We start from the raw sequence: 72,089 nt of genomic DNA, 5'->3' as shown, positions 1-72,089 counted from the left end.
AAAAAAATTTGCAATTAATGAATTGCCTTGTGGTTCTACATGTGTAGATCTTTTTATTGTTTAAGGAAAATAATTGGGGTTTCTATAGACTTATCCCCTACAAATCAAGTTGAACATGCTACTCAGCATTTGGCATGATTTAACAATGGTATCCTACACAAATATTTTCTTGCTTGATGCTAACAATGGCTACGTGCCCAATGTTTCATTGCTTAGCATTTTACTATTTTGGGGGTGGGAATGACCTTTCTTTTTTGTTTTTCACCTTGTAAGCCAATATTTTCTCAATTGGAGATAAGATAAGATAAGATAAATTTATTAATGTCCAACAAAAGACCACAACGTGGGTCTATGGGACTAGAAGCTTACAACAAGGAAAAAGCAGACAAACGGAACACCAAACGATGTCCAAAAAAGAAAGAACAAGCACAACAAAAGAAGAAGAAAGCAGGAAACATCACGGAAAAGATTAGGTATCCGTCTGCATAAGGAAAAAGTCCAACAGTGACTGATCTGTGCGGCTACCAGAAGCCATGTGATGAAGTTGAGTGCTACGAGAGGAGTGTCGTTGGCAAAAAGGTCCCCTGCGGGGTCTCACCGATCTGGAACTGCCTGTGCTAGGGAAACAGTATGGTCACTTCACACCCCGAGCTGGAGTTAAGGGCGAGAAGAAGGTCGTAATAAGTTGTGCCTGGGTCTGACTCCTGGGAAATGAAAGCTATAAAGTATGGTCACGAAGCTGTAACGACTCGCGGAGATAGACTGCAATGCAACGCTGATCTGTGTACCTGAAAAAATTCAAGAGGGATCTGCAATCTCTAAACAGACAGTAAAATCCCCCTCTAATCTCGTAGTATATGGGGCATCTGAAAAGAAAATGAATCTCAGATTCTGCCTCTGCTAAGGTACAAAGTGTACACACCCGATCCTCTTTAGCAATATGGTGATCGACCTAAATCTGGAGTTTGTGCGAGCCCACCCTAAAGGAGCCAAGGGAGATACGCAAGGCGTGATTCCAGTATCTATGTAAGTACTCAGGGCGTACAATAATCCCATCTTGGATAACTAAGAAGTTCTTAGCACAGAAAGCCATCCTTGGACGTAGTCCCCCTGGAGGATCCACCCAGGTCCGTGTGATATACTTCTTGTAAATGTCAAGTCTGACATGCCCGTTCAACTCCTGCCGAGAAGGGAGTAGATGAGCAGGGGCATCCAATGAGAACTGGTAGGGACGAAGATTATCAATGTCGATCCCCACTGAACTCAGTAGGATAGTAGCAAGAGCATACCAACCGCGGGCTCTAGTGGCAAGATCGAAGTTAGCAATAGCAACTGAAGAGCAATATGCTAAATGAGGGTATCTGTGTTGGCCTTCCTTCGAGTCAGCAAAGCCACGAAGACGGTGGAGAAACCAGATCAAGTAAAAAATGGTTGCAAGTCTGAATGGGTGAGCACCAAAGTCGGCCAAAATAATGTTGTGGGGGGTAGAACTGTTGTTAGGATAAACCACGGACAGAAATAAAAACTACATGCAAATATAACCAATAACAAAAAATAATAGAACACACAGAAATGAACACAAGGCACCAAGATTTAACGTGGTTCACCCAATCCCTGGGCTACGTCCACCAAACAGCAAGTCCGATCTTATTACAATCCAGTGATTACAACCTGATTACAATCCGTAATCCCTTACAGCTCAATACCGCCGCAAGAACCAATTTCGTATCACCACACATAAAAAATACCCAACCCTAAGCCCTTTTTATACAAGTATTAAACCGCTTTAGGGTTATAACATGTCGGCCATATGTCGGCCATAATATGTTGGCTACCATGTCGGCTACTTCCAAAAAAAAAAAAAATTCGGTATGTACAGTACTTTCCTGATCAGTCACCACAAACTAACAATCTCCCACTTGGGGACTGATCAGGCTCCACACTAAACAACAATCTCCCACTTGGAGACTGATCCTGTAGCAATACAACTACCGCATGGGGCTCCCACTGGATCAAACCACCCTGGACTCTGCTATTCTTTTATTCACAATTAGTCTAAAAGACCAACTGAAGCTGAAGAGGAGGTCAGCTTCTCCCTTGTGACAACCTTTGTCAACATATCTGCTGGATTTTCATTGGTATGTATCTTCTCCAGCTTTAACTGTCCATCCTCCAAAACTGACCGAATGAAATGGTACCGCAACTGTATGTGTTTGGTCTTAGAATGTAGAGCTGAATTCTTAGCAAGATGAATGGCACTCTGACTATCTGTGAACAAATAATTATCCTTCTGAGGATGTCCCAATTCTTCCAAGAAGAACTAAAGCCATATCATCTCTTTGGCTGCCTCTGTAGCAGCAACATACTCTGCCTCTGTAGTGGAGAGAGCATTAATCTTCTGTAGCCTAGAAACCCAGCTCACGGCTGCCCCACCAACAGTAAAGACATAACCTGTAGTACTCCGCCTAGTATCAATATCCCCAGCCAAATCTGAGTCAACATAGCCCTGTAAATCAGTAGTAGAGCCCCCAAAGTGTAAACACTTATTGGATGTTCCTCTCAAATATCTGAGAAGCCACTTGACAGCATTCCAATGCTCAAAACCTGGATGACTCATATACCTGCTAACGACTCCCACTGCATGTGCAATATCTGGCCTAGTGCATACCATAGCATACATCAAACTTCCTACAGCTGAAGCATAGGGTACCTTGGACATCTTATCCTCCTCTTCCTGTGTCTTGGGACACATCTCCTTAGTCAATTTCAAATGACCAGGTAAAGGTGTGCTGACAGCTTTAGCATTCTCCATAGAGAAACGTTGCAGCACCTTCTCAACATAATCAGCTTGAGATAGCATCAATGTTCTGTGCTTCCTATCTCTGCAAATCTTCATACCAAGGATTTGTTTTGCTGCCCCCAAATCCTTCATAGCAAATGCATGTGCTAATTGGCATTTCAGCCCCTTAATATGATCCATGTTAGACCCAGCTACAAGCATATCATCAACATATAAACATAAAATAATGTAGCTATCATCATCCAACCTCTTAAAATAAACACAGTAATCTGAATGACACCTGTTATATCCATGCTCATGCATAAAACTGTCAAATTTCAGATACCATTGCCGAGGTGCTTGCTTCAGGCCATATAAACTTTTCTTCAATTTGCACACTAAGTTCTCCTTACCTTTGACCTCAAAACCCTGTGGCTGAGCCATATATATTTCTTCATCCAAATCACCATGAAGAAAGGCTGTTTTAACATCCATCTGCTCTAAATGCAAATCTTCAGTAGCCACAAGACTTAAAACAGTACGAATAGAAGTCATTTTAACAACAGGAGAAAATATTTCATCAAAATCAATTCCCTTTTTCTGTGCAAATCCTTTTACAACTAACCTGGCCTTAAATCTTTTCTTACCTCCTTCCTCTTCTTTCAACCTGTAAACCCATTTATTCTGTAAAGCCTTTTTACCTGCAGGCAACTTGCACAAATCCCATTTCTTATTTTTCAGCAAAGAGTCCATTTCATCTTTCATTGCAGACTCCCACTGAATCTTAGTATCCACCTGCACAGCTTCATCATAACTTTCAGGTTCACCAGCATCAGTAAGTAAAATAGAATACAAAGAGGGAGAAAACCTTTGTGGAGGTCTAATTGGCCTTGTTGACCGTCTAACATTCACTGGTGTGTGTGGTATTTGTTGTTGCAGTTGTTGCACATCATGAGGAATGGCTGGAACATCAGCTTTTGGGGTATCATCCAGCACTACATAATCATCTGCTTTCTTCTCATGTTGCTGCAACAGATCTTTGTACAACACTTTTTCATTGAATATGACATCCCGGCTTCTTATAATTTTATGATTTTCAAAATCCCAAAGCCTATAGCCAAATTCATTAATGCCATATCCAACAAAGACACATTTCTTTGATTTAGCATCTAGCTTGGTTCTATTTTCAGAGTCTATATGAGCAAAAGCTTCACAACCGAAGGTCTTGAGAAAAGAATAACTCACCTTCTTACCAGTCCATGCTTCCTCTGGAATACCACAGCCCAAAGGAGTAGAGGGACCTCTATTAATCAAATATACTGCAGTATTGACAGCCTCCGCCCACATGTGTAAGGGCAACCCAGCATGCAACCTCATGCTCCTTGCGCGCTCCATTATAGTTATGTTCATGCGTTCAGCCACTCCATTTTCCTGTGGAGTCCTTGGAACAGTTTTTTGTCTACGAATACCATTAGTGGAGCAATAATCTTCAAATTCATGACTGCAATACTCTCCACCATTATCAGATCTGAGACATTTTAATTTCTTACCAGTCTCATTTTCAACCAAGCATTTCCATTTCTTAAAAGTTTGAAATACATCAGATTTCTGTCTAAGGAAATAAACCCATACTTTTCTAGTTGCATCATCAATAAATGTAACATAATAATGAGAGCCACCAAGGGAAGATACCTGAGCCGGTCCCCATACATCTGTATGCACAAGCTCTAATTTCTCCTTTTTGTTTTCCTTCCCTGTCTTTACAAAACTCACTCTCTTTTGTTTTCCATACACACAACTTTCACAGAAATCCATATTCACACATTTTAGACCTGGTAAAACTTTCCTTGAATGAAGTACTTTCATACCTTTCTCACTCATGTGCCCAAGTCTATTGTGCCACAGCGCTGTATCAGAATCTACAGCAGTTATTTGTTCTCCCTGCTCAACTGCAGTAATTGTTCCTGAATATTCATTTTTCTCTGAAACAATCAAAGTAGAAGGAACAATATGACCTGTACAAAGATATAAGGTGCCTACTTTCACACCTCTTGCTACTACAAGGGAACCTTTTGAAACCTTCCAATTTTTATCATTAAAAGTAACTACACAACCCTCATCACCGTAATCTTCAAATTCATGACTGCAATACTCTCCACCATTATCAGATCTGAGACATTTAAATTTCTTACCAGTCTCATTTTCAACCAAGCATTTCCATTTCTTAAAAGTTTGAAATACATCAGATTTTTGTCTAAGGAAATAAACCCATACTTTTCTAGTTGCATCATCAATAAATGTAACATAATAATGAGAGCCACCAAGGGAAGATACCTGAGTCGGTCCCCATACATCTGTATGCACAAGCTCTAATTTCTCCTTTTTGTTTCCCTTCCCTGTCTTTACAAAACTCACTCTCTTTTGTTTTCCATACACACAACTTTCACAGAAATCCATATTCACACATTTTAGACCTAGTAAAACTTTCCTTGAATGAAGTACTTTCATACCTTTCTCACTCATGTGCCCAAGTCTATTGTGCCACAGCGCTGTATCAGAATCTACAGCAGCTATTTGTTCTCCCTGCTCAACTGCAGTAATTGTTCCTGAATATTCATTTTTCTCTGAAACAATCAAAGTAGAAGGAACAATATGACCTGTACAAAGATATAAGGTGCCTACTTTCACACCTCTTGCTACTACAAGGGAACCTTTTGAAACCTTCCAATTTTTATCATTAAAAGTAACTACACAACCCTCATCACTGTAATCTTCAAATTCATGACTGCAATACTCTCCACCATTATCAGATCTGAGACATTTTAATTTCTTACCAGTCTCATTTTCAACCAAGCATTTCCATTTCTTAAAAGTTTGAAATACATCAGATTTCTGTCTAAGGAAATAAACCCATACTTTTCTAGTTGCATCATCAATAAATGTAACATAATAATGAGAGCCACCAAGGGAAGATACCTGAGTCGGTCCCCATACATCTGTATGCACAAGCTCTAATTTCTCCTTTTTGTTTTCCTTCCCTGTCTTTACAAAACTCACTCTCTTTTGTTTTCCATACACACAACTTTCACAGAAATCCATATTCACACATTTTAGACCTGGTAAAACTTTCCTTGAATGAAGTACTTTCATACCTTTCTCACTCATGTGCCCAAGTCTATTGTGCCACAGCGCTGTATCAAAATCTACAGCAGCTATTTGTTCTCCCTGCTCAACTGCAGTAATTGTTCCTGAATATTCATTTTTCTCTGAAACAATCAAAGTAGAAGGAACAATATGACCTGTACAAAGATATAAGGTGCCTACTTTCACACCTCTTGCTACTACAAGGGAACCTTTTGAAACCTTCCAATTTTTATCATTAAAAGTAACTACACAACCCTCATCACCGAGTTGCCCTGCTGAAATTAAATTTCTACTTAGTTTTGGAACATGTCTTACCTCATGTAGTAGCCAATGATTCCCATTCTGCAACTTAATCTTAATTTTTCCCTTTCCAACAATCTGACAGGGTTCATTATCCCCCAAATAAACAAGCCCAAAATCCCCTTGGACATAATCAATGAAATAACCTCTATGAGGTGTAGCATGAAAAGAAGCACCAGAATCTAAAACCCATGAATCATCAACATTCTCTAAAGATAGAAGCAAAGCATCCTCTTCGGATTTGTTACTTACCACATTTGCCTCTTTGTCTCCATCTGATTTATCTCCTTCATTTTTCTTTCGAGTCCAACAATCTTTCTTTTTGTGCCCTGGTTTCCCACAGTACCAGCAATCATTTGGTCCTCTTGATTGAGACCTCCTCCCCTTTGACTTTCCTCTTGATTTCCCACGATTTCCAGAGTTACTTCCTCTTTCAGTCGTTCTGCCCCTGTTTTGTGCATTTAAAGCACTTCCTGATGTAGATCCACCTAAGGATTTTCTACGAGTTTCCTCACTTAAAATAACACCGATCACATCATCATATTTTAGGGTACTAGATCCAGGAACAGAATTACTCACCGCCATTACCAAGCCATTCCAGCTTTCAGGCAAAGAACACAAAATCAAGAGAGCCCTAATTTCTTCATCAAAATTGATACCCACAGAAGATAATTGACTAGTAATAGTATTAAACTCATTTAAATGATCTGCAACAGATCCACCTTCTGCCATTTTCATATTAAATAAACGCTTCATGAGAAATACCTTATTTGAAGCGGAGGGCTTTTCATACAATGTCGCTAGGGTTTTCATCAAATCTTCTGTCGTCTTTGCTTTTGTAATATTAAATGCCACCGATGGTGCCAAGCATAACCGAATGCTTCCGAGTGCCTTTCTGTCCAAAAGATCCCATTCAGCCTCTGACATAGTTCCCTGATTCTTGGCTTTTCCTTCCAACGGCTTCCATAAATCCTTCTGATATAAATAGTCTTCCATTTGCATCTTCCATAACTGGAAGTTCTGCCCATTAAACCTATCAACCCTCAGCTTACCATCATCTGCCATTGCTCCCACTCAACTGTGAGACTCCCACTTAACCGTGAGACTTTCCTACAGAGGATAACTAAGAAACAACTAGGCTCTGATACCACTTGTTAGGATAAACCACGGACAGAAATAAAAACTACATGCAAATATAACCAATAACAAAAAATAATAGAACACACAGAAATGAACACAAGGCACCAAGATTTAACGTGGTTCACCCAATCCCTGGGCTACGTCCACCAAACAGCAAGTCCGATCTTATTACAATCTAGTGATTACAACCTGATTACAATCTGTAATCCCTTACAGCTCAATACCGCCGCAAGAACCAATTTTGTATCACCACACATAAAAAATACCCAACCCTAAGCCCTTTTTATACAAGTATTAAACCGCTTTAGGGTTATAACATGTCGGCCATATGTCGGCCATAATATGTCGGCTACCATGTCGGCTACTTCCAAAAAAAAAAAAAAGAAGTATGTACAGTACTTTCCTGATCAGTCACCACAAACTAACAACCGTGACATCTGATAATCTAACGGAGGAGCATAATCTGGGTACTCTCGATCTTGGCCCAATCTGAGTCTAAAAGAGGAGGACCCCAAACCACCGAACCATAGAGCACTGTGGGTCTTACTAAGGAATTCGGGAGGGATAGCTTAGACGATGTATCCTGAAAGTGGTGTCTGAAGCACTGTCTCTCGAGCATGGCAAGGGAACCCAACCCTTTACTGATCCGAGGCTGAATAGCTGATCTCAAGCTGAAATGAGATCCAGAAAACTTAACCCCAAGGTATGTGTAAGATGATGTAATCTCAACTTCCCGACCCTAGAAGTGAAAATGGAGATGTGAAGTCTTCAGACCGTTGAAGAGCATAACCTGAGTCTTCTCAAGGTTCACAACCAGCTGTCTCATATCACAAAAAGATGAAAGTCTATCTAAAAGCCTCTAAATACCCTAAAGAGAGGAAGCAAAAAGAACCACATCATCAGCAAAGAGAAGGATGGAGATCAATACCTGGTGTAGATGACAACCATCACCTGGAAGCGAGGAGTCACTAAGAAAAGACTCGAGTTCATCAATGTAGATCCCGAACAAGGTGGGCGAGAGAGGGCAGCCTTGCTTCACCCCAATGGTGCTCTAGATAGGATCAGAGAGGCCCTCTGTGGCCCTGAGTCTACCAATCACGATCTCATATAACCTCATAATATTCGTCAATAAGATCTCAGAAATACCAATATCTCTCAGTCTCTGAAAAAGGGTTGCTCTAGGGATGGAATCAAAAGCCTTACGAAAATCCACAAAACAACAATAGACTTTCTTCGAGTGATATCGAGCCTCCTCTATAATAGCTCGTAGTGTAAAGATATGATCTATGATCTGGTAGTCTGTCCTGAATCCTGCTTGACCCTTAGCCCTGCAATTCCTCCTATCAAGCTCATTGGATAAAATAGTATTCAAAGTTGTAGCATAAAGTTTGGCAAATGTATGTCCAATCATGATGGTCCTGTAGTTTTCGGGATCAGAGGTCAGCCCAGACTTATGGATCGGGTGAATAATGTGTCTCGACCAAGAGTCCGAAAAACCAAAACAAACCACTCTATTAAAGAACGTAGAGAGATAAGGGCCCAAGATCATGGTACCAAGTTTGAAGAGTTCTGCCTGAAAACCCTCCTCATCAGCTGCCCTGCTGCATCTCATTAGTCTGATGGCCTCGTAAATGCTGGAGGTGGAGAATAAGTGACAATGGGGGAGCGGACTGGGAAGGGGGGTGAGCTGACTCAGGATGTCATACAACGTGGAGATATGGGAAGCAAGGAGATGAAGGTCGGGGGTGGATTGGGGTTGGCTACGCCTGGGGAACATGATGCGCCAAAACAACTTGGGATACTGAATAAGCGTGTCTCGGAGGGATCTACCCTGTAAAGCAATAAATAATCGCTTCTTATGGCAAAGAAAGCATTTGTAAGATAGTCGTAAATTGGTGAAAGCGGGGGAATGAGTATCAAAAGCCAAGCGCAAGGAGCGGTGGAAATTTTTACAGTCATCATCAAACCACTGATTCATGGGACAAGTATTTTGTCGAGCCGATCTGTGAGTGTTGGAAATGGAGCGGTGAGGGATAGAGAGGAGAGTCGACTCCCAAATCGCGGTAGCAAGTGAGTGAAACATGGTGGACACCTGACTGTGATCCGTGAAGCTAGTTGGGCAGAGAAATCTTCTCAAATGGAAAATGAAGAGGTCTTGATCACTATCCTCAAAACAGAAACGAGTGTGGGGCGAAACCGAGTAGGGTGAGTAGAGATGGGTGGTAAAGGGTGGGAAGAAACACAGACTTAAAGGCTAAGAAGGGCATGATCAGCCAAGGGAAGATGGGAGATAGTAAAATTTTTGATGGAGGGGAGGAAGGAAGTAACAACGAGGATGTAATCCACCACGCTCACACCCCCACTATGAGGCCAACACGTAAAAAGCTCAGAACCCAAAAAACAAGAGAGGCCATTCAGAATCACCAAGTTGGAGGACTCACAGAGCTGGAGAAGGTGGCAACAATAACAAGTTAGAGGTCCACTGTGATCCTCGAATAAACGTTGAAGCCCCATACTAGTAAGATCCCTCTCAGTAGTACAAATGAAATCGGACCCACAGTCATATTGGGGTCTGGAGATCTTTAGTTCGTGCATTAAAATCTCCTAAGATGATGATGTCGCCCATAGCCCCAAACTTGGAGATGCTCTCAAATAGGTCTGAAAAAGGGTTCCCATCCTCAACACTATGAATGGCATAAGGTGAGGTAGTCGGTGGGAAGTAACAAACAGCAATGAAGATATCTTTCTGACGGTGACTGGTACCTCCAACTTGGATCCACATAAATCTGGCATAAGTGTCAGAAAGAACCAATGTGGTAGTACTGAACAAATAATCTCTAATCAAACAAGCAACTCCACCGGAACCACGCACACCACCCGAAGCTCGGACCTCTACTTTGCAAATTGAAAGCCACTGATACCCTGTGTAACCTAGAAGGGGTCGAGCAGGACTCTCATGAGTCTCGGTAACAGCTAACAACTCAGCATCCCCAACTGCATCATGAAGTAAGCCTGGCAAAGACCACAGGGAACCATTGCCATTCCAACAGTTGACAAGCAAAGAGCCAATGGAGTGCTTAGACTTGCCAAATTGTTGGTGCTCAGAGTGTCATTTGGCTTGGGTATGTCTCTCATCCCAACCCTTGGGAGGTGAGTCACGAATAACTACCTTTAGATTCCTTATTACTGCCCATTTCCCGTTACTCCTTGCTTCTACCACAAGACTCCTAAAGTGCTTTAGTTCAGCTACCTCTGATTTTGTGAGGTCCTCATCAAGAAATATCTTTGTGGGAAGAAGGAAGAGCTTCTTCTTTGCCCTGAGAGCTTGTAGTCAATCAGCCAGTGAGAGAAACCTAAGAAAAAGGGTGCCATCGTGTCCAAACCATGCTCTGTCTAATGTAATATCTGAAATACCCAATTGCTCGTTGAGAAATGAGTAGCCTATGGGGAGAGGATCAATGGAGGATGAAGGAAGACCTCTAACCCGAAGGTTGAGTTCCCTAAAGCGCCTAACTCGGTCCTCTGCCAACTTCTCTTGGACAATTTTTTCAACCACTGGCAGAGGTGTAGTGTTGGATTTTTTGCAAGTAGAGGCCCAAATTTTAATTTGCTGCTCTGTTTCAGTCAAAAAAGATGATTGTTTTTTAACAAGCTCGGTCTGCTTATCCTTGAGGTTTCCAATGTCTCTGAAGTCTTCAATAATGGAGTTGATGTCTTTTGTAATGCCTTCTGTTTGTGCTGTAAAAGTTTCAGAAAGGTCTTGGATGCGTGAAGAATTAGTGACAACCTGTTGGTTCAAATCATTTAATGATTGAGATAAAGAGTGAATAGTATCCTGGAGAGTTTGATTTACTGATTTGAACTTCTGGAGCTGCACTAAGAGACCTTGGGAAACTCTTGAGAGAGAAAGAGTTGTGACTTTCAGAGCTGCATTATCCTTCTCTAATAATGCCAAGCAGTCAACTATCTGTTGTAATGTTGCTAGATTGGGTGAGGGGTCCATGACTCAAAACAATACTAAACAATATATGAATAAACAATACTAAGTTGTATTTGAATAAAACAAAGCAAAAATGATACTGGACATTCTGTCAAACAAATCATGTACGGATTGTCTTGTGGGTCCTAATCTGTCTTGTGGTGTAGGTACGGACTGATTATGACTTCTTCATACTTTACTTGCACGTTTACTGCAGGGGGATGATTTCTTCACGGATAACTTCACAGTGGGGCATCAACAGTCAAGAGCCTCAATCGTTAGGGCACTAGCACTCAAACGGGATGGAACCTGTCTGGTTACGGCATAGGATGTCGCCTCTGCATGAGGTCAGGATGTCGCCTGTGTAATGACCGGCAATAGTCTCTATTTCTGTGCTAACACCCAGCACCTCTAACAGTTGATGATATCTTCATGCTGGAGTGGAAATGGTCGATTTTGCTGTGTAGTCAAATGTTGTTGATAACTCCCGTACAGGAGAAATACTAGTCTGCAATACGGGGTCTGCCAAATGTGGTAATTGCTTGACAGTTGCACACTCAAAACGTCATTCCACAGTTCTTCCACTTCCGGCCAAGCCCGTCACTCCACAGTTCTTCCAGACGTTCTTCCAAACATAATTGCTCGACAGTTGCACACAGGGGACGCTAAAGCTGACCGGATCTCGGCATCCTGCGTGGACTGAGTTCTGTCTGTTACTGTGCCTGAGATCTCAATATATAGACCATTTAGGGCCGCAAATTCGTCACGAAAATCAACTCCACCTCAAGAAAGATCGACGCGCATCAAATTTAGACCATTCTCATAGGTAGTTATCCCAAAAATTAGAGAAGAAGTTTGAGTTGAGAGAATCTCCTTGATACTATCCTCTAAATTGGAAAAGTGGCAATGAGTGTTGAAAAATATGGGCCCCATTCTTATTCTAGAAATATTGCAAACATGTTGGACACATGTCATCTTAGCAACCATTCATAGACTTCCTTTGGCAAAGTTATTTTACGAATGTACAATTATGACATGTGGAAGTGGAGTGTCGCCTCAATTAGTTTACAATCGTTGCTTGGGGTAGTGTATGGGGGAACTATGATCGGAGAAATGGTTAGGGGTTGGGGAAGATGACGAATATAGACTAAAAATGCCATGATGGAATAAAATAATACCACAATGAATGCATATACTCACCATATTCTATAATTTTTGGGGCTGTGGATGAGGAGATAGTGAGGGACGCATTTTTGAGACATTTCCTCACACACACACACAAACAACACAATATTTATGTCTTGGAAACATAATTATGGCAAAAATCAAGGTGTGTGAGTCCATCCTCACAAAGCTTGCACTCATTTGAAATGTGTCCGGACAAGAGCTTATCTGTGTTAGAACATTTCAAAGATATTATTAGGTGCCACCTGGTTAAGGGATTTTGATAAGACCTCTTAAAGTCTTGTCCCGTTAGGAGCAACCTAGAGAAAGGACTTTTATCACAAGTTAATGTGTTACCCTATTAGGGAATTTAGTACAAAGAACCTATTAGGGTCCACCCTCTATGGGATTTTTGTAAACATTAGTAAACAATAGAGAATGATCTAGCAAACAGCTACCACACTTAGCTTCAAATAGATCCTTCTTTATCTCTCTTGACCTATTTGGAACTATTCTATGCTTTCTCTTGGCTCTGGAACTATAGACTTCGATCACTTGTGAGCTTGGCTCTCCTTGCTCTTGCACACAATCACACTTGTGATGTTTGAGCTTACTAGCTTCTCCTTAGCACATTAACTCTCTAATGGTGACTTCTCTGTCACTCTCCTTCACACCTTGAGATTACACTTAGCTCGACTCTTTTGGCTCTTTGGGTAATCACTCAACAGTTTGACATTTTTTTCTTTTGACTCTATCTCCTTTCATACTCTCTTCTTGCTTCACCCAGAAGCCCTAATCTGTGAATTTAAAATTTGAATTCTCACCCCTTCTTCTAGCTAAACTTCTTGTTACAGTAGTGTGCCACTCTTGTCGGTTGTAGCATGATCATACAAGAGTCACAAGTGTCATGTGTCCTCGATGCCTTGCTTTGTTCCTTGATATGTTAACCAATCACCTTGAAGTGAAATTATGACTACACTCCTACCCTCTTCATGACATGGCAATCATGGGTATCCTACACCATGCTTTCCTTGCTGACTTGGGAAAACCATCATGCATGCCCGCCAATCGATGTGCTTTCCTTTCTACTTGGCATCCTTCTTCTCACATAGACTTCACTTAGAATGCTTCATCTAAGTGGATCACCTCTTTCATTATCTTTTTTGGGCTTGCACATCTTCTCTTCTTTGATCACCCTTGTGAACTAGAGTAGCACATTAATGTGCTTTTCCGGTTGTTTCTCCCTTCTAGTCTTATTTCCTTCATGTGTCTTGACTTCAATGACAACACCTTTAATAACTGGGTTAGTCGAACGGTCTACCAATCAGTCTTCAAGATAATTATGCCAAAAATCTCCCCTTTTGGCATTGATGGCAACACTTACACATTTTATCATTATTTTGGTGTCTTTCCTTCACTTTTTTTTCTTCTTTCAACATCACCCCCTGAGATGATGCATCTATATGCTTTGACCATTCTTCGACTCCTCTCAAAAAAAAATCTTGCACTTTCTCTTCTTATCTTCTTTTGGGTATGTGTTCCCCTTTGTTTCTCTTCTTCTGCCTTTTGTTCTCCCCCTTTGTTTCTCTTCTTTTGCTCCTCTCAACTTCTCCCCCTTTGACAACAATGCCAAACGCGACCCTCTTCTCTTTGCTTCTTTTCTCTCAACAAATCCCCCCTATGGAGTAGTCCCTTACTCTCATGAATCCATCAGTATGTTTCTTTGCTTCTTGATCATGGATTGATGCATGCATGTCTACTGTCAATTCAAACTGGATAGGGGTAAGACCCCTAACATTCTCAGATACTCAAAAGTGTCCTTTTGAACAGGTTGTGTGATGTTATCAACCAATTTCTCCTTGGTTAGTACATATTCCAACCAAGCCTCTTTTTATTGCACCTTCTCTCTCAAAAAATAGTATTTGATGGATATGTGCTTCTTCTTTTTAGTGCATCATCAGATTTTTGGATATGGTGATTGCACTAGTTTTATCACAATTGATAACTACTAGTTCCTCCAATTTATTCCTTCAAAGATTTGTTTGATCCAAAAAAATTGAGTGTAATTCATTGCTTCAGCAACATATTCTACTTCAGTTGTTGATTGCAATATGCAGTTATGCATCTTGTTGGCCCATGCAACTAGTCTTCCTCCTAGAAAAATGCAATTAGAGTTGTGTTCTTTCTCTAATCTATGTTCCTCACCCAATCAGCATCAGTAAAGACACTAAGCTCAAAGTTTCCCTTGCGAAGACACCATAGGCCATACTCTTCAATACCCTTTATATACCTAAAGATCCTCTTCACAGCTATCATGCGTGATTCTTTTGGGTTGGCAAAAAATATGGCTACTATTCCAAATGCCTATGTTATGTCCGGTATGATGACTATGACATACTACAGTTTACCAATCGTGGATCAATAAAGTGCCTCATTTACTTCAAGGCTTTCATCTTCATTTGAGAGCTTACAACCAGTCACCATTGGTATGCCTATCGATTTTGCTTCCTCCATACCGAACATCTTTAGTGTTTCCTTCACATATTTTGTATGCCCTATTAGATCCCTCATTTCAATTGGGATACTTAAAGTCCAATGAAGAACTTGATTTCTCTAATCATGGGCATTTCGAATTCTTTTTTCATGGCTTCAGCAAACCTAGAACTTAGCTTATCGTCTCTTCCAAAGACGATATCATCCACAAAGATTTCTGCAATTAGCAAACTTGTTTATGTTTCTTGCTTCATGTATAGACTGCAGTTGTCACTGGTTCTTATGAACCTAATCTTTATCAAGTATGAATTTAGTCTCTCATACCATGCTTTAGGTGCCTATTTCAGTCCATACATGGCTTTCCTCGATTACATACTTGATTTTTGCCTTGTCCATTCTCAAACCCCTCGTGATGCTCAATATACACTTTGTCTTCTATAAATTTTTCAAGAATGCACACTTTACGTCCATCTGATACACTTTAAAGTTCTTGTAGGTCACAAATGCTAAGATTATTTTGATTCCTTCCAGTCTGGCCACTAGTGCAAAGGTTTCTCTGTAGTTTATGCCTTCTTCTTTTGCATAGCCTTTGTAGACAAGTTTGACCTTATTTATGACTACCTCTCCATCCTCGTTCATCTTGTTTCAAAACACCCATTTTGTTCCAATGACATTCTTTAGGTTTGGTGACCAAGGTCTATGTATCATTCTTCACTATTTGATCAATTTCCTCCTCCGTGGCCTTACTCCCATCTTCGTCCTTTAGAGCTTCCCTTGTAGCTATAGGCTCCATGTGAAAGAGAAAACATATTGTCTCTTGCCTTTCTCCTGATCATCACTCCAACATCCTTGTCTCCAATGATCTGATCATATGAGTGGTGCCTTCTCACATAATTTTCTAGCACCAATTCTGATGCAGGAGCATCCTTGGGTTGTTGGCAATCTTACATCTCAAAAAAAAAAAAAAAAATTGCTTATTTTTTGTTCCCAATTATCTATTTGACAATTTGATTTGGTGAATACTTATTTGATCTTTCCAAATTCTGCGAGCTTGGCTTCATATTGTTGACCTATCATGCATCATTATCCTAAGTGTGCATAATTCAATGTTATAATAAGTGTGCATAATTCAATGTTACAACTAGTGAAAGTTATGCTTCATTTTCTCAAGTATTTAAGAGTTATCTTATGCACTTTTAGATATAGGGAGGGGTTTAACATGTGGACCTATACCAAAGGCCGCATAAGGTTGTTTCATGTATTATGTATTTGGTCATTAATTCATTGAGGATTAGTCCTATATTGTATAACATGTTTCCTACTATTGGAGATTATGAAGTCAAAGCCGACATGTGTGTCTTGATGGCTATATATGTAATGTTATTGAGTCTTGTAAAGCATCATCAAGGAGGTAGTAGAGCAAGAGGATATCTCAGAAGTTGCAATTTTTGGTCTATAATCTGGAATATATTGGTCATAATTGGAAAGGCCTTACCGCCTAGCATGTTGTATGCGAGTTGTCTCATCAATCAATACTCAGTTGTGTAATTGAAGATCTTTTGTTAATAGAGTTGTTTTTAATTGTATTTTGTTATACTTGTGTTGTGTTATTGTTGGGAGCTTAGTCATCTCCTTTGGGGATACACTTTCCTTATATTGCATCAAGTGGTATCAGGGCGAGGTTTGATCTGGTTGAACTTATAAAAGCAAGGTTAGGTTTGATTGTGGTTGATCTAATAGTGGTTGATCTCGGTGGACTTGTCGAGACCTGGACTTCTTGATTGTGAGGTGGACAATAGTGGTTGTGGCTCACAATTTAGATAAGATAAGATAAATTTATTAATGTCCAACAAGAGACCAACAAGGGTCTTGATGGCTATCTATGTAATGTTATTGAGTCTTGTAAAGCATCATCAAGGAGGTAGTAGAGCAAGAGGATATCTCGGGAGTAGCAATTTTTGGTCTATAATCTAGAATATATTGGTCATACTCAGCAAGGCCTTACAGCCTGGTATGTTGTATGCAAGTTGTCTCATCAATCAGTACTAAGTTGTGTAATTGAAGATCTTTTGTTAATAGAGTTGTTTTTAATTGTATTTTGTTATACTTTTGTTGCGTTATTGTTGGGAGCTTAGTCATCTCCTTTGGGGATACACTTTCCTTGTATTTCATCAAAGTGGTATCAGAATGAGGTTTGATCTGGTTGAACTTATAAAAGCAAGGTTAGATTTGATTGTGGTTGATCTCGGTGTACTTGTCAAGACCTAGACTTCTTGATTGTGAGGTGGACGATAATGGTTGTGGCTCACAATTGTAGATAAGATAAATTTATTAATCTCCAACAAGAAACCAACAAGGATCTAAGGGACTGGAAACAGTACAAAGGGCAAACACCAACAAGGGGGAGCACCAAATAGTATAATGTTACAAACTTGTTGATTCTTGATGGTGAACATATCGTTGAAGTTTGAGGCAATTGCACCTCATTGTGATTCAATATGTCGCCTAGAAGGATAAATCCTATGAGGTTGGAACATATATTTGAAGAATTCAAGGTTGAGATGAGGAATGAGATTTGAAATGCCTTGAATGTCTTAAGAAGGAATCCTTAAATAGAAGATAAATATGTTGAAGTTGTTGAAGATCTTGAAGTCCCTGAGGTACATATCCTTGCAGAAGAAGAAAGATTGTTGAGAGCTATGGCACAAGTTGGTAAGTCTAATAAAATAGAGGTATCAAATTATTCTAGCTCTTTAGATCCTAAGGAATTGATAGATTGGATTAATGAACTTAAAGATTAATTTGAGCTTGAAAATATTATAGATTCGCAGAGAGTTAGGTTAGCACAAACTAAGTTGAAAGGTCATGTTGCCTTATGTTAAAAAGAATTGCAGAAGGATAGAGAAGATAATGATGAACCTGAGATTAGTATATGGAAACCCATGGTTTCTAGATTGAAGGCTAAATTCATCCCTGAAGATTATGAACTTGAATTGTTTAAGAAGTTGCAAAATTTGAAGCGAAAAGATATGTCTATGAAGAGGTACACTAAAGAATTTTACAACATACAAATTAGATCTAGACATTGTGAATCTTCTAAATCGTTTGAAATTTAATGTTCAGGATGAATTGAGTATGTTGAAACTTATTTCGATTGAAGATTATTATCAATATGCATTAAAGGCAGAAGAAAAGTTAGGAAGAAAGCAAGGTAAACAACTAAGGTAGATAAGGGTAAGCAAGTTATTTTGATAAGAAATATGTATTCAGAGGTACTTGTTTTAAAATGTGGTAAAGATTGACACTGAACTTTTGAATGTCCTCGCATCAAGATTGACAAACAAAACTTGCTAGTATAGGAAGATCAAAAAGTGGAAACTTTTGATGTTGATTTGGCTTCACCTGAAGTTGGAGAATCTCTTTTGATGAGAAAAATCATGTTGGCTAAACATGATGTGGAATGCAAAGAAGGAACTTATTTCAAACTATTTGCAAGTCTCGGATAAATGTTGCAAGGTTATTATGGATGGAGGTAATACTGATAATCTTGTTTCTAAAGAAGTGGTTAAGAAACTTGATTTGCAAAGATTGAAACATCCTATTCCTTATGGTATCAATTGGTTTCAAGATGATCATTCGGTGTAGCTTAGAGAACAGTGTTTGGTTAATTTCAATATTGGACCTTTTTAAGGATGAAATTTTATGTGATAGTAGACGTGAGTGCTTGTCATGTTTTACATGGAAGACCCTAGCAATTTGATAGAGGAGCTATACATGATTGCAAAAAGAATATAGTTATAATTGAGAAAGATGGTAAGAAGTTTGTTTTGATTCCTTTGAAGGATGAGGAAGGAGGAAAAGCAAAGAACTTGAGTGTTTTCAAAACTTTTGATTTGGAGACAGTAGTGTTAGAATCTGAAAAGATTAATAACCCAGAAAACTAATGCAAAGAATAAATATCTAAACTATGAATGCAAATGATACAAAATCAAGATAGCAACACAGAGTTAGTCTCCAAGAGAGTAATGCAAATGCTAGAAGCAAAACAGCATTAAAAGGATGCAAAAACAAGAGATGCAAATATAAGCCAGGTAGCATGCTTATATAGGCTAAGAAGAGGGAGGAGGTGGCAACACCAACCAATGAGGAGCAACCATCTATTGGACTAAAGATAGCAAAGTATCTTCCCAAGATAGCTAATGGATTCTCACATATAGGAAGGTGACACCTCACAACCATTCACCTAATAAGTCATGCTTTATTAACCAAGCAAGATTATTAAAAGTGTAGAAAAAATCAAGCAAAATAAGAAAAATAAAAAACTACACTAACACCCCCCATAAGCGAAGCTTAGGTGGATGTAGAAATGGGTCCCGGCAAGTCAAGCCTGATGAGGTACCCATGTACATAAGATTTCCCAAAAGAGAGAGAAAAGAGACCCTCCAAAAAAAAGTCAGGACTCTGAGTGAGAGGAAGAGGCCCCCCCAAAAGATGAAGCATCCCGCACCCCCAACAAAGCTCGCAAATGAAGGAACTTGCTCTCAGTGAAGGGTTTGGTGAAGATATCAACAACTGGCTCGAAAGTCGGACAATAGCGAAGGTCAATGACATGACCATGGATGAGCTCCCGGATGTAGTGCATGTGGACCTCTGTGTTTGGTTCGCTGATGATGAATTGGATTCCATGATATCTAAATAGCACTCTAGTTGTCACAAAATATGACTGACAGCTGTCTAATCTGGATACCAAACTCAGTGAGAAGATGTTGAAGCCAAATGGCCTTAGTGGCAGCATTTATAGCCCCCCAATACTTAGCCTCAGTAGAAGATAGAGCAATAGCAAATTGCTTTTTGCTCGACCAACAAACAGGACCTGACCCAAGTGAGAAGCTATACCCTGAAGTACACTTGCGATCCTCAGAATCACCTGCCCAATTTGAATCTGTGTAGCCCACCAAATCAAGCTCAATATCTGCTACGTAGTGAGTCCCACAACTATGAGAATCCTGAATGTAGTGAAGGATCTGCTTGGTTGCTTTCCAGTGCAGCTCATGGGGCTCCCGCATGAATCGAGAGACCATGCCTACAGCATAGGAGATGTCAGGTCTCATATGAGTCAGATAAATGAGACTCCCAACAAGTTGGCAATACAAAGTGCCATCAACAAGTGGAGAAGAACATTGAGCCTCAAGTTTGACTCCAGAAAGGAAGGGAGTCGAAGCAGGCTTACAGTCAGCCATATGAAACCTCAAGAGTAAATCTAGAGCATACTTGGGCTGTGTGATGGTGATCCCAGAAGGAGGCTGAAGGATCTCAATCCCAAGAAAGTAATGCAACAAGCCCAAGTCAGTCATCAAAAAACTATCCTAAAGGGCCACTTTGACAGCCTTAATGGTGGGTGAAGAACTTCCTATGATCAGCAAATCATCAACATACAAAACCAAAAATAGAAGTGAATCATCCTGTTGCAAAATGTAGACATTAAGATCAGAATGGCACCGACTGAACCCAACTGATAGAAGGAAGGAGTCCATCTTGGCATACCAGGCCCGAGGAGCCTATTTGAGGCCATAGAGAGACTTTTGAAGATGGCACACAAGTGAAGAATCCTGAAGGAAGCCCTATGGCTGCTCCATGTAGATCTTCTCATGAAGGTCACCATGAAGAAAAGCACTCTTCACATCCATCTGATGTACTTCCCAACGATCAGCTGCAGCAATGGCAAGAACAATTCGAATGGAATTCATTCGAGCAACTGGTGCAAAAGTCTCAAAGTAGTCAATCCCAGGACCCTAGGAGAATCCTTTGGCGACCAAGCGAGCCTTATGTTTGTCAACTGACCCATCTACTGCAAATTTTGTTTGATAGATCCACTTACATCAAATAAGTTTTCTTCCTTTAGGAAGAGGGACAAGATCCCAAGTGTGGTTCCTCATCAAGGAACTATACTCTTCCTGCATAGTTATATCCCACTCAAGAATACCAGAAGCCTCATGAAAGGACTATGGATCTGAGGCAGTAGCAATGAAGACATGTGGAGCATCCTGGAATTGTGAACGAGTTCGCCTGGTGTCTGATGGATCCCCAACCCAATCACCTGCAGACTAGACAGGAAGATGGAGAATCTGGAGGGGAATCATTAACCTCTGAATGATGACTAGGAGAGGAAGGAGGTGAGTTCTCAATATCACTTTCTGCATCAGAAGTAGAGGTAGAAGACTGTTCAGGTGAATCTGACTCATCAGAAGATCTGTCATGTATTCCAAGTGACTCTAATGTCAAGGTAGAAGGAGTTGGAGAAGTGATAGAAAGCGAGCTTGAAGATCCCTCCTTAAACTGAACACTCCTCTCAATGAATAACTCATGTGTAGTAGGGTAGAGCAACCGATAACCCTTCACACCATCAGGATAACCTACAAATATGCAAGGTCTACTTTGCGGATCCAAGGCCTTACATTTCTCTATAGGAATGTGGGCCTATGCAGGGGAGCCAAAAACTCGAAAGTGCTTAACTAATGGTTTCCGACCGCTCCAAGCTTCAAAAGGAGTAACTCCCTTCAAGGCTAAGTGAGGAACACGATTCTGGATATAACAAGCACAGTTAATGGCTTCTGCCCAATATTGTGGTGCAAGAGATCTAGAGTGAATCATACAGTTTGCCATTTCCTTCAAGGATCTATTCTTCCGTTCTACAACACCATTTTGTTGAGGATTGTATGCAACTGAATGTTGTAAATCAATCCCCTCTGAAGTGCAAAATCTTTCAAACCGATGGTTGACATACTCACCACCATTGTCTGTGCGCAAAACCTTGATGGCTTTCCTAGATTGTTTTTCTACAAAAAATTTGAAGTCTTGAAAATGATCATATACCTCTGACTTCTGTTTGAGAAAGTACACCCATGTATATCGAGAAAGGTCATCAATGAATGTGAGGACATATCGGGCCCTGCTGAAAGAAGGATGTTAAAATGGACCAGCCAAATCACTATGAACTAACTCTAGTATCTGTGAAGCTCTCCATGCCTTACTTTTGTGAAACTTTTCCTTAGGATGCTTACCAAGAATGCAACCTTGGCAAACACCTCCTGAGAATTGAACCGAAGGCAACCCTGTGACCATGCTCTGTTGGTTGAGCTGATGCAAATAGCGGAAGTTAAGATGGCCAAACTGCTCGTGCCATAATTTACTCACATCATTAGAGTGAGTGAGCAAAACAGATGAAGGAGGATCGGGAACAAAGTGAGAAAACAGATAGAGTCGTGACTGATGATCTACTCTCCCAACTACAACTACAGAATCACTATGCAACTCACGTATCTCCACTGAATCAAGAGTGAACTCAACCCGCTTGCCTAAACCTGTGTGAGTGATCTGGTGTATTGATAGGAGATTAGTTGATAATGAGGGTACACGAAGAACATCATGGAATGTGTCATCCCCCACATCAACAGACCCTTTCCCACACACCTCAACAGGAGTGTCATCACCCATCAAAATAGAAGGCATAGTACATGGCTCCAAGGATGCAAGTTCTTCCTTAGATGAAGTCATGTGATGCGAAGCACCCGAATCAAGAACCCAAGTGGATGGTGAGGAAGCAATTGCAACAAGAGCCTTGCCCTTTCCTTTCCCCTTGTTGTTTTATTTTGTCTTGTTAGACTCTTCATTAGAACTTTGTTTGATAGACTCAAGAACACTAATATTATTCTTCTCAAGAATGTATGTCAAGTGAATAATTTGTTTCTTCAAACATTTATATTCATCATAACCGGGTCTTTTACAATAGGCACATTTAACCTTTTCTTTCTTAGGCTTATCACCCTTAGAGGATGAGGTGTCAATAGTTGCTTTTGAAGCAATTGGTCTCTGATCCTTTTTTTCCTCACTATTATTTTGTTTCTCATCCTTACTATTGTTGTTACTACTTTGTCCTTTTTGTTCTTTTGTGCCTTGGTTGGCAGCTAAGGCATGTGACTTAGAGGACTTAAGAGTGCCCATCTAGATTAGCTTGTCCTGTTCTGGAGTGAGATTGATAGAAAAATCATCTAGAGATGGCATGGTGAATTGAGAACCAAGTGCACCCTTAGTAGCATAGAAGGTAGAGACAAACACAGAATATTCTAAATTTAGCTTAAAGAGAATACTAAGAATCAATTGTTCATCTTTCTTTCTAATTCCACGTTATTTTAACTCCAGCCTTAGTGATTTCAATTTGGTGATGAAATCTTGAATTGTGTTGAAATTTCTTGGACTTAAACTAATTAATTCATTTTCCAACATATGACCCCTCATTGAATCGTGTGTGCCAAATAGTGTTTCTAGCTTTGTCCATACTTCATTTGGTGTATCCAAAGACTCAATGTGAAATAGCAAGTCGGGAGAAACAAACAAACACAATGTTCCATATGCCTCATCACATTTGTTAAACCACTTAGGCTTATCTTCATCTTTATCAGGTTCAGTTTCAAGTCCCATAGTTATCCTATTTAATTCAGCCTTCCTTAAGTGAATTGTCATGCATGATTTTCACTCAAAGTAATTGTATGGAGTTATGATGGGCATATTTGTTTGATCCATGATGAAGAAATGCTAAAAAGAAGAGAACCCAACCACGACAATGCCCCCCCTTTTTACTCAATCAAAGAACCCCCCCAAAGAAATTTGATTTGGCACTTTATTTTAGTGTGTTTACAACTACCACTAGAAAGAAATACTTAGTGGTCTTGATTTCAATGCATTACAAACCCTCATGAAGAGCATATGCTGAAAGTGAAACTTGGGCACAATAATCAAAGAAACAAATAGCAAACAATATGATCTACTCGAAAAATCATGCACTTTCAAAAAAAGAATCGCCCTGATACGAGGTCGTATGAGAAAGTTATGATCCTCTGAAGTTTTCAAAACGAGAATTGTGCACAATCACGACCGAGAATCTGTAATTTCTAAAGAATTCATACATGAAAATCAAAAAACAACTCCACTAGTGAATAGAGCACAAAAAAATAGCCAAGGTCATAATAAGAATCATCAAAATCGGAGTCCGTATGAGCAAGAATAAGACATTTGAAAACTGTGTTCAAATCTGCGACTGCCAATGGAGAGGGGTATGGCTGTAGCTTTCCGTGCTCGATTCTGCAAAATATATAGCTTGCATGCAAAAACTAAAAGATTTTGCAAATGGGGTTGCAAGCTTTGGGCTTAACCATGGAGGAAACTCCGTAGTTAAGCGCGCTCAAGCTGGAGCAGTACTGGGATGGGTGACCTCTCGGGAAGTCTCGATGCTTCACCCCTGTGAGCATCACCTAGATCCAATGAGTGTTAAGTATTCCATTTATTCTCATGAGAGATGGATTCATGTTGAAACACTACTCATGAAACATGGGTCAATGAGTTTGACTAAAAAATCACGCAGTTAAATCCTGATAGCAATATCACAACTTGACTAGCTGTGAAAATTATCTCCTATTTATCGATACCCAGATAGTTTTTTGGTGTTGCGAACAAAACCCAGAAAGCGTTTTTCTTGCTGATGTACAGAAGATGTTGCTATAGTGAAAATCAGACGCCTTTAACAATATAAAACAGCTCCAAAAATCAAGAAACGACCCCAGCAACCAAAATATGGCATGCAAATGTTGGATCAGCTTTCTAAGCCCATCAATGGCATGCTGGAAGCTGCAATACTGATTGAAAACTCCAAATATGCAAGTTGGTTGTCAAATTTGAGATTGAAACCTCAGAGAAAAACCGTTTTTGTCAAAAAAAATTTGATTCTCAAGATCATCCAAAGATGCAAGAGAAGAGCATACTTTGTTTGTCAAAAAACTACAATAAAATTTATTAGCCCCCCCCCCCCCCCCCCCCCCTCCGAATCTCTCAAATAAGGAAACTAAAATCTACTCCTGCACATAGAAAAGCTCTGATACCATGTTAAAATCTAAAAAGATTAATAACCCAGAAAACTAGTGCAAAGAATAAATATCTAAACTATGAATGCAAATTATACAAAATCAAAATAGCAACACAGAGTTAGTCTCCAAGAGAGTAATGCAAATGCTAGAAGCAAAATAGCATTAAGAGTTAGTCTCCAAGAGAGTAATGCAAATGCTAGAAGCAAAATAGCATTAAGAGGATGCAAAAACAAGAGATGCAAATACAAGCCAGATAGCATGCTTATATAAGCTAGGAAGAGGGAAGAGGTGGCAACACCAACCAATGAGGAGCAACCATCTATCGAACTAAAGATAGCAAAGTATCTTCCCAAGATGGCTAATGGATTCTCACATGTAGGAAGGTGACACCTCACAACCATTCACCTAATAAGACATGCTTTATTAACCTAAGCGATATTATTAAAAGTGTAGCAAAAACCAAGCAAAATAGGAAAAATAAAAAACTACACTAACAAGAAGAACCTATGGTTGAGATTAGAATAAATGAACGATAGTCTTACTTGAAGCAACCTGATCTTGTGATTAAGAATAGAAGTAAAGGAAAGAAATCTTCTAATCATATGAAGGCATGTAGCAGGTATTATTCATTTGATCTTGGAAATAGCAGCAGTAGAAGATCTAAGATGTCTGATGGAACAATTGGTTGTAGCAATAAGTTTGAGCAATCTTCTATATTTACTGATGAAGACGATTATGGATTGAGAATGAGCATGGGATTTATGATTCTGAATTCTCTCATATGTTTGTCAATCCTAACGGAACATATTTTGTCACTTTGGTTGTCTGATGCAAGAGCATCCTTGGGTTGTTGGCAATCTGGCATCCCTATAAAAAAAATTTGTTTGTTTTATGTTCCTAGTTATCTATTTGGTAGTTTGATTTGGCGAACACTTATTTTTTCTTTCCAGATTTCGTAATCTTTGCTTCATGCGATCTTGGCTTCGTATTGTCGACCTATCATGGACCGTAGAATTACTATCTTAAGTTAAATCCATGAGGCTGGTCCATCTAAGGGACAGGGGAATCATAATCTCAAGCTAACTAAATATTCCTTTCCATGTTTGACCTCCTACTATGGCTTTTTCCAATCAAACAAACAATCTGATTGATCTTATTCTCTTCAAACAATTTTGTACATGTTGGCCTTCAAAATGATTATATACTGAGCTCAAATGTATGCATATCTTGTGCACCCTATGACGAAGTGTCATTCAATCTCAAATGTATTTTACCCACAAATCATGCAAGTTCTCACTTCACGCTCCTCTTTGGGCTTTTTATATCTACCTTTCCTTATCAATGATTGTGTGTGCCCATCCTCAATGTCATTAATGGCCTAGCTTTTCCTTTAAAAGTTACCTCTACATAAGTCTTATCACCATGTTCGGTTAAAACTTTTGATGTAGTGAACCTTTTTCTCACCCATGTTATTAGCCTTCAGAGTAGTCTAAAATTTTCCTATCACACTCTTATTTCCACATTGATATAAAGACACTCATGTAACTTGATGTTCCACATGATCAACCACTTTATGCATTTTTCCACATTTTCAAGGTACCTTAGATAGCTTCTTAATTGAGTTGTCACCTCTAACGAGAAAAATAATAGCCCATGCTAATAGAATTGCTTAAGGCATTGAGGTCTTCTCATTGAGACTACTAATGATCAAGTACTTTTGAATCCTCTCTATCTATCTCCATCCACATTTTCCCACACGACCTCCTCAAATTTTACGATCATAAAAGACAACTGAGATAACGTGCAAACCAAAAATAACTTTCTTGATTTTTCAATACCAGAGCTCAGCATTTCTACATCTATTTTCAAATAGATATGACACTTTTCATCCCCCTACCCTTTTCACTCTGAAGTCTCTCGGCTAGCCTAAAATAGAAGTCAATTCCCATATACTTATATTCTTTCACAATTTCTAATACTTATATTCCTTCACAATTTGTGACAGGACTCTTTCGCAATTTCTAATACATATATTCCTTCACAATTTCTAACAGGTTGCTTACAAAAAGGTAGTATGACTTCAAAGAAAATTTCTTGATCTTTATTTTCAAATAAACATTTTTTTAATCTATTTTATCTATACAAATTTGTTTCTAATGTATCAATGCATAAACCAAACAAAGAGGTAGATAAGATAATGGACATCAAACTTAAAAGAGGACAAATTTATGGTGTAACCCACTAAGGCACAGAGCATAAAACTTTTAAGTTGCATTTTATGCATGATTAATGCATAACAAGGTAGCCTGAGTGAAAGAAATAGAAGAGGCACGGATGAACTAGTAGAAGACATGTAGGGAAGTAAAGTCTACGCAAAGTAATAACGAATGAATAAAAAAGAGCAGTACTATAGGGTGTGTGACTATACAGCAGTAGAATTGAGCGAGTAGTGCAGAGAGAGAGCAGTGCAAGAAAATATGTTATTTGAGCTATAGAGCAAGTTTTCCAAGTTAAATTTGCGAGAGCAAGCACAGTTTTCAGAGTTAAATTTGTGAGAGCAAGCACAGAAGGGTAAGAATAGAATGTGCAGAAAGAGAATATGTTGAATGCATCATTTGACAGTGTGCAGTCTTAATTAACAGAGCTTGAGTTTTTATTCACTGACTTATTTTAAATTCATTGTACTCAGATCTAGTATTTCACTAATGAATGAATTGTCTGATCTTTTTGTAGTGATTCGAGCATGAGTTTAGTTGGCTGGGATATTGTCCTTATCCCCAACCCTCTCTGCATAAGTAACGAAAACTGTTGGTTGGGTGTCTCAACCTCGAGAGGGAGATTAGTTTGTCGTATGGTTTACTCGTGGCCAAAAAAGTATCTCCCCTTATAACACAATTCGAGATTCAGAAGTTAAAATTTGGTAATTGCGTAGATGCTTTCAATTTGGTGGTCAGCTGAGGAATCGGGACCAAACAAATTTGCCCATATTTCCCTTCATGGCACATATATTCTAGGTAGATCCAAAAAAAATGCGCCCACTAGCAAGGTAGATGACTGTCAAATGTCCGAATGCTTTCAAAAGATTGAAATACATAACACATGTAGATAATAAACAATTGTTCCAAACACCTGCTGAAGGCATTTTTATATCTGCAGTGAACTTCATTAGGTCAAGATTTACGTTAGGCCCATTTTCCCAGATTGGATCCGTTTCAATCATTTTGCTGCTCCTATTAGTCTTATAAACTGCTTCGCCTTCACCTCATGAACTTCACTGAAATCTTACATTTGTTTATTTATTCTCAGCACCATTTTGGTTTTTAAATTTTCTAAAAACAAAATAAAGCCTTTTATTGCCTTCCAATTTTTGAAATTACTACCTCTAGAGAGGCCTATACCACTTTTACTGGTTTATAAGAGAAACATGTGACGATATGTGACTGTCCAATACTAATATTAAAAATCTTCAAAATTTATGGGCAAATATAAAACAAGAGTCTAAGATAAGATATTAATGGTAGGGAAATATAGGTTTATATTAAAAAAACTTGAAGACTTTCCATAAGGTAAAAATAAAGCTAAGCAAATGTTTGACAAAGCCTAAATCTGATGAAACCAATATCGTGCTATTCACATTTCGGAAGGCCAGTTGTCCAACTTAACTAATTTGACTAAAAGATTAGATACAGCACTGACTGGAGTGCAAGAAAAGGTAGGCGATGTTATATTCTGGAAGACTATATTAGCAATGTAATAAAGATTTTGATAAAACACGAGACATATAATGTTATAAAAATATGCAGAGGAAGTATAAATAAAAATTACCTCGATAGTGAGTGATTCACTAAATATCGCCAACCAATTCTTTCAGAAAAAATAATGCAAGCAAAATAATCTCATTCAATGATAAGTTCCATATATAACAGAATAGTGAATTGATGCTTTTAACCTGCATATTTTGAACATATTCTAAAATATTTTAACCAAGGTCCAAGATGCATGTACGAGCCATTTTCAGAAATCCTCTCCACTTCTGGCAATTCATGCATCAAAACCATAAGTCAGATGCTCTAAACCCAATTCTTCATTGCTCGGTCAAAAATGGCATGGTGGCAGCAAGATTTTCATTTCATCAAGATTTAAGTCAAACCCTAAAAATCAGGAAACTACCTTCCACCATATCAGTTGTAAACAAGATTGTCAACGTGGAGGTTAATATGCATGAGGCATGCTACTGCCAAAACCGTAATTCCCATAATTGGCAGTTGCATTGTCATAATTATTGTAAATACGAAGACTGATACACAGAAGGCATACTACTGCCAAAATTGTAACTTCCATAACTAGCAGCTGCATTATAAGACCCAGAACCTCTCAATGATGTCCCCATGTCATCTGATGGATATGCGTATGTTTTTGAAAGAGAAACAGGGCTTCGGCTTACACCATAGGATGATCCATAGGCTGCCTGACTCGGCCTATCATAGCTACTCTGTGCAGTTAAATTGTAGGCGGCAACCCCACCTGCCGGAACTGCAGACCGGGGATATAGATTCCTGTCAGAAGCATTAGTTGAACCATATGTTTTAGAAAACCTTCCAGATTTAGCTCGAGGAAAATGTGCTCCAGAACCACCACCATTTGATCGTGGACGCTTATTCTGAGCTTTGACAACCACCCCCCTTTTTTTCCTTTCAGACCTTTTCTTCTCCAGCTCAACAACACGGTTTTGAAGGCTCTCAGGTGGAAACTCGGTTTGAAGATTAAACTCTTCAATGCACTTAATAACAGCCTTCAAAGCATTGAACTCTTTTGAGTTGGCTTCATTCTGCAAAACCAAAAGCCAAAATTCAGAAACCAAATGCCACTTCAATGCATATGATGACTACAGTGAAATGTTACCAGAGGATAAGGGATGAGAAAATACCACTGTAACAGAATTATTTCCAGTGGAAGCTTTCTTTGAGTTCTTCAGATATGCCTTGAGCAAAGGCACAGGAGGGAATTTTTCAGATAGTCCAGATGATTGTGCAAAATATACAGCCTCAATTTCTTTTCCCTTCTTTATAAATTCCTCTACAATATCTGCACGAGACAAACATGAACATGTTACTTTACTACCAGTTCAAGTTACATGCATGGCTTCAGCACGCAGATTTGGGGAAAAAATGGGCTTGACTTTGTTTTGCTTTTTGTCAGTACAAAAAAGCGGATAAAAATCATATACATAAACAAATTTGAAGTTAAAAGTATGTAATAAATACATAATCATTATATCATTAATAATAAAAATATTATATTAGTTTTGTAAAATATTGATAAAAATTATAAATATCACAAGTTAACCAGATACACCATACCATTATAGAAGCTCTGCTATACCCTTAAAAAATAATACCCTTTTAATATCTCATTATCATTATGTAATGATGTGAAGTCATTATGATGTTCATAATTTTTAAGAATTCAATTCATATTGAGATTCCTGGGGTTTGAATTTACAGAAGTCCTACAATAAAACTTCTCACCACTTATTTACCTCACCGCATGCTTTGACTTTTTATCATACCCATTCTTACAGGATTTTCAGTGTGTACAAGTAAGCTTTGCCATAAGTGTATCTCAGAGGTTGGTTGTCCAGCAATTTGGGACTCCAGGAAAGTGGAACCTGGCATTTGAATTTAAGAGCTTGGGAGATTCTCAGATTTGTAATGGTCTTCAGCTTTTCAGATTCAAGATTTCTGACAAAGGTATTAACTACAGTAGCCACATAAACAATTTAAGATCTCTCCTTTGACAACCTACCTAAGTCAATGCTAATACAGATGACAAAGATACCAAGGCCATTCTGTTGAGCAATCTACCTTCAGAACTGTTATATTTACTCAGTCAACAACCTTCTCGAACTCAACAAGATATGATTTCAGCGCTCTTAGTTGTAAAAAAAAAAAAAAATAGTTGCAAGAGAAGCTGAAGCAAACAAAGCTGACATTACACTCATGTAGAAGATCTAATAGACATAAAAGGGAGATCCAATAAAATAGGTAACACAACCTGCAACAGTGACATTCGAGTCAATGATGCAAATGTTCCAATTGTTGAAGATCCTCCAGAAGTTTCCAATGAATAGTTCATTGCCAAATACACATTTTCTTTAAAGACGAGAAAAGACTAGTTTAGATAAAGCTCGAATATGGATGGCTTCACAATTAGAATAAAGTTTGTGAATCCTAGAGATTGTACCATTCTGAGGGTCATGAGACAACTTGATAGCATGTAGTGGACATACTTCAACATTGATGGCTGTTCAATAATTTGGCAGATCTGTAATTTGGCAAATTGAGAATGTGGAATCCAGGAAAGCAGAAATTCAACTCGAACACCTTTACAAATTATGAAGCACCTTGATGGAGTCCTACCCTGTCCAATAACTAATTTTAAAGATAAGCTTTTGCCAAATCTATTGGTTCTATGTTGGTTTTAGATTTTTAGATTACAGTCATTCTGTTAGTCTGTTTTGTTGTTAGTTCAATAAGCATTAAGGTGGGTATTAGAATATATATTATAAAGCATACGAGGCAGCTTGATGGAATTCTCCCTTGACCAAGGCTATACTAAAAGAAGAACTTGTGAAAAACATATTATAATTCTGTTGTGTTGGTATGTTTTTCTTGTTTACTCAAGTCTTAACAAAAAAATTTAAAAACACTAGACTACAGGCTAGCTGGTAATAACATCACTGAAGTGACTTATAATATCATTAAAGTAACAAAGTCGAAAGGATTCACAGCCAAGAATCGGAGTTTGCTGGTGTTGGAAAAGATGTTGCCATTGTTGACTATTAATTAGTGCGACTTGTATGAGCAGATCCCTATTACAACAGAACTTGCACAAAAAGAAACAATTAGTGAAGCATATGTCACTTCATTTTCAAGCTTCCAAATAATAGTCACACTACCATTAAACACTTAAAGGAGACAACTGTGTGGTACTTTTATCAAAACTCACATTTTCCAAAAAGATGGGGATTGAGACAAGAACTCGCCTGGAACTTGAAGATTGGCACCTAAAAGTACATCTCTTCACCCAAAAAATAAATAAATAAACCTTTAGATGCATTTTTCTGGGCTTGGTTCAACCATGTTTTTCTCAGGTTCACCCAGACCAAACCTGAAGGTGTCTCACCGCACCTTCGCCAACTCACCTTACGTACCAGACCCAGATCTGGGCATGTCCCATGACATATCAGCAACTTATTTTAATATAAATGTGTAATAAAAGGATCAGTGTTATTATAAATATGGAATAGCAGGAAACCAACATATTCCAAAAAGAGCTTTCAAATTGGGCCGAAAAAACTGAATAATTTTGGAAAAATTAGGCAGGACACGTTTTTCTAAAAACCTTAAAAAAACACCAATCTACCATTTTCTTAAATCATCATCATTCTGGGGGCGGGGACCCTAGCTCGGTTGGCTAAATCTTCCCTGTTGCAGGGGGTTGGTCACGGGTTCTAGTCTCCCCCGTCCCCGTGGTACCGGTGGGCGTGTCACACCAGCGCTACCGGTCACGTGAAAAAAAGTTTACCCGGCGCATTAAAAGAGGAAAAAAAAAAAAAAAAAAAAATCATCATCATTCTGGCAAAACAGTGAAAGTTTGTAAAAGAAACCAAATAGCTGATGTTCTTGTACAAATAACCATTTTCTAGTTGTGAAGGGGAACAAATGGCATGATAAACCCAAAATATCAATCAGGTCAATTGACACGATTAAGGCAAAGACATTATTGTATAATAAATAGTATAAAGAATCTTGCAACCAAGAAGACATGTCTCTTGTTCATAAGGCTGTATTATAATGCTGAATTAGAGCAACTATCAGGATATTTCTAAGGTTCAACCTCAGGCAGGAATGGTGCCAATGTTACAGTAGTTAGCCACCTCAAAGAGAACAAAGAGATCCTCCTAAAACATAGCTTCTATGTTGAGCATTTTATTCTTCACTTTTGTTGAATATTACGCAAGGCTATGATTGTTCACAAGTTTATCAGAGGACATCTTCCACAGATGGAAAGATCCAAGCAAAAAAGATTAGAGAACTCTGGCAATCCAATTGAAATTGACTAGTAACCAAGCCAAAAAAGATGACCGAGTAGAAGATAAAATTCCAATAAAATGAATATAGTTCCAACAAAAAGTTTTGTATTCATACAAACTATTACCTCTAAGAGAATGCAATACGTATCACTGTAATAAATGAAGCATAGGAAGCTGTCTCATGCAAGCTCCAGTTTCTATTTACGAATCACAATTGAATGTGACATGCACTTGTTTTCAGTATTCCATTGAATCTCAGTATGGAATCACAGGGAGAAGATTCAGGGGTAGCAATGGAGAAGATTATACAAGCTATTACCTCTAAGCATTATACAAATAGAGAATGCAATACATATCATTGTAATAAATGAAGCAGAGGAAGCTGTCTCATGCAAGCTCCAGTTTCTATTTATGAATCACAATTGAATGTGACATACACTTGTTCTCAGTGTTCTCTATTGAATCTCAGCATGGAATCACAGGGAGAAGATTCAGGGGTAGCGATGAAGGTACAGCTCCTAAAAATGTGTGTGTGAAATATCAATTATCAAAAAAGAAAAACAATTCCTATTTAACATGTACATAGACAATATGACAAATGTGTTGGAATCTGAAGTCAGTTCTAGTGCTATTCCAGCAGTGACAAATACACAGGGTACCACAATAGTTGTAAGAGCCATACTAGTTTTAATTTGTCTTCAATTAAAACTCTACAACTTGGTTGCTATATGCTACAAGAAGTCATGTTTTCATGCATTTTTGAAGGATGTTAACTGAATTCTTGAGAAATAATATGAAAGATCTTTACCCATGGTTTTTTTCCCTAATATATTTTTACCAGTTTTTTCCACATAAATCTGTGTGTTTAAGCTTATCATTCTTCTCTATTTATTTTTTGCACTATTAGCCTTTCATAACAAATTGATTGAACAAAAATTCCATCAGTCATACCATCTCTCTCTCTCTCTCTATATATATATATATAATCAACAATAATAATAAATTTAAATTTTAAAAGAACAAAAATATAAGTTAAATTTAAAATATAAAAGGATGAATTTAATATATGACATAATTAAAATTTAATTAAGTTAAATGATTTGGCAAAAAGCATGATATGAAAAGTTGTGTCTCCCTCAAACATGAGATCTAAAAGGGAGAAAAGAAGTTCACATTAAAAAGGGAAGAGACGAAGAGAAAAGAGAGAGCGTGAATCAAGAAAGAATAAATGAAAGAAAAAAAACGGAATGAGATACGGGAGATACAAATTTAAGCATGTATTCATAATCATCTTAGTTGGAGATATGACTTGCAGACAGCAACATTATTATGCATTGTGATATGCTGGAAAATTTCTATGCCTGGTATATGCAACTATATAATGTACAATTCCTTACAAATATATTTGACAAATAAGACCATAAGACGTAAGTAGCAATGTGGATTTCAAAATAGCAACAATGAATCACTGCAAGGTGATGAAGGGAATCCAAAGAGGGAGAACTGCTATAGGCTTCCTCACTAGGTACACCACTTAATGTGGATAGAGGAAGGCCACATTGGCCAAGGGGGATGATATCTCCACTCTTGTGCTTAGGGTAGAGGATTGCTTGGGACTCTCTATGATACGAGGGAGATGGCTAAGGATTCCTCACTCAGTACACCACCTCATATGGATTGTTGAAGGACACACGAGACCAAGAGGGACAGTATATCCACTCTTGGACCTAGGATAGAGAATGGCCTTGGGCACCCTATTGTAGATTCTCCTCCAACCTCTGCATTGAGTGATTGTTGGGGTGGATCCAAGAGAGTCCTAATCATAAGAGTGTGAATGAGGGTCGTATGATGAGGGAGAATGGCTATAGGATTTCTGAAGGTACACCACTTCATATGGATAGCAGAAGGTCACGTGAGGCCCAAAGGGATTGTAAATCCGCTCTTGGGCCTCGAGTAGAGGATTGCTTTGAGCACCCTTTCATGTCTATTTATCCGAGATCCATTATGATTGAACCCAAACAATAAATTAGATACGTATATGACTAAGACAATTATGAATACATACATATATGTATGTATGTTTAAACCCTAGTAACAATTGATCTTATCGATTATATCTTCAACGTTTGTCTAACATGATTGCAAGACCTCAACAAGGAGCTATCTTGCAACTCTATCATGACCCTTGCAACTATACTATGAGCTATCTTGCAACTAAATCCATTGGGTAAAGTTATATCTGCAACTATATCATGACCCTTGTTTTATTGAATTTGTAGTTCTAGGGTTGTAACATGCTAAACCTATCTACTCAAAATACAACAAGTACCGAACAACAGCAGAAGGCCACATGAGGCCAAGAGGGATGGTAATCTGCTCTTGGGCCTCAAGTAGAGGATCGCTTGGAGCACCCTTTCATGTCTATTTATCCCAGATCCATTATGATTGAACCCAAACAATAAATTAGATACGTATATGACTAAGATGATTATGAATACATACATACGTGTATGTGTGTTTTAGTTGATCTTATCAATATCTTCAATGTTTGTCTAACATGATTGCTAGATCTCAACAAGGAGCTATCTTGCTTTACATCCTTTGGGTAAAGTTATATCTCCAACTATATCATGTCACCTATTTTATTGAATTTGTGGATCTGGGATTGTAATGCTAAACCTATCTACTCAAAATACAACAAGTACCAAACAAATCATATGAATACAATTTTTGAATCAACCAATATAACAACAATTAACTGCCTCCTATTAACACAAACAAGATAACTTCTAATAATTAACTACTTCATTAATAAGTTATGGATTATTAAAATAACCGCCTCCACATGACATTGGCATATCTAATAAATTTCAATACTAATCAATCCAAAAAGGAAAATGGGTTGATAACTGAATTGACCTAGTACATGATGAAATCACAGACCCTGAAATGTCTTAATTTAATGTCCTGTATTTGGGTTTAGTCTCAATTATAACCAAATTAACACAAAAGCGATATTTATGTCCCAAGCTAAGGGACATCACATTTGAAGTTAAAAGAACTATCCAACCTTAGTATTGTTTGAACTCAAAGGGGGAAGGCATTCGTGTTATCCAAGTAGCATAGATACCATCTTGCAATGAATTCCCTCAAAGTTTACAAGTCCAAGTCTGTGTCCCATCTTGGGTCTTGCCCTCTAGGCTTCTGGAATGCTGACCCCTATCCTATCTTGGGACAAAGATCCATTGCTTGGGTTTATATAAGTCCCTTCATGGTAACATCTTCATCTTCCCTTTCCAGTTTATAATAGTAATAGGACTGAGTACATAAATATATTAATATATATAGGAACATATAAACTAATTAGTTGTTGTAATTTATTATGAATTTATAATTCTGATTTCAATATGATTAGTGTATATATTATATTTGTCTGTATATGAACACCTATCTCTAAAAGAGTTCAAATATAGTAATATATATCCATATAATAAATAATGTTATAGTTATGGGATTACCATTATTAATATATAAGAATCATTCTTAGCTTACCAGTATATATATTCTGATTCTACTATTAACATATTTAAACATAATCACAATCTCTTATATTACATTTATATTAACTTTATATATGTACATCCTATCTGATTTGACTATGTGTGTGTGTGTATTATAACTAAAATTCTCTTTAGTCACCCTAAATTTTATTTAGACTTGAGCAATCTGGCGTGTCACAGTCAGCACTGAGAGTGTATCTTTTTAAATATTTTTATTTTACCTTTCCTATATTTATTTTCCCTATTCCCCTTATCCCCGCTGTATCCGTCTGTTGGTCTTATCTCTGTTTCGTCTTATCTCTTTTTGTCTTATCTTCTGTTTTGTCTCATCTGCTGAGTTGAATATGTATTTTTTCCCGATTCCCCTTTGGGGAAATGTCCCGTCCCTCATGTAAGGACCCTTTTCACCAAATCAATGTATATCAAATATGTGAACAATAATCAATGATTGATAATAATACTAAATACTGTAAACATCATCAAATGTATTATTCAGTGGATATGACATCTAATCTTGATCTTTTTTCTAATATTGATCTTATGCCATCCAAGGAGAACAAGGGCATCATCAGAACTTTTACCTCTCATCCATTGACCTTTCCATATCACACACAACATTCTTTCAGAAGTGGCAAGACCATACATGAGAGGTGCAGAAACTGGCTCTGGTTTATCACTGTCCGTCAATTCTTGGTGTTTAGAACCCGCAACAATCTTAGTCGATCGCACTCTATAGACACACACACCTATGAGAATAACCTTCCGGGCTACACGTGTTTACTCATTCATGTGATCTGACTTTAACCATACCATTGAATGGCACCACCTTAGTCAAAGTTTACAATTGCAAGCACTATGCTCTGTACTGTCAGTATCATCACCACAATCGTATGTTTAAGTCCACAAGACTCTTTCCGGTGGCAATAGTCGTGTCTCATTGGTTCATAATCCACTAGGATGTCCCTTCCCAGCTTTTTACTATTATTCAGTTTTTGGTTTATAGATTGCTGACTGTGTATGCTTCCTAATACAATCAGATAGTACACAATCCCAACCAGTGACAATCTAGTACATGCTTATCAAAGTTTGGTTAACCCATTCCAGGAATTCAATTGGTACTGTAATATTAATTCTTTTATGTTTCACCATTGTGCTAGCAAAAGTCATAGCTAGCATTGAATGTTGCTAGGCAATTGCGGCCCTCAACAGCTAGATCAGATTTATGTTTAATTGAAAAGTTTTATTATTAGAGTTGCAGGTTTTCCCTGACCCGATTAATTGAAATAGATCAATAATAAAGTATAAAATTCTAATGATGTCTGGATGAGTTTAAAGATTTACAGATATAACCCAGAAGAGTTCTTCGATGGTTCGTGACAGTAAGGCAGTTAGGTTTTGCATTCTTTGTTTTGGTTAATGTAATAATTCTCAGATCATTTATAATGCAGCAGAGTATAGGATATGCCAGTCCATATGGTATGGGTTTTGTGTTGGCTTGCTTGCTCATTTCAGTGAATACTATTAGACAATTGTTTCCAACTAATCATGACCTTTTCATTTGATATAAAATCCAAGTATTATCATTTACTCAATATGATTTCATTCAAACCGTGTTGATTTCAAACGCCAGATGCCATTTAAATCTGGATTTAATTCCCATGCAATACTTTACAAGATGATTTTCCATAGGATGATTGGGCAACAGTGAAAAATATCTAGAACAAGATATATTTTACATTTCTTTTGTATAGAAGATCATGCATTCTAATAGTATATAGTTGCAGCTGTTATTCATGCTCATTCATACTTTTCATGCAATAATATCATGTTTCAATTAATTCCATTCAGTGATGATGACTATAAATTGCTATCAATAAAATGAAAATGCAATCATTAGCCAAACAGAAATGTTTGCCTGTCCTTGACAATGTGCAAAGATGAATGGGATTGAATCCCTGAGAAAGTTTGAGCTGATGAAGTCAAAGCTCTTTGGAAGTTTGCCAGTGCAATCCAATGAATGCTTAAGAGCATGAAAACATTAATAATTCAATGTCGGAGTGATTATTAGTCCTCAGCAGCACTTCCAAAATGATAAAAGGTAACCTACCTCCCAAATGAGTCTCAAAATTAATAAGCTGCCGTTCGCAAGAGATTAATTCCATTTATTCCATATATTTCAAACTAAAAAAGATCATTACTTACATTAATTCCATAGTAATATTCATAAATTCCATTTATTCCATATTATTTACAAATATAAATTTTGTTTATTCCATATTATTTATTACAAATATTAATTCCATTTATTCCATATTACTTACATTTATTACATAGTAAAATTTGAAACTAACATAAAACATCTACACTATCATCCTACTTTCAAGTTGTCAGCATACAACATTATTTATCCACTAATATATAATTTCTACAAATATATCATTACTTAAGAACATAGTTACACCGCCCTAGGGGGCGGGGTGACGGGGGGACAAGTTTCTGGGACAGGGGGAATAGAGGGACCTTAATTTGGGGATGGCAGCAGGGAACCATGGAGATTGTATATACTATACATATGGTACTTAAAATGCTAGTTATGAAAAAATGTATTGCAATATAAGATATAAAGATGTAAAAGAGTAAATACTTCAACATTGCATTGAATTGGAACATCAAACATTGGCCATAAATAGTCAAATCAGCAAATAGCTAACACCGGGACATCCCCCCATCCTCGGTGGAGGTGGTGGAACCTAGTGGTGGCACTGGGGACAGGGGAACGGAGTCCCCAATGCATCCCCGTCCCTAGTGCGTGGGTTAAAAAGCGGGGGAACGCGTCCTCGTGTTACTATGCTCAATAATGATCACAATTAAACAAGACAACTATATCAATCAATAATGCATATACGTACATACATATCACATACACCCACAAACATATATATACATATCATTTGTCCAATCATTTTAAAGACAAATCAAAATATTAAATATACAAGCCGCACTCACAATTCGGAATGACTAGCAAACAAAAAATATAAATGGATTTCAATTACTCCATTATTTATCTTAAAACGGTTGCTTTTCCATCCAATGTAAACCCAAAACGATGTCTATTTGTTTTGTTAATTCAAATCCAAATAGGGGTCTAGGGGCTATTAAACCAAACTCCAAATTCTTTACAAGTTAGTTGGGTACTCTACAATTTTTTGTGAAACATCACCAAAAATATTTAAATGACATAATTAGGTTAATTTATTAAGTGATCCCAAATTAAGTAAGATCTTACATACTCTTAATTATAAATAAAAAGTAATGTCGGCTTGCTTGTAACCTTTCAGGAAATTTCTTGCGGCTCCTTATAAGGCCAAGTACTTGCCCTTAGGTACATTGTCGTCATGTACTTGTCGTGGGGTATTTGCCCTTGGGTATTTATCACAAGATATTTGCCCTTAAGTACATTGTCAAGTACTTGCCCTCAGGTACATCATCGTCGTTTATTTTCCAATTGGGTTCATTACAATGGTAATAAAGGGGTGATCATGCCAGCTTGTCAAGAAGTGAATGTCGAAAGAGCTCATAGCATGCACCAAAAGGCGATATTGTTTTACAAACAGAATGGGAGAATGGGAGAGGCCAATGTTGATGTACCACAACGTTGTTTAAGGAGCTCACTAGAAGCCAAGCTTCATTCAACGAAACCATTGCCAAGGAGAACGACATCACCTCGAGGGGGAAACATTGCGACTATTGGTTGAAGGCAGAACTAATGGAGATCACAATGGGCATAGTGATAATTCAGTCACTAAGGTCAAACACACAACGCTCACATTCCAGGTTACTCACATCGACATTTCCCCAAAGAACGGAAGAGCCTTGCAGAGAGCAAAAGCCCGATTTCCTAGAGATGCAAGAGCAATTGAGTCAAGGGTAGAGGGATGCGGGTTTGAGGGAGAGATATCCTTCAAGGATTACAGAGAGCTATGGATTGAAATGTTCTCACGCCAAGAGCCATGGACATTACAACAAGGAAATTAAACATAAGATTGGAAAGCTAAAATTTTCATCATTTGATGGGCCAAGGAAAATATTAAAATGAGCATTGGTAACTAAAGTAGATATCTACTTCTAGATCAGGCAAACAAATTTGCAGCACTTCACTTGGAAGGAGTCACTCACGAATGGTGTCACCGTTCGCTGGTCACAATCAAGTCACTTCATATGTTGATTTCAAAAAGAAACTTATAGAGTGCTTTGACGAGAAGGATGTAGATCTCAACTTCAAGAGTTAGCACAACTAAAGCAAACTAGACTAGTGGATAGTTACATCATAGAATTTCAAAGCCTAACAACGTTGGTGATAGACATTTTGAAATGTAGACTAGTTGTGTTGTTCATGGAATGTTTAATGGAAACCCTAAGGGCCGCTTTGGTTGTTAGCATTAGCAAATGATGCATTTGTCTTATATCTGGAATTTGTCAAATGTTGGATTTGTTAGGGAAAAATGAAAATTCAAATTTTTCCAATTCGATCTCATGACGTGGAATTAACAAATCCTCATTCCAAACCAAAATGGAAATTCAAAACTCATAATCCAATTCTGATTTGACACATCCAATCAGAGGATTAGAAAACTTTAGAATTTGTTACTACCAATTATAGTTCTATTCCGGCAAACAAACAGGCCCTAAATGGTTGGGCAAAGGGTTCAACCCCAATACACTCACCATAGCACTTACAAAGGCACATGACACATGGCTACCTCATCTTCTTCCAAGAATTATACAAAAGCCAAACAACCCCTTGCACTGAAGGAGGACAATAAATCATGCCCAAAGAAGCCATCATTGACAAGGTCACAAAAGAAGAGCTTAGGAGATGGAAGCTTTGATTCACATGTAAGGAGTCAAGGAAAACAAGTCATCAATGCTTAGGAAAGGGAAAGACCCACTATAGTGAGGAGAACCATGAACCTGAGCTACATGAGGAAGAGCAAGAAGAAACAAACCGTATAGAGAAAACTGCCACACTAGTACAAAGGGGAGGCACCATTGTTGCACTGGTTGATGCTCTAAGGTGTAGCCTACTTCGGGTTCCTCGTACACTCCAAGGTCAGTGGGTTGTAGTTTATACTTGAAAATAGGGCCACACTCAACTTCACCAAATCATCACTCATAACCAAGAAGGGTTTGTGTACAAAAGGGTGTGAGGGGTTTGAAGTCAATGTGATAGGAGGAAATCTATTGTCAGGTACTCAATTTGTTCTACAACTCAACATCACCATGGAGAACTACTCGGTGATAGATGATTTCATTGTGGTAGATTTGGATAATACAATTGTCATCTTGGGCATTCAAATGACAGGGACCCTCAAGCGATACACATAAAATTTCAAGAGTATGGAATTCTCATTTGAAGTGAATGGCAAGAAGGTGATTCTGAGAAGAATGTCAAATGGAGGTCCAAGGGAGATTTTGGTGAAGTAGATGGAAGCGATTTTTAGACACGATAAATTTGTTTGCACAACATAATGTTTGCTTTCAACCAAAAACCAAGCATACTACTACGATGATGAGCTTTAAGTAGCGTTGGACATCCACCAAGTGTCCACTCACATAGAAGTTTTCAATATGCAATCAAGTTGGAGGAGGGAGACAAGCCATTTATCACTACTCCCTATTGCTATCCCAAGAGGTGTGTGTGTGTGTGTGTGTGTGTGTGTGTGTGTGAGAGAGAGAGAGAGAGAGAGAGAATCCAGGAGCTCCTTGACAAGGGTAATCTAGATGCTCCTTAACAAGGGTTAGATCTAGCCTTGATTCAATCCCTTTGCATCTTTTGTAGTTTTGGTAAAATAGGATAGGACTCTTGAGATGTGCATTAATTATCAAGTATCAAATAAGACAACAATCAAGAACAAATACCCCATCTCAAGGATCAATGAGTTGTTGGATGATTCTCTACTTCTTCAAAATTGATCCTTGTTTCAGGTATCACCAGATCCACATAAGACAACAAGATATGCAAAAAAGAAGACAACATTATGTTGTCACTGTGAATACTATGAGTTCTTGGTCATGCCATTTGGATTGACCAATGCTCATGCCACTTCCCAGTCTTGCTTAAGTCACATCTTCAACAAGCAATTGCATAAGCTTTTTGCTGGTGTTCTTTGACAACATACTTATTTACAGAAATGTATGGAAGGAACATCTAAAGCATTTGAATTAGGTATTAGGAATCATGAAGTCACACTCGCTATTTGCAAAGAGGTCCAAATGATAGTGTAGGATGATTAAAATCTTGTACTAGGATCATGTCATCAGTGTCAAGGGTTGAGGTGCATCAGGAGAATATTCAAGCTATGAAGTTAATATAGAAGATTTGTGGAAGGGTTTTTGCACCTAGAAGCACTACTAACAGACCTAACAAACGGGGGGGGGCACTTTTCATTAGGATGAGTAGGCACAACGTGCCTTCGACAAGTTGAAAGAAGTCGTGAGTAAATATCCCGTACTGGAACTATCAAGCTTCATTGATTCCTTCATCCTAGAGTGTGATTGGTGCAAGAGCAAGATTGAGGTTCCTCGCCATTTCCTTCAATTTTGGCATGTGTGTCATTTCATGTTACAAATGTGTTGAAGTTACTTCAAGTTGATCTGAAGTCATTTGTTCAAGTTTTGTCATAGTAAGGCTATGTTAGCCAATTGGTCAAAATAGGTCGACATCAGTCAAAGGTCAAAGATTCTTCAAATTCGGGAATGTGATGAATTTTTATGTCTTGGCATGTTTTGGTGACCCGTTGGCCATGTGTGTTTGGATCCCAATTGGATTGGATTGAAAAATGCATAAAGTTGCAAAGTTTGTAACTTTTGTAATTTCTTGAACATGAACAACCCTTTGTGTGTTTACCCATGGAGATGCCTTCATGCAAGGGGAGAGGACATCATCATGCTTGATAATGTTAAGGAAAAAACATTTGACAATTTTAATGAAGTATTAAACTGTGATTTTGATGGATTTTGTATTGTTAAAACTCATAAGCTCTTGCTGTGCTTTTACAGTATTCAGTTCTACTTCATTGTTGATGGAATTGGTCTAAGGATGTTCTGGATTGCATTTGGAGTAGATTAATAATACATTGCTTGAGATTCAAAGGACTTAGTGATCTTTGTATTGTTTTAGTTCAAACTGTAACATTAAGGCTGCTAAGTAGAGTTTAGACTCATGGGCTAACTCTCATCTTGAACCAATTGCAACAATGGGGGCTCACACGGGAAAGAGAGGTAGTCGTAAGTATATTATGTTTCTGGCTTCCAAACTTCTATTTTCCACCATGGCCACACTGTGCTAGATCATTTTGGCTAAGCTTTAGTACACAGTAACAGCTAGGGTTTGGTGCTAAGCGTATCATAAGATTGGGAATAATGCTAGTTTGCTATGTTAGCTTCTTTGGTGCATGGTAACAGTGTTCATGTCAAAAGACTTGAGATTATTCATGTGGATATTGCATAACAGCCCCTAAAACAGGATAAACCTTGATTTTTTGGCCAAAAACCCTTGAAACTAGGGATTTGTGGCTTAGAAACCTAGAAGTAGTGTGGAGACTTGAAACTTTGGAATCCTATAGTACACACTCTGAGATGGGTGTCTAAATATCCAATTTGTTATGGCAATGTTTTGGAAGAATTTTGAGTTAAGGTTCAAAACTCAATTTGGAGGTGTAATTGTTTTAGGTTTGATTTAGGCTTGTTCAGCCATTTCTCTTTGTGGGTGTTTGTAATGAAGTTTGTAACCCGAAATGATTGATTTGGAGTGGATTGGTACACTAGAATCCTCTATAATGCTCTTGGCCAACTGGTGGTGAAATTTCCTAGGATATGCTTGTGTGATAATCTTGGAAGGAAAAGGGTGGTGTTTGTAATGAAGTTTGTAACCCTGAAATGATTGATTTGGAGTGGACTAGGATACTAGAATCCTCTATAATGCTCTTGGCCATCTGGTGGTGAAAGATCCTAGGCTATGCTTGTGTGATAATCTTGGAAGGAAAAGGGTCCAATTAGGGGTTTGGTGAAGCTTAGAGATTGGTCAAAGGAATAGATGCATGGCTTGTGATAGGTGGATCTTTTGAACCTCTACAAGAGCCTTCTACTTACCGTAGCCCTTGAGAGTCTTGAGTTAACCCACATTAAGGAGATTACCATGATAGTTTTAGAACTTACCTTGTCAAAGTGATTGTCTACTTGCATTAGTGATGTGTTGGTAGGAGGCATTGGACTAATGTTAATGCAAGATTGTCACCTCATTGCATTTGAGAATCGAAAACTCTCAGGAGGCAAACAACTATACTCGATCTACGACAAAGAGATGCTCGTCATTGAGAATGTATTAGCCAAGTTTAGACAATGCCTTCTAGAGCAAAATTTGTGATGATGACAAATCATGACGGTCTGAGATGTCTCCTGCAGCAAGATTGGAATGAGCAGCAACAAAAATGGGTGAGCAAAATTCAAGCATTTGATATTGCCATTGAGTACGTGAAGGGAAAAAAGATGGAAGGGAAAAAAGATGGGAAGGGCCTCCAGGGAATATTAGGGCTACAACAAATTGAAAACTATTTGTATAGAGCGGGAGAGATATGCCAAGATAAAGATATCAAACATATTAGGAGTAAGGAGTGTTGGAAACTACAATTGAGACAATTGTTATGTTGTCATTGATGTCAAACCTTATTGGTAAGACAGTTTGCCATCTGGTCAGAGTGCCATATCAAGATGATTGATGAAGAAGATTTGGGAAGGACATAATTTGTATAGGGCGGGAGAGATATGCCAAGATAAAGATATCAAACATATGAGGAGTAAGGAGTGTTGGAAACTAAAATTGAGACAATTGTTATGTTGTCATTGATGTCAAACCTTATTGGTAAGACAGTTTGCTATCCAGTTAGAGTGCCATATCAAGATGATTGATGAAGAAGATTTGGGAAGGACATAATAAAAAGACCTAGAGGAAAGGTTGAGTTATGAAAGGAACTGCAATGGGTACTTGATTAGTTAGACTTTGACAAGGTAAAGTGATTGTTTAGTCATGCTTTAAGTGAAGAGGACAATTGTATTGAAGCTTGGAAGAAGTGATCAAAGAATGACCAAATGCATAGGCTTGACCGAGCAAAAGTGCAGAAGAGTAAGGAACTTGAAGTATATGTTGAGTGATGCTACTGTCGATCAAGCGCCAGTATAAGTCGAGCTAAGATAATGTTGAATGAGTTATAGTATATGGGCCGAGTTGAAAAGTTAGCAACGACCGAGTAACCCAGTGATGACCAAGTGTCAAAACACAGTGTTAGCCGAGGGACAACATTCGACATAGTAAGAGGAAATCATGCTTTCGAACTGACACAGTTGATTTCTTGGAAAATCTAAAACGTGTGGAAGATAAGGATGGGTGACTTGGAGCATTTAATTCAAGGAAAACTGTGTTTGAGCGTTCCTATCCAAGAATTTAAGGCAAATTTTGGAGAACATTCTAGAAGAGCAAAGAGGAGACGAAATGTCAGAAGGATTCGATGAATCTGACATAACCCTAAGATCAACGGTGGTGTTTAAGCAACATAAGAATTACCTATTTAAGGAGGTGTAAGGGCTAAGCCTAATGAGGTTAGCAGAGCTAGTGAAGACCTAATCAAAGATTGGAGCAGTTCTTGATGTTATTGATTGGCAAACTTAAGCAGGAGGCTGAGAAGAGTTGTGAAGAGTTGAATTGTGATTGCATGAAGGAGTGCTAAGCAGATCAAAGACAAAGATGACAATGAAGTCTAGTCAGTGGATCAACATATGAACCAAATTGTGATATGTATTTGCAAAGTGAGTTATATTTATCAAATCAAACCTGTTGTTACTTGCTAACCATTGTATCAATATTGAAATCCTTTAATCAAGGTTAACCTAATAGACATATATAAATCCTTTAATCAAGGTTAACCTAACAAACATGTATAAATCCTTTAATCAAGGTGGCATTCTAATGGAATGTTCTAAAGTCCTCTAACAAGGTCACTTTAATAGGGCGATTAAATTCTCTACCAAGGTCACATTTAACAATGTGTTTGTAACCTTTAATAGGGTTGGCTCCTAACAGAGCTCACTTCAGAAGAGTGAAAATTAGTGACATGTTACCGGTGGTTTCTCCCAAATTGGGTTTCCATGTTAAATCCTGGTGCCATACTTGTGTGGATGTCATTTGAGATGTTTTACTAGTAGTGTTTTACATTCTACAAGTTCAATAAATATTAGGAAAGTGGACTGCAAGTTTATGTTGCTAATTGTTCACTATAGAGACCGAGCTATTGAATGTTTAGATCTGAAGTATTTGAAGTGATTAAAAGTTCAATTGGTACATCAGGACCATGGATAACTGATTCAACCCCCTCAAAGTTATTCTAAATCATTCTAACAAGGAGCACATCTAGAGTATCTATTGCTGCCCACCCCCCTATTTAATTCAACTATATCGAGTACTCCCACATATTTCAAAATTTAGAACTATTAATAACTAATCCTTTTATTTCCCTTTGCACTTATGGTAATCACCCTAGGGCAGGATCCAATCAAGCAACCATAGGTTTGGGATACACATTCATGCACCCTCGCCTCTCAAACATTTTCTATAGGAACTAGGGTACTTATTGTGAAAGACAATCAACAATTTTGAAGTTATGCTATGTGTCACTTCACTTGTTTACCTATTCACATTGTCAAAGAGACCTACCATATGTTTACTATCACAAGTTTCGACAAATTGGAAGGCCCACCTATTAGTCGAGTATCCCAAGAACAGCTTTGCATGCTAGTTAATGGATGGTCAAATACAATATGACAAGTACATGGTGATTAACGATATCATCTACTACCAAGATAAAATCTATTTGGTACCCAAATTGAAGATGAAGGGGAAGATTTTGAAACAAGTTCACAATTCACGCTTGGCATGACACCAAAATGCCTCGACCTATAGGCCAATTTTGAAGAAGTTTGTTGGGAAGGGCCTTGATGCAATACTACAGTAGTAAGGATATGTGACACTGGCCAAGAAAATAAATCCGAGCATGTCTTCACTGCAAGGCTACTTCAACCTTTGTGAATACTTGATCAAAAATGTGAAAGCATCTCGATGGATTTTATCACTGGTCTCCCTAGGGTGCAATGGAAGGATTTCATTTATGTTGTGGTGGATCAATTGACCACATACGCCCATTTCTATGGGATTTTAGGGAGCTCAAGTAGTAGAGTTGTACTTCCAAGACGTGTTTCACTTGCATGGTCTTTCGCATAACATATTTAGAGGAAAGGATATCCATTTACTCGATTTTTTTGGATGGTCCTTTTTAGCTTAGCAGGTCCAGAGTTGTTACCAAGTACAAACTACCACCCACAAAAGGATGTGACGTCACACAGATATTTCAAGCAAGTGATTAGAGGAGTACCTGAGGAACTACATTGCAACGCAACAAATAGTGTGGATTCGTTGGCTTTATTTAGGAAAACAATGCTATAACACTAGCTACCACGTGTCAGTAGGTATGTCACCCTTCAAAGCTCTAATGGATATGGGGCTTCATCATTTGTACATCTAACATTCGACAACAATCATGCAACATTCGGCAACAATCATGCACCAAGGGCCAAGGACTATTTGCAAGAGGGTTTCGATATCTTTTGGTTTCTCAAGGATAACCTACGATTGGCTTAGAATCCGCAAAAGTTGTACGCTAATAGCTAGAAGTTTGAGCGGAGTTTTGAAGAAGGAGATATGATCTACCTCCAACAACAACCATACAAACAATCTTTTCTTAAAGAAAAGTAGTGCCGGGAAGTTGACCCCTCAATTCTATCGACCATAATGGGATAGAGCGGAGCAAGTTGCCTACAAGTTGGAGCTTCTAGAAGGAAGACAGATTGACATGTCTTTAATGTTCATCCCTCGAGAAGGTGATCGATCAGCATGTCAAGGTTTCCAAGGAACTTCCACAATATTAACAAAGACGAAAAACTTGCTTTGGAACCCACAAAGATCATCAATGTGAGAGAGAGGACCTCAACGTCACACACCATCAGGGAGTACCTAGTTTGACGAAAGGATTTGTCGATTGAAGATGCACATGGGAAAGCAAACAAATCTTGGCGCATGAAAGTTTACTATTGCTTGAGGGTAAGCAATTCGTGGGCCAAAAAGACTGTAATGTCCTCAAAATATTAAAATGACTTAATTAAATTAATTGACTAAGTGGTCCCAAATTTCAAATACCTACAATCCTTTTAGTTATAAAATTAATTCAATTATAAAATGAAAAGTGTTATTTTCTTGCTTGTAACCCTTCAAAAAACTTCCTAGAGGTCTTTACAAGGTTGTGGTTTGCATTGTAGGAAATCATCATGCAGTATTATGTTTCTAATGTATTTGCAATTCCCATTGGAATTCAGCATTGCCTATCATCTCGGGGTGCAAGATCCTACTTATTTTGGCACTCACAGTTTTAGGAGTCACTACTCACCCTAGTGTGCTTGTTGGTCCAAATCTAATGTAATTCAAAATATATCTTTATCTATATTATCATCAACGATTCATTCTTTGTATTCCATGTTGAACTTAATATATTACTGACAATGTTTTGGAGAAATTAAAGATTCGCTTTCTATACACAAGAGGGCAAGCTATGTACAAGTGCATTTGAGTTGTACAACCTTATAGGTGATTTTTCATTGAGTGACTTAGCCTCAGGTACATTAACATTGTGTGTTTCCCCTTGGATGCATTATTGTTGAGTACTTGTCCTAAGGTATTCTCCCTCAAGTACTTGCCTTCAAGTACATTGTCATTGGATATTTTTTGTGGTATATTTACTCTCGAGTACATTGAATGGTATTTGCTCTCGGGTACATTATTGTCGGGTATTTGTCCTCAAGTCCATTGTTGTCAGTTATTTTCCTTTAAGGTCCATTACAAGACGTCTTTTACTAGTAAATAGGCTTTAAGGAATCCAAAACCTTGTTTACAACACATTGCTTAACAAATAAACGCAATCAACCAACACCCTACAAACTACCAAATGATAGACAAGCAACAACAAAAAGAAACAACTATAGAGGCCTATTGCCCCTTAAGGTCTTTCAACTTCTCAAACAAAATTTGGATACCTTACACCCTGTTATAGATAGTGTGTGACTAACTTTGACCATTTGTTTCAAGTTTCAATGAAATTAATATAACTTGTTTTCCAGTCTTATAATACAGTTAAAGTCACTCTTCATAACACTAACATCTTTTGCCACATCCTCTAGAGTAACGAACGTGTTTTATTCTCTTCTTATTTCCTAGAAGTTTCTTTATTCCCGCAATTAGAATAAAATTTGTTCTATGGAGAATACAATTTAACATTAATTTTGTTGATCTCCATAAACATCCACTTGGAAAGCCCAAAGTGGCCAACAATCCCATCCCTTGCTAACTAAAAGGATATCATAGAGATCTTCTCTATTGGCATTGAGGAAAAGAGCATCAGTTAGGAGGTCAAAAGGTAAGGGATTTAGCTCCTCTCTGCTATTATCTAACTTGGGAATTTCCCATAATTTCCTTAACTTATTTTTAATTTACTCGTAAATTTCCAATACTTTGATCCTTTCCCCTTAATTGTGTACTTCACCTTCTAGCAGCTCTCAATTCATCAGTATGGGATCCATCTATTAACAAAATCTAAACCCTATCCCTTTTTCTCTTTGCATTTCACTTATAGGGTATTCTCTATTGTGGAGGAGTGACCTCCATATAGACTTCCACATAACCCTATCATTTTCCTTAACCACCTAGCCCAATCCCTTTCTAACCCAAGGGTATAATATAGATCTTCTTTATGGCTTTGATAAGAGTAGCATCATTTGTGAGGTCGGTAGGAAAGAGGTCCAACTCCTCTCTACCACTATCTGGCTTAGGGAATTCCCATAGCTTCCTTACCCTTATTTTTAATTTACTCATTAAATTCCCCTATTCTGATCCTCTTATTACAATAATAGCTAGTTTCTGTTACTATTATTTTTATTTAATGGTTATCTATTGTAATCTCCTATAAATATTAGAATGTTTCTAATATTTAGTTTCCTGTATCTAGAATATAGAATGTTATTTCTTTACTATTGTTTCCTAAGGAAACAATGTTCATTATTTTGTATATATTGATCTCTTAATCATTGTTAATATCAAGCAAACATTTACCAATTAATTTGTAATATGGTTTCAGAGCCAATTCTTCAAAAAAAATTCAAAAAATATTATAATTTCTTGTTTGAAATTATCAAAGCAATATTTTTCAATATTATTTTCTGTGATATATGCTTCAAGGTAGGGTTTGTCTGCAACGCACGGCCATTAATCTGCAGCTGGTGTTTGAATCCTTGCATTTTTTGTTGCTCACATCTAGAAAAAACACACGATTTTACGGGGTCATTTTTCCTCTACCGGATCTGTTGGGCAGCATTTTTGGGGTGTTATTACCTCTACAAATCATGCGTATCTGCCTATGGTTCATCCTCTACAACTCCCACAACATTTATTTCTGCTCAAATCGTTGTTTTTGAGCTGATATAAACCCACGATTTTCAGTTATTGTTTTCATGTTTTTCTCTTCGCAAATCCACACATTTTTGTTTCCCAAATAGCCATGGTTGTAGGTGTCTAGGGTTTTAACACCTTCTATTGTTCATTTACAACTCCAATCCAACCCTGTAATTGCATTTTTTCTAGCAAATCCATCATTTTTTTGGAGGATTTTTGCAGCTAGGGCCATTTTTTAAACACTAATTTTCTATACTGGATCCCAAAGTTTTTTACATATTCTTGGTGGGTTTTTCGAGAGCTCAATTGGGTTCTTGTCCATTTTTTCTAGGTGCCTCAATATTTGTGCCTCGATCCATAATTTGGCAACAAATTCTTTATGAGCTTTTTGAGCTCTCTTTTGGGTACCTCTTCATTTTTTTTGAGTTTTTCATTTTTTACCTCGAAGTATGTGCCTTCATAGATTCACGCTTTTCACTGAAAAACGTGCTATGGCATCTCTGACTAATAGTTTGCTTGAGGGAAATCATAAGTTTAACGATCGCAATTATCGCATGTGGAAATAGCGAATGCAAAGCATCTTTAAAAATATCGCAGCAGCAATTAGGTGGTCCTTTGTACTACAACTCAACATACTCATGTTGGTCCTTATCAGATTACGTATGATTAGCATAATCAAGAGGCAGTGATGCTTCTCAAATTATCCATAGCTAATGATCAGCTCCCTCAAATTCCATCCAGTAAGACAATAATTGCCGAGATATAGGAGCATCAAGAAACTTTGTGAGACTTCAGACAAAAGAAGAGCCTTCTTTCTCAAGAACACTATGTTTTCTATTGTCATGGATGAGAGAAAATCGCTCCAAGAACATCTGAATAGGATTCAGGAAATCCATGATCAGTTGCTTGACATTGGACACTAGATGGAGGAAGAGGACATTGTGGTCATAACTCTCAGGAATTTACCCAAGTCCTACAAGCATTTTATCGTGACTCACAACATCACTTATGTTGGTCTTGATTTGAAGTTCATAGATCTCTACACACTTTTGCTTCAACAAGATCAGTGAAAACAACAATTTGGTGTAGTTCCAACTCCACCTCCACAGAGCAAGCCTTGGCTGCTAAATCCTTTCAGAAGGAAAAAGGAAAGTCTTACTCGCAACAGTCTTCTAAGAAAAAGTCCTCTACTGCAGCATCAAAAGGCTCCAGGAAAAAGAACGTTCAATGCAACTATTGCCACAAGTAGGGTCACATGAAGGTTGAATGTCAAAAACACTTAGCTGCCCAATCTAAGCAATCTGGTTCGCAGCCCAAAAAGAATAGTGTAGAGCACAATGAGCAAACAAAATCTGCCTTTTACGCCTTCATGGCTAAAATGGCAAGTCTTATTTGCAATAGTCTTCTAAGCAAAAGTCCTCTGCTCCAGCATCAGAAGGCTCCAAGAAAAAGAACATTCAATGCAACTATTGCCACAAGTAGGGACAAGTAGGGTCACATAAAGGTTGAATATCAGAAACACTTAGCTGCCCAATCTAAGCAATCTAGTTCGCAGCCCAAAGCGAACAGTGCAGAGCACACTTAGCAGACAAAATCTGCCTTTTACGCCTTCATGGCTAAAAGACATTAAGATCATGTAAAATAGTCTATCTGGTACATTGATTCAGGTACCTCTCATCATTCCCCCACAGCAGAGACCAGTTCACTGACTACTAGCCTTATTCAAATTTTGTTATTTTTCGTGGAGGGGAAGAGTATACCGTTGTTGGCAAGGCAACATTCAGATTCAATCTATTGGGAGGAATCTCATTTTCATCGATGTGTACTACGTTCCAAGGATGGAACTAAAGCTGCTCTCATTCAGTCAGTTGTTGCAACACTCTCCATAGTTGGATGTCACCTTCAATTCACATCAGTGCACCATCATTGATTGGGCAACTCGATCTATTGTTGCAGTGGGTCTTGAGGATCATAGTCTTTTCGAATTGCTAATTTTGGTGATTCTCGAGAGTTAGCTATGGGTGCTCAGCGGTCGTTTGTCGGCACATTTTGGCATTAGCAGTATGAGCACTTAAACGTGCATTATCTCTCTCAGCTTGCTCGGAAAGAGCTTGTCCTCAGATTGCCAAAGATCTAGACTCAACAACTCAAAGTTTGTGATGCATGCCAGGCTGAGAAGCAACATTGCACACCTTTTCTTGTTGGCAGTTCATAGTGCACTTCTCAAGTGCTTCAACTTGTTCATGTCAATAGCTATGACCCCTATGGCGACTCCTTTTGTTCTTGGACCTGGGTATTTTCTATTTTTTGTTGATGATTTCAGTAGAAAAATGTGGGTAAATTTTCTTTAAAAGAAATCAAAAAGCATTTACCATATTTTAGAAGTTCAAACCTTTAGTTGAAAAAGAGTCTATGAAATATATTTTGCTCTAAGGTCAAACAATAGGCAGGGGGGAGATTTTGATCTAATGAATTCTCTAGCTCCTATGATACATATGGCATCAAGCACATGTTAACCGCACCCCACACACCGCAGCAAAACAATGTAGTTGAACGTTGGAACAAAGCAATCACTGAGATGGCTCAATCTATGCTCAAACACAGAGAAGTTTTGAAGAAATTTTGGGCAGAAGCAATTAAAACTGCAATTTATCTTTTGAACCAGTCACCCATAGTGGAGGTCAAAGCTAGGACTACAAAAGAGGCATGGTCAGGTTGCAAGCCTAGAATCAATCACCTGAAGGTTTTTGGCTCTCTTGCCTTTTGTTTGGATCCTTGATGCGTCACGCACCAAGTTGGATGTTAAGAGTCAGAAACTCATACTTGTTGGATATAGTAGTCTTCACAAAGCCTACCACTTGATTGACACTAAGATGTCTTACCTCCTATACAATCATGATGTAGTCTTTGATGAGTAGCAAGGACTATTCATGCATGTTTCTCTTGTTCCTGATCCAACCGACCAGCCTATGAAGTCCACATGAAGGGAGGGCTCTTGCAACTTCGACTATACCAATAATTCCTGTACAGACACTTCCAACTTCTACTATAGGCTCACCTAGATATACATATGCTTCACCTGAATTTGATCCTGATTCTTTTGATGACGAAACTGATCATAGAGCATCTCCTAATACTAATGTTGGTCATTCTCCTCTCCAGCCTAAGTGGTGGGCTAATACACTTGTTGATCTTCGAGATGATGAGCTCATTGATGGGAGAACTACTCGGAAAAAAGAGCAAACCTACAAAGTCAATTAACTTTGCTCTCATGGCCAACATTCACAGTGTGTTTGAACCTCAAAAATACTCTGAAGCTAAAGGAATTCCAGAGTGGGAACAGGACATGACATCTGAACACCAAAGCATGCTAAACAATAACACCTGAGCCCTCTCTGATTGTCTACCAGGGAAGAACCATAAATAGCAAATAGGTTTACAATATCAAATACAAGTTTGATGGTACTTTGGATAAGTACAAAGCTTGTTTGGTTGTAAAAGGCTTTTCTTACTATCAGGGCATTGATTATGAGAAGACCTTTCCTCCTGCAAAGATGAGCACAATCAAATTAGTCCAGCCATGGCATCTCAGTTTGGCTCAAAGTTCCATCAAATGGACATTAAGTGTACTTTCCTAAATGGTGACCTACAAGAAGAGGTTTACATGACAGCCTCCAAATTTCAAGGTTGTTGGTAAAGAACACCAAGTTCTTAGTCTTATGAAAGCTCTCTATGGTTTGAAGCAAGTCCCTAGGGCATGGTACATGAAAATTGATAAGTACCTCAGTGATCAAGAATTCAAGACGAGTTCTTCAAACTCAGATTTGTACATCAAGACTACTGACAATGACATCATCCTTCTAGTCGTTTATGTGGATGATTTGATCATCATTGGAAGTTTGACATCTTTGATTCAATAAATCAAACAGGGTTTATGCAAGTCTTTTGATGACTGACCTTGGGCTCAGTTTTGAGGTTTGGCAGCAGTCTACTAGCATATTCATTTCTTAGTTCAAATATGTCAAAGCTTTGTTAGACAAGTTTCGTATGTCAAATCACAAGCTTGTATCTACACCCATGGAGAAAAGTTTGAAGTTATCAACCAAGTCTGATTCTCCTCCAGTTGATGATACTACATACAAGCAACTAGTAGGCAACCTCATCTACCTCTTTGCTACTAGACCTAATATCAACTTCGCAGTCAGCTACATCTCACATTTTATGACAACTACTAAGGTTGATCATTGGATGGCAACAAAGCATGTGCTTCATTGTGTGAAATTGACTATGGACTTCTTTACTCTCAAAGTTTTAATCCTAAAATCAGTGGGTTCACGAATTCAAACTGGGCAGGTTTTGTTGATGAAAAAAAGCCAACTTCTAGATATGTGTTCAGTTGAAGTTCCAATGTTGTCACATGGACCAGTAAGAAGCAACAGGCAATTTCTCTCTATTCTATAGAGCCTGAATACAAAGGGACAGTCAAGGCAAGTTGTGAAGTTGTTTGGCTTTGATAAATGCTTGGGGATATGCAAATGTCACAAGCAGGCTCGACAACTTTGTTTGTTGATAACCAAGGTTAACCAAGGTGTTATCAAATTAGCTCAAGATCCAGTCTTCCATTAACAAACCAAGCATGTGGATGTTCACTGTCACTACATACGACGGTTGGTTTTAGACTGGACAATTGACTTGCAGTGGAATCCTACAGCAGATCACACTGCAGATATTCTCACCAAGCCTCTTGGTCCAAATAAGTTTGTCCAATTCATAGAACAACATGGTGTGGTTGATATATTAAGGGAGGGTATTACAATATAGATAGTTTCTATTATTATTATTTATTATTTAATTGTTATCTATTGTAATATCTTGTAAATGTTAGAATTTTCTAATATTAAATTTCATGTATCTAGAATAGAACGTTTCTATTCTTTACGAGTGTTTCCCAAGGAAACATCATTCATTCTTATGTATATATTGATCTCTTGGTCATTATCAATATCAAGCAAACATTTACCAACTACTTTGTAATACCTCTCCCCGTTCCCAATTGTATACTTCACCTTCTAGTGGCTTTCAATGCACTAGTACAGGATCCATCTATTCATTAAACTTGGAACCCTATCCTTTTTTCTTTTTGGCTTCAGCTTATAGGGTATTTTCTCTTGTGACGAAGGGGCCTAAAAATTGACTTCCAAAAAGCCCAAGCATTTTCCTCAACCACCCAGGCCCATTACTTGCTAAGCTGAGGATATCATATAGATCTTCTCCATCGACATTGAGAGGAGCATCATTTGGGAGGTTGATTGGAAAGGATCTAACTCCTCTCAACCATTAATTTCACTTAGGATTTCCCATAATTTCCTTACTCTTAATTTTAATTTACTCATCATTTTCCCCTATATTGATCCCTTCTCCTTTCTCACTTGTGAACTTCACCTTCTACCAACTTTCAATTCACTAATATGAAATTCGTTCGTCCACAATACTTGAACCCTATCCCTTGTTCTCTTTGAATTTTGCTTATGTGAATTCCCTCTTACATTGTTTTTTTAACAATGTTACACCAGTACGGGGGGTACGTCGAGACGCCAGGGCAAGTTTATAAGATGCAAGGAAAATGGGCCTCATTTTCTGGACAGCGGCAAGGGGAGGATGGGCCAGAGAGGGGTGTTGCATAGTATACATATAGAACTTGAAATGCTACTTATGAAATGATGTTTCAATAGTTCACTAGAACATACCAAATTAAAATACTTGAACATAGCAAAATTGCAACATGAATTAGAACCATTGACATTCAACATACTAACGTATTACATACCCAATAGTAACATTCAAAAATCAAAATTCAAATAGAAATTCAACGCATCCCAGTGGCAACATGGTTGCAGAATGGCAAAGGTGGGGGTGCTTCGGTACTCAAGTACCCAATGCGAGACGTCTCAAGGGCAGGTACTTCAAGGTTTGGGAGGGGGTGCGAGTCTCCGGGTTATACTATTTTTTAATGAAAAAAATAAAAAACCTTGCAATAATTTTCTATGAGAAAATATTCGAAAACCCTAAATAACTTTTAAGGGGCAAACTATTAGAAGCATCCCAAAAAAATTAAGGAAAAATTATTATAAAGCTTGCCACTAAAATTTTACCCGATAAAAATAAGTAAAACCAATACTAATTTTTTTGTAGAAAAAATTAGAAAACCCATTGCTGCAAAAACCCTACATGTTGAAGCAAATACCCACAAACTAAGAGCAAGTAGCCAAAGGAGCATGTTGTAAAAGACTAAAACCCAACCCACAAGTAATAGAAAATCTTGTCATTGAACCAAAAAATGGCTACCAAAGGTCAAAAAAACCACAACAGATATCATAAAAAACACAAAAAAATCAACAAGTCTCCAATGCAAGGACAAGAATAACAAAAAATCGACTTTGATGTTCAATAAAATCTATAGATAATGATTTGTGCAAGCCAAAACGTAACTGGGGCGCACAAAAACAAAACAAACAAGAAACTGTCAAGATTTGAGGCCAATAGCAAAAACCAAAAAATACAGCTCAAAATCATTGTTAAACTAATAAAATGCAAGAGAATAAAATTACAAACATGGGTGATGAAACTAATTGTACACAGGCTGAAAATAACACAAAGAAACTTGGTAGTAGAACAAAGGATGTTGGAGAAGACAAAATGCAACCAAAAGATTGTGGGAAAAGACAACATGCAACCAAAGGTGCATGTTCTAAAAGACTAAAACCCAACCCGCAAGTAATAGAAAATCTTGTCATTAAACCAAGAGTAAGACTCATAAACCTCCATTGTTTGTAGGTCGTGCGAATTAAAGGAAAGGTTGCATAGCTTGCAAAGAAAACACAATATAAGAAGCTACCAAATGCCACCTAGCAAACCAACAACCAAACAATCCTCCACAAAAATGCTTCATTGATTTCAATAAAACTTCCAACAATATTTTTTATACAAAAACAAAAAAAACCACTTCTCAGAAAAGAATCCCAAGTAAGAAGAGATTGTGACTTCTTTTTAAAATGCCAAATTCTTAAAAGACCCATCACCCAGTGTGATAAACGTAATGGTAATTCATATTCTATAATGGAAACGGAGTTTACAATATATAAAAAATTACAATACGATCTTCTAAAAGAAACAATCATAAACAGAAGTCAAAATTAGAAACTACCTAAACAAATTAAGATTGACCATCAAAGAAACATTGCATTATTTTAATAGAAACTAAAATTTTATTAAGATAAAATCTAAATTGGCAAGCTATAAAGATAACTATTAGTGAAAAATTCACAAGATTGTTGATAAACTCAATGTCTCCAATAAAATTAATATACAAACATAATCCACTATTTTCGGTGAACAAATTTAATTTGATATAATAAAGTCACACCCTTATTCGCTTGTGTATCTTATTTTAAATTGCATCCATATCACCATCTATTTTCCAAGTAACATTGTAGAGTTTTTATCAACTGGCTGACTCAATTGGTAGAAATCTGAAAAATAAATAAATAAAACCAAATAAATTGTACAAACATTATTAATGAAAATTCTCCATATGAATTTTTCAAAATAACAAACCTGGCATCATTTCTGACAAACGAAGTCGTCCAGAGAGCTTAGCAATCTGTTTGGGCCATGAAGCTGCTAAAACAAGCTTGCGGATATCACCCTTATCGAATTCTGCTGAAATGCCAAAGGAAGCCACAAGCAGCAAGAAGGCATCAATCTCCAAGTTCTTGGTATTGGCCAGGTCCACATCCACATCAAACTTAGACTTCCAATCATCTGCAATGGCCTTTGCCCGCTCCTTAAGATTTTAAGCAGGCACATATTTCAAAAATTAGATTCCCATACTAAATTCTCAATAAAACTGAACCAGAATAGTTTTTCAGATTGTTCAAATTTTCATATATTTTGCACAAGTCTTTACAATCACCTACAGAAGTTAAAGCAAACATAAATTTCCAAATCAAAAACAATCACCACAATAAGATGGCTTGTATTTTCAATTAGCAGGGTTAAAGTGTATCCTGAGCATAAGCTGATTGGTACCAATTCTATGCACCAAAACCTTTCGATAAGGCTCACGAGTGAATTGTTCATCTATTTACCTAGCATGTCAATTAAAAAAATTTGCACCGGAATTTTGAACGTATGATCAACCTCAAGAGTTAGTGACCTAAGAAACACCTTTACATTTAAATGGAGTCCATCCAAACATTAAATGATGTCTATAATCTACTCAAATTTAACAAGAATGTAATTTGAATGTAAAGTTTATACTAAAATAGTGAAATAATAAACATTAGATATTAAGACATCCCATACCTTGAAAGCTTGAGCAACAAAAGGATGATCCTCCCCCAAAATTGGATCAGCCAAAACAGGCCCTAGCGATTCCAAAAGCAAAGAACGCGCTCTTCTCTGGTCTGCAAACGCTGGTTGCTTCTTATTATTGTTAATCTCACTATTTTTATCATAAAAACCTTCGAGAACATCCAATGCGAGCCTTGCAGGATCAATGGCGCTCTGCAACGCAGGCAGCAGCTCTGCCCGGAACGTCAAATTATCCTTCTTGTGCTCCGTTAAATATTTCCAAACGCCCTCGGCGTCCATCTTTTGACACAGGTACTTCAATTCTCCGTCGCTTTTACCCTTCTCAATAGCTTCGACTGCGCATTTTTTCTGCTCCCCCACGCATGTAATTGATTTCTGTTCCTTCTCATCGAGTGATTGCTCTCTTTTCTCAAGCAGTAGCTCGGCTTCTTTACTCTTAAGCTCCAGCGCTTTCTCTTTCTCTGCCAATTCTTGGTCTTTTTTTTCGAGGGTTTGCTCGAGGGAAGTATAGTGTGCTGAGAGTTCTTTCCACTGGAGCGTGCATTTTTCGAGAATGGTCTTCTGGGTTTCTAAAAAACTGAATGCTTCTTCCAGTCGTTGCTTCCTCTCTGCCATTGAATCCGTCATGGCAGTGTTGAAACGCCGGGGCAGTGTTCCTAGAACCCTAAACCCTAGCTGCTGTTCTTCTCAACTGTGTTATACAGATAACAAGAAAACCCGAAACAGTGGTTTAATTTGGAGGAGATTTTGAAAGTCCGGACAACCAAACGTTGGAATGCCGAGGAAATAGTACGTCTACAAAAACTAGCTAAGGGATAAGTAACTTCGTAGCGCAAACCAAAATGGGGAAAAAAATGGCCTTCCGTAACGACCGTTTGAGTATTGCAATAAACAAGAGACGCAATCATAGTTCCGGCCTAACGCATAATGGTTGTAGAGGTGTAGATGAGTGAGAATCTAAATTAACATTATGAATGTATTAATTTTTGCTTGGAAATGCACTTGTGATTCGATAAGATTGCTCATATTTTGTTGTTAAATTATTTTCTTAGAAATGCGTCTGTGATCTGATAGAATGATTCATATTTTGTTGTTAAGTTTTTGTGCTATATTATTATATCTTTGAGCATTTAAGCTCAAGAATAAGAAGCCAAAGTCCCCAATATGACACTATGTACTTAATATCATACTACGATCAATACATATGCTTTAGACAAATTTGCACTTTTTACATTGACAACTTAAATTATGTACAATGAGGAAAGATATAAATACCAATATCTGAATTATAGAGCTCGAAAAACTGATGAAGCATTTGGAGTATCACATTATATCTTTAAGCATACCATGCATGCTACTAGACAACCATAGGTAGTTGGAATAACTCCCCGAACTATGTATTATTCTCATCTTAATTATCAAATAGAACTCACACTATTTTTAATAATTAGCACTCGACAAAAAACTAGGATAGAGATAAATAATAGTGTACAACAATAACAACATAAACATATATGCAGAGGGAAAAAGGATAGATAATATAGAGGAGGAAGAGAAAGAGAGATAAAATAGTAAGATAGAGTGATACCAACATAAGTTGTGTGTGTGAGAGAGAGAGAATTAAATATAATTAATTTTCTTAATAAAACAAATAGTCAAAATAAAATTATGGTTATAATAAAGAATTAAAATATATTATATTTTAATTAATAAAACTAAGAATTTAATTTCTATATTAAAACTCACATTTCTATAAGAAAAAATGAAATGTATTTAAATATAAAAATATTTTATAAGTAAAACTAATTGTTTAATTTTACACAATTAGAGAAGGTTTACTATTTAATGTTTTGTATTTTCAATTTTTTTCATAAAATTAAGTAATTTTTAATTATAAAATAATATCTATATAATTTAATATGTACATTTGTAAATAATAAATAGATGTAATGCATATAAATTTGATGTTGATGAATAAATATGATGTAATAAAGAAGAAATAAAATATAATTATTTAATTTTAATACATAGTTTATAAAAACCTAATAATAATTTATATATCTTTTAGAATTGAATTATTTCTATTTCGTGGTTATTTCTTTAGTATTTTTTTGATATAAAATATGATTATTAATTTAATATTAAAATATATATTTAAGTTTTAAATGTATTTAAACTAAATGATAAATTGTTTAAATAAAAAATATTAATAATAATAAATAATATAATTTAAAAATTGTAACACTTATCAATTATACATATTACAAACACTATTATAAAATATAATTTTAAAAAATATTGTTTAATTTATTTTTATAAAAGTAAAATAATAGTAATAATTTAACTACTTTTATTAAAAAAGTAAAGCTCTAAAAAAATAAGAAATTCAAATACAAAGATATAAAATATTAAAATTATATTAAAAAGATATATTTATTAGTTAGTTATATATATATAATTTGAACTTATGCATTACATGAAGTTTTAGGAAAAAGTTATATCAAATAGTCAAAAATAAACATCAATATAAAACTAATAATAAATATATTTAAAATAAGAAATTAAAAATATTTAATAGATTGTGATAATTAATATTGATTAGACATGTTATGTGAGGTGGAAGAAAAAATGATTGAAAAAACAAAATCTTATCAACTTATCACAAATGTGAAAAAAAATAAAGTTATAATTAATACATTCATTAATGCAAGATGAAGTTTTTAGAAAATATTTGTATTTTTCGTTGAAGAAAATTAATTTTCTCCCCCACCAAAAATAGTATGGACCAATAGAATGGATGAAAAATGTGATTTATAAAATAATAAAAAATTAGAAAAAGATATAAACATTTGAAATCTCATATACTCTTTTAAATTTTTAGATTTGATTGGTTAGTGTTAATGTTATATTTGGATTGACATGAATGCATAAGTATTCCTCCTTGGCAGGAACTAAAAATCTCCATTCGTTATAATTAGTTTGAGTGTGATGATAAAATTTATCATTTAGTTATAGTGAAAAACATATCATTTATCAATGGGCCCTTGGTCTACTTGATGAAGTTGAATGGCTCACAAAGAGCCCACCAAGGATCAAGTCTTGTTGAGTGCAAGGCTCAGACATCATAAGGGATGAGGTCGGGATCGTGCCTCAAGTGATTTTGATGATGTGGATGCCCCTCAGTCCTTTGTTAAGTTAAAGAGGTTTCAAGTGGGTTCGTATTGGGTTCCTAAAAAGTCTATGTGGTGGCCTTCGTTGGTTGGTAGCTCGCAGGCTTCGTGCCTTGCTAGACTGCCTTGCAAGTCTGAACCCTCCATCAAAATATATATATATATCAGTTTTTTTAATATGAAAAGTTATTCATATAACAAGAGCTTGAGTCTCTGTCTTATTGGACATAGTATATTGTGCAACTTCAACATATTTAATAGAATTGTGCAATTGTTGAAGATTGGTTTGGTGTGAGCTTGAAGATATGTAAAGGATGAGGAATCATGTACCTTTCAATTATTTTTTAGAATATTGAAATATAAATTCAATTTGCAATTGATTAAAAAACATAGAATTCTGATACAAAAATAGATCATGGTCTACAATTTGTTTTTATGGCTCATGATTGATAACTTCATATTTAAAGGATTTGATTATTTAGTTGCAATTATTATGTACGTTCCTCTCTATTTTCATCTTGATGACGAATTGTGTTACATGTGATTCTAAAAGTTAATGTTACATAATCTAGACATTTTTTAATCTTATGCTTTATGGATTGTGACAACTACATAATTTTAATTGAGATGTGCATAAGATTTTCACAAACTACTTTATTTTATAATTTGTTTTAAATTAACACTATCTTCCTAAATATAATTATTTATTCACTATTTTTTTAAACATAGAACAACAATGAATAACATTTCTTCAAAATATTGAAATTTGAAACCAACCACAAAGCTAAATATAAGTAATGAAAATATTAGTTGTTTTATGAAATACATTCATATATAAATAATAAATAAACATATAAATACTTTTAAAAAATTAATTCTATTATTTATTTATTCTTAAAATTGTAAAAAATGTTCTAATTCTGCAATATTACAGTTAGAATATGAGATTTCAGAGTTTAAAATCAAAAAGTTAAAATTCTCGTAGCACGACATAAGCATCAATTAATTAATTTGTTTTCAGACGACTGCCACTGTAAAAAAAAAACCTCAATTTTATGCTTGCAAAAATACCTGTTAACCCCAGCAAATTTGTTCTAAGCCAATCATAAATTTGGAAATAGCACATCATAATTATTTTATTAAATCTAACCTTACAAAAATTTGGTTATTGCATTTGTTTGTGGAAAAAATTAAATTGAAAGGAGCCAAACGAAAACATACTAATAATCTAAATTTATGGTATGGTTCCTATGCACATGTTCACCTTCATTAGGATTTTTGATGGAGACGTCGCTTCTCTATTTTTTGCCTCCATTAACACTCCTCCCCTGCTATCTATAGACCATTTGATTGTGATTGGTGTGGTCATTGTGCTTGGTTCATTGAATGTTAGTGGAATAGTGCCTTCATCTATTGTGGTGGGGACTAGGGTTGTTGTTGGTATTTAGAAATATTGAGAGGGGAGGTGAATCAATAGTAATAAGTAGCCTACCAATTCACCTAATATTCCACTTAACCTTAACAACGACTTTCAAAACATAAAACAAATAACAAATATGATGTAGTCAAAGTAAAGAACATCAAACATACACAAAATCATCACATGTAACACAATAATTTATGTACATTAAAACACTAAACTAGAGAGAGAAAATCACAGTGGGAATGACACTTGCAAGCGCTTCATTGTAGTAAATAGGTATGGCTTGTTAGGAGCTATGAATACCCTTCTCGAGAGTTTACCATGTTAGAAGTGATCATGTAAACTATTAGGAGTAAAAACAGATTTATTAGGATCTACCTCGGTATAGGATTGAAAACACCTTTTGATTGTCTTCCATGTTAAAATATTTATATGCATAGATTGGTTAAGATTCACCCACTTAAAGGATTTTCCTTGTTGAGACTATTAGGAAACAACAAATCAATTGATCTAGATGTAGTGCACCTTGCCTATCAGATTCACTCTATTTTATGCACTCTAAATCTATTTCTTTGTTCAATCTCTGCACTCTGCTCTAATCTCAACCCTAGTACACCACAATCTCATGATTGAATTCATCCAACAACATCACAACTTCTCTACTCAGTAATACTAAGAACAATCATTTATAGCAACAACATTTTTTCCTCTTAACTAAGACCATTCATTCAAGTTTTACCACTGGAATTCATTCGCCATATTCATTTCACATATCATCATGCCATAATATGTTTTCCATGACCACATCAATCATCTTAGGGTTTACATGTAATTTCTCCAAGAATAGACAAACAAGTTTGAAAATTCTAAAAATTCTTCTAAAATCTTCCTCACTTATGCATTTCAATCGTCGACAGTCACCTCAACATATCTTCATCCAATATGACAAGTGACAGTATTATCTGATCCCATCCAACCATTCATACCAATCATCAATCCAAGATTGGTAAGATCATAAATTCTTCATCTTCTAACTCCATCTACTTCTAAGATCCTCACTCTCCTATCATTCTTTTGAGTTTCAATCCTAACAACAATCTCTTATGATCATGTGATTGCTCTACCTATGATTGCATCACTTGATTCTCACTACACATCGATCACTATCAATTGCTTTGTGATGTATGTCTTCTTGTCTATCGATTATTGGACTAGTTGATTTTTCCTTTTGTTGATTAGGTACATTATTTACCAATCATCTGCTTGACTTGTCAATTGCTCCATTCACTTGTTGTGATTAGGTTTCCATCAATGAAAACCAAATACATCTCTTCAACTAACTTCTTTACTAATATGATCACCTCTCATTGTATTGTTATCAATCTTCTCACCATAATGCCAACAATCTCCCCCTTTGGCATTAATGGAAAAGTCTTAAACTCTTATGTGAAAATAGATAAGGTACCTATCAACATCATTCTCCATTGATTAGAACAAACCCCGCCCCCCTAATAACTCAATTGAACATGTTCTCATTTGTTCTCCTCTACTACAATTTTATTTGTTCTCCCCTACTACACCTTTATTTGTTCTCTATGTCTACACATTCATGTTCACACGCTTTTCTCCCCCTTTTGTGAATGATGACAAAGGTAATAGGCTTTACTCCTCCTTTTATTTTTTCTTTGCAAACTCTAGAGACATATCCTACGATCTCTTCAAATGATTCATAGCAATTATCTGTCCTTGCAAATTCCCTGTCAACTCCTCCATAAAGTATAATGTACTCATGTCAGGTACTCCAATTAGGACTTCTAGATTTTTTACATTTTGTTTCATAACTTCTACAGCGAGGGCTAGATATGATTGTAGTTCCAATTGAGCGATGACCCTCTTCTCTTGTTTAGCTTGAAAGTGTCTCACCTTGTTTGTTATCATTTTTTTTCAACACTTACTCAGATATCAAGCTTGTTATGGGATTGAATTTCTCCACCAGTGTATCTAACCCCTTTTGTGCATCATTTTCTTCCTTGTCCAAGTCTTTTGTGTAATATGAGACCTTTAACACCTTAGTCCATAACTTACCAACTTCCTTTAATGCGGTCTTAATATGTTCAATCAACTCTCCAAGTAATTTCTTGTCACTGATAATTTTCTTCATAACTTTGTGGCTCTTTTCTTCTCATAATTGTTTTTAGCTAACTTTGTAGTTACAATCTCTAGTTTGGGTACTTGACCTTCTATTGCCTTGATTATGACATCCATTTGGTCAATAATCTTTGTTTTAGGGTTGTATACCACATCAAGTTCAAGGTTTGCAAGTACATCCTTTACAATTTTGAATACTCTTTATATTAGAGTAATAAAGTATTTTCTTATTGCATGATTTAATTATTAAGTTGCTTATTATCTCTAGTTTACTTATGATCAAAGTCTATGTGGTGGCCTTCACTGCTTGGTAGCTCGCAGGCTTTGTGCCTTGCTGGGCTGCCTCACAGGTCTAAACCTTCCATCAAAAAAAAATTTTAAAAATCAATTTTTTTAATATGAAAAGTTATTCATATAACAAGATCTCTTGTAGAGCTCGAGTCCTTGTCTTATTGGACATAGTATATTGTGCAATTTCAACATCTTTAATAGAATTGTGTGATTGTTGAAGATTTGTTTGGTGTGAGCTTGAATATATGTAAAGGATGAGGAATCATGTACCTTTCGATTATTTTTTAGAATATTGCAGTATAAATTCAATTTGCAATTGATAAAAAAAAACATAGAATTCTGATACAAAAATAGATCATGGTCTACAATTTGTTTTTATGGCTCATGATTGATAACTTCGTATTTAAAGGATTTGATTATTTAGTTGCAATTATTATGTACCTTCCTCTCTATTTTCATCTTGATGATGAATTGTGTTACATATGATTTTAAAAGTAAATGTTACAGAATCTAGACATTTAATCTCATGCTTTATAGATTGTGACAACTACATAATTTTAATTGAGATGTGCATAAGATTTTCACAAACTACTTTATTTTATAATTTATTTTAAATTAACAATATCTTCCTTAATATAATTATTTATTCACTATTTTTAAAACATAGAACAACAATGAATAACATTTCTTCAAAATATTGAAATTTGAAACCAACCACAAAGCTAAATATAAATAATGAAAATATTAATTATTTTACGAAATACATCAATATATAAATAATAAATAAGCATATAAATACTTTAAAAAAAATTAATTCTATTATTTGTTTATTCTTGAAACTATTAAAAAGTTCTAATTCTGCAATATTATAGTTAGAATATGAGATTTCAGAGTTTAAATCAAAAAGTTAAAATTCTTGCAGCACGACATAAGCATCAATTAATTAATTCATTATCAAATGACTACCACAGTAAAATAAAAATAAAAATATCCTCAATTTTATGCTCGCAAAAATACCCATTAACCCCCAGCAAATTTGTTCTAAGCCAATCATAAATTTGGAAATAACACATCATAATTAATTTATTAAATCTAACCTTTTTTTTAATCAGTGAACAACCAAGGTCTTGATTAATTTTATTAAAATTAAAAAGGTTTACAAAAGCTTAACTCTGTTCAAACAAGCACTGGTAGGAAAGAACGAAGAAGAAAACCTCCAGTCTAGCCTATGACACATGTCCTATATTAGTACATTTTAAAAGGGGCATACCCCAGTGGATATAATGATTGTATATAGTTTTAAAAAAGTACGAGGGAATAGAACCCTTTAAAAGTGTACATCTCATCTAAATGTTATACATAGGAAGAGCTTTGTCTAATTGATAAATGATCATATCCCTTGCACAAGAGATTCTTCACCATCAAACATTCCTTTCTCAAGTTGAGCTAGATAGTTAACACGTTAGAAATCAAGGAAAACCACAAAAAGGAATGTTTGCCAACCAAATTATATGGAGAATGATTTCCATACCTTGGTAATTTTTGAAATTAACAATCAAATAGTAATCATACTATAAGATACCATATTGGAATGCTAACAAAAGGAGATCATATAACAAGCATCAACTTGACATGAGAAACCAATCATAAAACTTCAAATTAAAATTAGTCTAAAGCTATGATAATAATGATGATAGATAAATAAACCACAAGGGATCTATACTAACACCAAAAGATAAAAAAAAGGAAAGAAATAACAAATAGGAAACTCAATCAAATGTTATATCCTAAACCTGCTAAAGCTGAAACCAGCTAAGAAAGACATTAAACACAAATATCATTATCCTGCCAATCTCATGAACTTTATCTATCTCAATGATAGAGTCAGTTACCTCCAAACATAAGAAAAGTTAACACCCTGATTTCAAAACTGAAGCCAAATGAAACAGAAACCAACATCCTGAATCCTGCAATCGCTAATATACATTATGATGACATAATCATAATGGATCACAAAAAATGCCATAATCAAATCCTCTAAACAAATCTTCTTGCCTAAAATAGAAGCAATCTTATTCTCACCAACATCAGAGATAGGGCTTTAATTAGATCCTTCCAACACATGAGAATAAAGGAAACAATCTCGCAACGGGGAAAAGCATCCAATTACTAGTAATGCATAGCGAAGAAACTTTATCATAATACTCCAAACCAGCCTACTTTAACATAATAATCAGAATAAAGTGATTAAAGACTAAGTTGAGAATGAGCATTACTCATAACTAACCAAGAAGATTACTAAGATAGTAATACATCAATCTTCAGAAACCCAAATTTGATCTATGCAGAAAACCATTTGGAACGAATCTGTAAACGCAGGGGAGCCAAAATCTCAAGTACATGAACCACCAATTCTAAATAAATAATCATCTTTCCACCATCTAACACATGAGATAATAGCTCATACACAAAACAAGAATAGAAGATTAAAATACCAGATTCAGAGTCGTTTAAGATACAAATCCAGCATCCACATTAATATAAACTGCTATGTATATTAATTATACGTGTTCCTTTACATAAAAGTGATATATAGTTTTAAACCTAAAATATCTTTAAATCTTAATACAGAGTATTGGACCTTCTTATAGCAAATATAAAAACCCTAGTCGACATATTGGTAACAAAAAGTAGAGTAACTGCCTATATACCAAAAAGCAACTAAGGGATGCCATCCATCCGAAAACCCTACCCCAGAAAAACCATAATGACTTTGGAAATGTCATTAGGGTTTTCCACCTAAAAGTTAGGGGGGAGCTCAAAACCAGCCTTGACTCTGCTTGTCTTGTCTGCATTGGGAGTATAGAAGATCAAGGCTTCCAGGTTATCAAATGAAACTCCTCGATGGATATCTGCATGAAAAACATTGAGGTATTCCGTCAACCAAACCCTGTTAACTTCAACTACAATTCCCCTCCAATGCAAATAGAACCTAATACTCACCTCCATTTTCAGACACTCGGTGTAAAAAGCAAGGCTTTCCTGGATAATCAATGAGGGTCGACGGTAAGCTGAGTCCAACTCAGAGGGCCTAGAGGAAAAGCCATATATCTCTCAGGCAGCAAAATACACAGTTTTTTGTTAATACTCCTTACTACATTCTCCAGCCCCTTGCGCCATGTAGATTGAAAAATGTCATTACAAAGTTGAATTATCAGATCATGATCCACCTTTGCTCTAGCTAAACATCCAATAAAGGATCCAATAATGCTACTGTTAGTCCGCTAGGTGTAACTTTAGTAAAAAATACCTTCACCGATCACCCTCCCCACTGCAATCCTCGACATATCATCTAAAGGATTTAGGATTCTATTCCAACATTTTGGTTTCACAAGGCCACAAAAAGCCATAGTCTGTGATTCTTTGGAGTGGTTACCATAGAGAGAAAAGGTAATAAACTCGGGTGAATACAATCCCATAAAAAAACAAATCAAAGAAGGATCTAGAAAGAAAGTGATGCACCTCATAATGGTGATGACACCATCAAACCAAGTCATGAGGGAAACAAAGGATAAAAATGATAATCATCCAACAAGAAGCCCATCATGATTTGATCAGATTAGGCAAAATTCATCATGCATCGAGCCCTAGCTCTAAAGCACTTAAGAAATAACAACCTTAAACCTAAGGTGACATCATTCATGCATTAACATGAATAAATATAAGCACTAATTACATAATTTGAGTAAGTAAAACTTATAATCTATGCTATTAATAGGGCATGCATATACTAATGAAAGAAGCCTAGCTACTATTGTTAAGTTTCAAAATTTACACCCAGTATTAAACTAAAAGAGTTTAATAATCCTGACTTGACATGGGAATCACTTCACTACGTGGGACATGCAAATGAAATGAGACCTCTAGATTCTAGGTTGGCTCCTATTTGATATTTCAATGAAATCCCTAAAATACTTAATTTAAACTTGCAGGGAAAAGGAGAGAAACTGATGAAAGTAAACCTAAGACCTATAGCCTAAATTAAGAAAGATGTGATACACCAAAAGTGATTATGGAAACTCAAATACACTTGATGGAGAGGATTACATAGCTATTTGAAATGCAAGCAAAGCACATCTTCTTGTAAAGATTTGCACAAATAATTTATAATAAGGTTTTAAGAATGAAACAATAAAAGGAGGAACATAGACACCTCACTTTAATCAATTTCACTTTTAAATACACATGTTATAACTTGCAAATAAACTTACTTTCCTAAAAATAGGTGTTGTAATGAGATAGAATGACAAGGAATAATGAAAATTCTCAAGTTATTCTATCAAACCACTCAAATACACATATAGAACTTGCAAAAAGAAAGAAGGCTTAACAGTGAACACAAAATAGCATAATCACACTACTACCACTTGTATTGTATCTCTAGAAAATGAATTACAGATTCTGTAACAAAGTTTAGGACTCAAAAAAGTAGTCACAAAACTCCCTCATAAAATTAGAACTCCCTCCAAATGAGTTGCAAAACTCATTAAGTACAAAAACAACACTTGGGTCGAATGCAAAATAAAAGCCTCAAAATCAGGGCTTAGAAACTTCAAAAAATGAAGTCTCATAACTCCTAAGACTTTACTAACCCATAATGAGGCCTATGACTTCTCATAAATTACCCCCAAACACCCCAACTGATCATAGATATCTTTAAACTGACAAGGTAAAAACAAATTTGACCCAAAAAGCCTATATTCTTTCCACATGTTTCCCAACTAATTCTCCTCTTAAAGACTATGACATAGGGATATAATGACTCATTTTTGTTTTGAATTATGAATAGGAAAGCATTAAATGATTTATAATTTATCATTTTAATATCTTCCCTTTGCAATATTATACTCATGCAAAAGAAAATAAATAATACCTCTTTTTTGCATTTTAACAAGAAAATAATATTAAACGATTTATTTGCATCGTTCAATATTATTTTTCCTACAATATTTACAATATGCAAAAAAAAAAACACAAAAACCCCCTAAGGTATAACATAACTTAACACCTCCATCAACCAATATATAAAATTAAATTTTAAAAGGGATTAAAATCCCATTAAAAAGTCGTGGACTTCAAAACTTAATGAAAAATAAAACAGGGTAGGTTTGAATATCCTAAAAACCTTTTTTATTTTCACATTTCCGCATTTTCATTAAGTTTTGAAGGAAACAAGGGTTTGATGGGTTCGTCACGGCTGCAATGAGAGCTTATCGTTCTGGGTTTGCCATGAAATGAAGCTTCTACTCCAAGATTTCTTTGGTTTTTCACTTGCCTGCGGAGGTAAGAAGTTATGTTTTGTTGAATCTGAATCTTACAATACTTTCCATTGTTGTTAATACTCTTGTGATGCCACCATGAATGATATTGAAGTCATTATTTTTTACAAACACCCAAATGGGGTTTCTTATGTATAACTTCATGTTGTATTTCTTATTGGCTGCCATTGCT

At 36.6% G+C, this 72,089-nt stretch overlaps 1 protein-coding gene across 1 annotated transcript; it reads right to left on the bottom strand.

Moving 5' to 3' along the window:
* Positions 1-28,778: 28,778 nt before the first annotated feature.
* Positions 28,779-60,337, bottom strand: LOC149569651 (FRIGIDA-like protein 4b). The gene is made up of 4 exons (XM_089822377.1): positions 59,538-60,337; positions 58,788-59,016; positions 29,844-30,001; positions 28,779-29,744 (listed from the first exon to the last, which is right to left on the bottom strand). The coding sequence occupies exons 1-4, from the start codon at positions 60,171-60,173 to the stop codon at positions 29,196-29,198; spliced, it is 1,572 nt and encodes a 523-aa protein (XP_089678503.1). The 5' UTR covers positions 60,174-60,337; the 3' UTR covers positions 28,779-29,195.
* Between the last annotated feature and the right edge of the window lie 11,752 nt (positions 60,338-72,089).

Source organism: Cupressus sempervirens, chromosome 3, assembly GCF_028749045.1.
Source record: "Cupressus sempervirens isolate cs-2001-9-10 chromosome 3, ASM2874904v1, whole genome shotgun sequence".
Lineage (NCBI taxonomy): Eukaryota > Viridiplantae > Streptophyta > Pinopsida > Cupressales > Cupressaceae > Cupressus > Cupressus sempervirens.
Note: the sequence above shows the minus strand (reverse complement) of the source record. Positions and strands in the feature narration are given on the sequence as shown.

Excerpts from the sequence above, each read along its gene's own strand:
- LOC149569651 (XM_089822377.1), bottom strand. The coding sequence starts at position 60,173 with ATGACGGATTCAATGGCAGAGAGGAAGCAACGACTGGAAGAAGCATTC. Across the intron at positions 59,017-59,537 it reads TTGTTGCTCAAGCTTTCAAG|GAGCGGGCAAAGGCCATTGC; the intron begins GTATGGGATGTC and ends TAAAATCTTAAG. Across the intron at positions 30,002-58,787 it reads TTTGTCAGAAATGATGCCAG|ATATTGTAGAGGAATTTATA; the intron begins GTTTGTTATTTT and ends TGTCTCGTGCAG.